This window comes from Rosa rugosa, chromosome 6 (assembly GCF_958449725.1).
Source record: "Rosa rugosa chromosome 6, drRosRugo1.1, whole genome shotgun sequence".
Lineage (NCBI taxonomy): Eukaryota > Viridiplantae > Streptophyta > Magnoliopsida > Rosales > Rosaceae > Rosa > Rosa rugosa.
This window is the reverse complement of record NC_084825.1, coordinates 30,308,790-30,363,171: the sequence shown is the minus strand read 5'-3', so window position 1 is coordinate 30,363,171 and position 54,382 is coordinate 30,308,790. Positions and strand designations below refer to the sequence as shown.

General features: G+C 39.2%; 3 protein-coding genes and 1 long non-coding RNA gene across 4 annotated transcripts; all 4 read right to left on the bottom strand.

Annotated features, from left to right (window-relative positions):
* Window positions 1-12,747: 12,747 nt before the first annotated feature.
* Window positions 12,748-25,302, bottom strand: LOC133716572 (uncharacterized). Its single transcript, XM_062143266.1, has 3 exons — window positions 25,219-25,302; window positions 13,104-13,300; window positions 12,748-12,870 (listed from the first exon to the last, which is right to left on the bottom strand). The coding sequence occupies exons 1-3, from the start codon at window positions 25,300-25,302 to the stop codon at window positions 12,774-12,776; spliced, it is 378 nt and encodes a 125-aa protein (XP_061999250.1). The 3' UTR covers window positions 12,748-12,773.
* Window positions 25,303-26,315: 1,013 nt separating this feature from the next.
* LOC133716571 (receptor-like protein EIX2) lies at window positions 26,316-28,094 on the bottom strand. Its single transcript, XM_062143265.1, has one exon. The coding sequence runs from the start codon at window positions 28,092-28,094 to the stop codon at window positions 26,316-26,318; it is 1,779 nt and encodes a 592-aa protein (XP_061999249.1).
* Window positions 28,095-28,451: 357 nt separating this feature from the next.
* On the bottom strand, window positions 28,452-32,150 carry LOC133713676 (uncharacterized). The gene is made up of 3 exons (XR_009848184.1): window positions 30,551-32,150; window positions 29,778-29,853; window positions 28,452-28,728 (listed from the first exon to the last, which is right to left on the bottom strand). It is a non-coding gene; the product is annotated as an uncharacterized LOC133713676 (long non-coding RNA).
* A 1,008-nt stretch (window positions 32,151-33,158) lies between these two features.
* LOC133715925 (carotenoid cleavage dioxygenase 7, chloroplastic-like) lies at window positions 33,159-37,424 on the bottom strand. The gene is made up of 7 exons (XM_062142626.1): window positions 36,592-37,424; window positions 35,919-36,047; window positions 35,538-35,669; window positions 34,880-35,152; window positions 34,681-34,766; window positions 33,802-34,116; window positions 33,159-33,680 (listed from the first exon to the last, which is right to left on the bottom strand). Exons 1-7 carry the CDS (start codon window positions 37,373-37,375, stop codon window positions 33,534-33,536), a joined length of 1,866 nt encoding a protein of 621 aa, XP_061998610.1. The 5' UTR covers window positions 37,376-37,424; the 3' UTR covers window positions 33,159-33,533.
* Window positions 37,425-54,382: the final 16,958 nt, after the last annotated feature.

The following is a 54,382-nucleotide window of genomic DNA, read 5'->3' as shown; positions in this document are numbered from 1 at the left end:
TAGAAAAGAATATGTGTGTACTATGTGAGTAATTTATTGAGAGAAGCTGAAGCACACTATCCAAAAATTGAAAGGATATGCCTCGCGCTCACCTACGCGGAACAAAGATTACATCACTACTTCCTAGCACACAAGCTCCAGCTCATGGTGAAAACTGATCCAGTAAGATACTTGCTCACAAAACCAATCTTATCTGGCCGATTGGTTAGGTGGTTGCTGAGTTTGATATTGAATGCGTAACACCCCTCGCTATTAAAGGGGAAGTAGTAGTTGATATGCTTGCTTTATTCCCTGGAAGTGAAGAGATTCCCCTCATGCAAGACATTCCTAGGGAATTGCCAGAAATGGTAGGAATGCTCATAGATGAAGAATCAGAGGATCAACAACCCTAAACTCTATTCTTTGATGGGTCGGCAACGAGTAATGGAGGTGGAGCTGGAGTTGTGTTGATAGATCATGCAGGCAACACCAAGGCTTTATCATTCAAGCTGAGTTTTCCTTACACCAAAAATATAGCTGAATATGAAGCTTTCATTACTGGCATGTCTACTGCCATGGAAATGGGTTCCAGAAATATCAATATTATTGGAGATTCAAACCTGATCATTAGCCAAATGAGAGGTGATTTCACAGTAAAGAAAGCAGCCCTAGCACCATACAGGATCGAGAAATTGATTAGAATGTTTGATCAAGCAACTCTAGAACACATACCTGGATCCACCAATAGGTATGCAGATGCCTTAGCTACTCTCAGGTTCAAGCTGTCGTTCACAAAGGAGTAGCCAAATGTCATGGTTATTCAAAAATCCAAACCGTCCACAGAAGCATTGGTTTTCTCAGAATTACCAGAAGAAAATGACTGGCGAAAACCCATCAAAGGCAACTTGATGTGTTGGAGCAAGAGAGACAATTTGAAAAGTGTGAAAGAGTATGTGATCCTTCATGAAGAGTTGTATAAACAACTCCCAGGCGGTGTTCTAGCTAGATGCACTTGTGAAAGAGAGGCCAAGAAAATATTAAGTGAAGTGCACGAAGCTACCTGTGGATTGGTGCAAGTGATCAGTCTATACAGGCGGCTACAACGGAAAGGATATTACTGGCCAAAGATGAAAGAACAAGCTTCTGAAGTACAGGCTGCATGCTCTAAATGTTTTATGTTACCCTCAAAAGGGGAGGTCCTTATGGTAACAACAACTGATGATTGGAGAACCCCATATTTAGAGTTCCTACTTGACAAAGTCCTCCCGATGGATGAAAACATTAGATACAAGCTGAAGAGGACATCGAAGAGGTACTTTATGGATGGGAGTGTGCTGTACAGAAGACGATTCAATGGGAAACCACTGCGGTGTCTAGGAGCTATAGAATCAAAGCAAGTGTTAGAAGAAGTGCATGCAGGAGAATGCGGTGAACATCAAGGCAGAAGAAAGCTTTACAGACAGTTGTTAAGTCTTGGCTATTATTGGCCAACAATGCAAAAATATGCTCACCTGAAAGTGAAGAAATGCTATACATGCCAAGCACATGTCAATCAAATTCACAAGCCATCAACCACTCTTCAAGACATGTGTACACCGTGGTCCTTCCACGCTTGGGGGCTCGACTTTGTAGGAAAAATTAGTCCATCTTTCAATTGATGTGTTTGGACCATCACAACAAAAAAATCATTTACAAAGTGGGTGGAAGACATTCCTCTTTGCAAAGCCACTGAAGCTACGGTGTGTAACTTCATAAGGGAATACATTGTTTGCAGGCATAAAATCCCCTACAAAATTATCACAAACAATGGAACCCCTTTTGTGAACTAGGAAGTTAGCAACATGTTCAAAGGATATGGGATCAAGCATCGCAAGTCTACTCCTTATTATCCTCAGGGAAACAGCCAAGCAGAAGCTACAAATAAGACATTGCTGAGAATTTTGAGTAAGATGGTGTTCGAGTAGGAGCAAGGATGGAGCACTCCTTTTCTAGATGCCTTATGAGCCTACTGCACCTCACCCAGAACTGCTACAGGTTTCTCCCCTTACTCACTGGTGTATGAATCGGAAGCAGTTTCTCTGGTAGAACTTGCAATCCCAATAGCTAGAGTGTTGACAGTAAATGATACAAAATGGGATGTGAAATCTTGCTCTGATTGGTGGCTCATAGACTTGGAAGCAGTAGATGAACAGAGGCAGTAAGCTGAAGGGTTACTCAAGTGTACAACAGGACAGTCAAAGAAAGAACTTTTAAGGAAGGTGACCTTGTGCTTAGAACAATCGACTGGGTGAGAAAACAAGTTTCAGGGTCCTCAAAATTTTCACCACAGTGGGAAGGGCCATTCATCATCAAAGAATCTCACAGCAGCGTCTATTATGTGCTTGCCTCCATCATCGACGGGACTCTCACAAGTCCCATTAATGGCAAATGGTTGAAACTCTACTATTGCAAATCCTACAATTTCACTTGTTTTATTTTCAGCAAGAATTGCTTCTTCAGTACTTCAATTCCAGAATTTTTGTGTGAACACACCACCATGGTGATGTTACAAGTTTGTAATCTTTCCAACAAAGAAATGAAGAAGTACTTATGAATAAGAACATCTATCTCATCCTGTACCTACATGATAGGAGAATAAAATGCGACAAATATAATGTGCAATCCTTTACACTTTTCTTAGCTATTTCCTTTAAAAAGTCTATTTTAACTAATTCTTTTTATGTACTTTGTGAAGCAATTCAAGAGAAATAGGAGCCTAAATGGAGCAAAGAAGCCATGGACCATGAAGTATTGATGCAAAGGACTCAAACTGATCATTCATATGGCCGGAAATAACAAAAGAAGTCAACAGAAAACGTTATGCAAAACAGTTGTTGCAAAGTAGAAAACTGCATGTTCAGAATCAGCTTTTCGGGAATTGTTTTGGAGAGCGTTTCTTGCATTCTTCCAAGCACACTTTTGAAGCAAAGGCCAGAATTCCTTCAATATATGATGTTGTACTACAACAAGAGTCAAAGAACTGGTCAGAATCATCAACGAGGAAGCAGGAGACGAGGTGCAAAGTAGGCTTCTCGATAAGACAGAAACTCTCAGCTTTTCACAAAGCATTTTGGAATATCTTTTCCGGTGACTTACTTGTAGTTTTTCTCAAAGGTTATTAATCATTCTAACATGATGTCATAAAGCATATAGAAGTCGAGAACCATCCAGAATTACGGCAATATCAAGTCAATACTTGTCCAAGAAAGAAGCTTCAGACAGAAAATGAATCCTAGTCAAAACATGGTAGATTGGCCGAGAATCTTCTTTGAACGGATTTCTTGTACGTTTTTGGAAGGTCTATGATGGTGCAATTATCAAGGAGAGTCCTAGAAGAATTCCACAAGACTATGGCAAGATTACAAGGGCTTGAAAGTAATTAAATTGTGCACCAATCAAAAGAAACCTCAAGCAACTAAGGAAGGTTTGCAAAGCAGAATTGGAGAAGGAAACTAGGGCTATGTATCTCCTATATAAAGAGCCTCTGCAACACATGAAGACGACCACACCCTTCACCTTCTCTTCTATCTCTTTTTCTTTTTCCTCCGCCACCATCTGTTTCTTTTTCTCTATTTTTATGTTTTATGCTTGTGATTTTTAAGACAATGTATAGCTAATTTACTTTTGTTAGGGGTGAGGTTTGAAGCCATAAGACATTTTTTTGATTCTTAGTTTTGAAACTACTTTGTTGTGAAATTGTTTATTTGGTTTTGGTTTATGGATATCTCTTACTTGTTTACGTTCATGAACGCGTGCATAGAACATTATGAGCTTGTAAGTGGGGCTAGAAATAGGTGTTTTAATCTCTTAAACAATTAATAATGCTTATTTCAATGGTAGTAGAACCTATAGGACAATAGGTGAAACCAAGTAAAAATGACTGCATTCTAGGTAGGCGTTCCACACTAGTTTTGCATACTTGTTTCGATCAAACTTCCACATGTGCTAAATGCTTAGGATAATTCATTGAAATGATAGCGTCTATACCTGGATTGTTTATTCTAAAGGCTAAGTAATGGTGCATCATCTTTCTCTAGTAATTAAGGGAAGAAATAAGAACTTATGCAGTGTGTTTCATGGTTTGTTCTTGATTGGAACTGTTTTCATGACTTGGTAATTGAAACTAAAATAATAAACTTGTCTTGAGCATGTTTTGGTGGTGGATTTCTGAGACTCTAACATCTTCATTCATATCATTGTAAATCCCGCATTGTTTATATGTTTTACTTTAATTTTTGCGTTACAAAACCTAAAACCCCTCATTTTTACGATTTCCTATTCATATATTCTTTCATTATTTTTGTGCATACTTATATTCATAATTTGATTCTTTATTTGTTACGTAATTACTTGTGCACCCTAAATTCCCAGCTTGAACGATCTATACTTATTCTATACTAACAACTACATTTTGCAGGATTAAGTTGAGCGCTTAATTTAGGAATATCACTACAGCAAAAAAAAAAAAAAGTACGGGGACTTGAAGAATTCACACGCAGCAAATGCAAGTTTATGAGAGAATCAATAAGACCAAAGTTGCATTGGCAATGATAAAATCTCTATTCCAAGTCTCACAAAAAAAAAAAAAGGTTTGACAAAGTCAAAAAGCAAAGCGAAACTAATACAGGCCATGAGCTGCGCGACTTTGAGGAACCCAAGAAGATTCTAATATACACACCATGCTATCTGAGCTGATGTCAGCACCAAGTTTAGTGCGTAAGTCTTCTTGCGCCTTTCCTAGTTGTTGTTCAAGATGCGAAAGCTCTTTTCTCAACTTGGATACAGCTTCCTCCAATTGGTGAATCTCCCTACAACTATTCTCTGATCCTTTAGGCCTGAGCATATAACCAAAGAAGTTCCTAGCGACTTGCTTCAAATGGTCAAACATAAAGTCGACATTGAGTCCCCAATCTATAATGTCACGGCATGCGTCCCTCCAGATAAAAAATATCTCCTCATTTTTCACTTCCTCAACCTCCATGCTATACAACACAGAACCAAACTCCTCAATCAATTTTTGTTTCTGACGAGCACTCTTTCCCTCTACAAACAAGCATGAGAAGCTACCTCTGCTGTACCTTTCAACAAACTTAATGAGTGAAACCACGAACTCTGAAGGAACTTTTCCACCCTCAAAAAAAGATTGACTACCACTCAATGGGCGTGTAATATCGTCAATAGTGATGTTTAAGCGAGCCTTAGTGTCAAAACAAGCAATAAAATTTCTGAACCGCATCTCCAAATCAGTTATTGACACCTTTTCTGCTTTATCTAAGTTAGGAGCAAGGGAACAAGTTGAGGTAGTGCAAAACGGAGTCTCTCTATTAACCAAGGTTGCAACAGCAACACTGTTGTCCCCCGGTGCTATCTCAGGGAAGTGCGACTCAAACGTTGTTCTTCCAATATCCAATAAGACTGATCCATCCTATATATATATATATAAATTTTCATCATGAGAAATGCGCAGCGTGACACGAAAACAACATGCAAGACTCGCCACACGAAAACTTGATTGTGTGGATTATGTTTATTTCTTCCCATACTCCACATAATCATGGGGGCTAAACACACCGCAGTCAACACCAAGTGATGCAATAACAATTCACAACACTACATACCTGCTCATTACGGTTATCCTTGCAAGGACTGTCATCTGTAGCAGATTCTTTCACCAAAACATCAACACCAATGTCCTAACGAGCCACATGCAAGCAGAATGTCAAACAATGTAATACCAAACACACTGTAGTCAACACCAAATAATGCAATATCGATTCACAACCTTGCATACCTGCTCGTTAATGTTATCCTCACAAAGACCAACATCCACAGCAGATTCCTTCACTAGAGCATCAGCACCAATGTCCTAACAAGTCACATGCAAGAGAAATGTCAAAAAAAAAAAATGCAATAAGCCTTAATCACATATTCCACCTATACTATGGTCATGATTCTCCATTGAGATAGCAGCATGATTAATTTGTGAGGTAACAAATCAATATATATATATATATATGTGATTTTTCTCAGGTAAGGATGTCCTTACCTAAGGTTTAGGTACGGATTTGGTGTTTTCACCCACTTTCCGATCACATTTTTACATCTTAACCGTTCAGTTTTTAGGTCCTAATGTATAGATCACCTCTGCAAACTTTCAGCCAAATTGGTGATCGTTAAGGCGTCCAAAACTGCAATTTACACAAATGGACCGAATCTGTCGAACCGGAACCGTTTGTATTTATAATGGTAAATTGCAGTTTTTGATGCCTTAACGATCACCAAATTGGCTGAAATTTTGCAAAAGTGATTTATACATTAGGACCTAAAAACTGAACGGTTAAGATGTGAAAATGTGATCGGAAAGTGGGTGAAAACCGGAAATCCGTACCTAAGGCTAGGTAAGGACGTCCTTAGTGTAGCCGGACTGTGTATATATATATATATATAACTTTGCTTAGGTCCGTTCCTAACCTTAGGAACGGATTTCCAGTTTTTTTTCTACTTTTCGATCACACATTCACATCTTAATCGTTCAGTTTTTAGGTCCTAATGTATATATTACTTCTGCAAATTTTCAGCCAAATTGATGATCATTAAGGCATCCAAAACTGTAATTTACACGAACGAACCGGAACCGTTAGTGAACATCGTTGTAAATTGCAGTTTTGAATGCCTTAACGATTATCAATTTGGCTGAAATTTTGCAGAGATGATCTATACATTAGGACCTCAAAACTGAATGGTTAAGATGTGAATGTGTGATCGGAAAGTGGGAAAAAAACTGGAAATCCGTACCTAAGAAAAGGTACGGACATCCGTAGCTGAGACAGACTATATATATATATATATATATATATCAGATCCTATCCAGAGCGGAGTTTCGCTTTGAAATTACGGAGTTAACTTCGAGTTTTAGGTCGCATATCCACATTTCAACCGTTCAGTTTTTAGGTACTAGTGTATAGATCATCTTTGTAAATTTTCAGCCAAATTGATGGTCGTTAAGGTATCTAACTCGCATAAACCAATCGACGAACTGAATCTGTCCAACCTGAACCGTACTAGCTTTAAGGTAGTTATCAATGCCTTAACGGTCATCAATTTGGCTGAAAATTTGCAGAGGCGATCTATACACTAGTACCTAAAAACTGAATGGTCGAGATATGGATATGCAACCTAAAAGTGATCAAAAACTCGAAGTTCACACAATAATTTCAAAGCGGAACTCCGCTCTGGATAAAATCTATATATATATATATATATATATAGACAGACACACACACACGGAGCCGTTCAGAAGCGGACGTCCATCCTCACAGCTGCATTAGGTTCTGACGAGCGGTGCTGCTCTTGCCGGACGGAATCAGGCCTCGATGTCGAGCCTCTTCTTGCTGCTGGACTCGTCCATGAAGAGTTCGAAGTCGATCTTGATGGTGCTTCCATGGTTTCAGGCGAGCTTGCAGCGCATGCCTTCGAATCCGATCACCTGAGCCTTCGCCTTGATAGCAACACCGTCCGGGATGTCCAGAGTATTCGTCCGGTAACAACAACGCCGCCATCGAGGCCTGAGGATGGACGCCACACTTTTGCATCTGTGCGGACGTCCGCTTCTAATCCGGCCTATGTATATATATATTCATGCAAGAGTACAAAAGCTGAAGTTTGGTTACATACTTGGATATCACCGCAGTTATCCTCCTCCATCGAAGCTGTAGTAGGATTGCCCCTGCAAAGCAACAAATCATTATGCAAACATGCACACCATACCAAAAGCACATGCCAAGATCATATAGCAACATGCAAAGAAACAAATATTCTTACACATAATTACACAAAATCCTCAAGCATATACAAAACTCACCTTATCGTCATTATGCATGTAACCCTCATCTTCAAGGGATTCCACCTATAAGGAAAAGATGACAACAAGAAAACCATACATCATGCAACCAAAAAAGAAGAAGAAGAAGAAGGATAGAAGAAGAAGAAAAGAAGGTTATGCTAAGGAAAGATACCTGGCTGCCATTAACATTTGAGGTTGTCCTAAACGATTAAAATGACAGAATAGCATAAGTGAGATAGACAGGAAATGTAGGTAAGTTCTTTATTTTTATCTGGTGCATCTGCCCCAAGTAATAGAGATTTGGGCATATGTACGTAATAAGCATCTTTTCCTACAAATTACAGAACATTCCGTTGCAATTTTCAAGTTTATTGTATTCATTCTTCTGTTAAAGATCAATGTTTATAACATGAAGAGCATGTGAAACACTAATGACGATTAATGTTAAGGCAAAAAAAAAAAAAGTGCAAAGCATAATAGGTTAAATAGTTGGGCAAAACACTATAGAAGAAACCTTAGATGCAAGGTACAACCATAAGAAAAAGTCAGAACCAACACAAAGTACACTGACCCACTAGTAGAAGCCACAACAAGTGCACTTGATGTCTGAGCTGCAGGGGTACTGGTACCAGTTGCCGTTGTAGTTGCAGTTGCTGAAGTAGTGAGACCTACACAGTACAGTTATATTCACACATTATCAGAGCCTTTATAATAATCAAAGACACTTGAGCTAGACACATAAACATTTATATAAAATGGACGTTAGTTATAAGATCGCTTTTCTATTTGCCTTGTGTAGGGATATACTAATTCAAGCATCAACATAAAGGAACTGAAATTGCTCTAAACAAGTGCACGATATAATCTAATAAAGAAATTCCACCTACCACTACCATAATGTTGAGTCTATAATTTTATTGAATTTTCAAACAGATAAACAGGTTGGGAAAACTAACCAAATGCGGGCAGAGTAGTGCTTGGTTGTGCTTGTGATAAGGAGGCGGGCACAGAGGCATTGGAAAACAATGAAAGGGCATAAGGAGGAGCAGTAGCCTCCGAAGTGGGAGTGGGAGTGGTTAAGGCTGCAGACGGAGAGTTCAAAAAGCTTGACAATGCAGAAGTGGTTGAGGCTGCAGAGGAAGAGCTCAGAAAGCTTGACAATGCGACAGTGGTTAAGGCTGCAGAAGAAAAGCTTGAGATTGAGGGAGTGGTTGGAGCCTCGGACGACGGAGCAGAGCCAAACAATGTCTGAATGGTGGAGGAGGGCGGCGCCGCCGATGAAGACGATGAGCCAAACAGAGCCGAGCATGTGCTGGGAGCGAAAGAAGAAGTAGTAGTAGTACCAAATAAAGGTAAAGCCGAAGCCGAGCCAAACAGAGGAGAGCTAGTAGTGCCAGAAGTGGAGGCAGATGCAGTTGACCCGAATAAGGATGGGGTAGAACCTGGAGCAAGCGTCGATGAGGATGAGCCAAACAGGGATTGGGGTGTGGTTGAGCCGAACATAGGCTGCGACGGAATGGAGCCTGAACCGGCGGTGGAGGGATTGAATCCGAATAAAGGGGTAGAAGCTGCGGTGGTGGTGGTTGTTGAGGCGGTGGAGGATCCGACTCCGAATGAGGGAAACGGGTTCGGGTTCGGGGTACCGAAAGCGGGGGAGGAGGAGGTGGAAAGGTTTGAGGGAACGGAGCCGAAAGGGGAGGATTCGAGTCCGAACCCGGTGGAGGTGGTGGTGGGCGCGGAGGATCCGAAGAGGGAAGGGGAAGAGGCGAATGAGAAAGCAGGGGTGGAGGATCCGAAAGGGGAAGTGGATTGTGAAGTGAAGGACCCGGTGGAGGTGGTGGCGGGCGCGGAGGATCCGAAGAGGGAAGGGGTGGAGGATCCGAAAAGGGAAGTGGATTGTGAAGCGGAGGATCCGAGTCCGAACCAGGTGGAGGTGGTGGAGGGGGCGGAGGATCCGGAGAGGGAAGGGGAGGAGGCGAATGAGAAAGCTGGGGTGGAGGATCCAAAAGGGGAAGTGGACTGTGAAGCGGAGGATCTGAGTCCGAGCCCGATGGAGGTGGTGGCGGGCACGGAGGATCCGAAGAGGGAAGGGGAGGAGGCGAATGAGAAAGCAGGGGTGGAGGATCCGAAAAGGGTAGTGGATTGTGAAGCGGAGGATCTGAGTCCGAACTCGGTGGTGGTGGTGGCGGGCGTGGAGGATCCGAAGAGGGAAGGGGAGGAGGCAAATGAGAAAGCAGGGGTGGAGGATCCGAAAGGGGAAGTGGATTGTGAAGCGGAGGATCCGAGTCCGAACCCGGTGGAGGTGGTGGCGGGCGCGGAGGATCCGAAGAGGGAAGGGGAGGAGGCGAATGAGAAAGCAGGGGTGGAGGATCCGAAAGGGGAAGTGGATTGTGAAGCGGAGGATCCGAGTCCGAACCCGGTGGAGGTGGTGGCCGGCGCGGAGGATCCGAAGAGGGAAGGGGAGGAGGCGAATGAGAAAGCAGGGGTGGAGGATCCGAAAGGGGAAGTGGATTGTGAAGCGGAGGATCCGAGTCCGAACCCGGTGGAGGTGGTGGCGGGCGCGGAGGATCCGAAGAGGGAAGGGGAGGAAGTGAATGAGAAAGCAGGGGTGGAGGATCCGAAAAGGGTAGTGGATTGTGAAGCGGAGGATCCGAGTCCGAACCCGGTGGAGGTGGTGGCGGGCGGGGAGGATCCGAAGAGGGAAGGGGAGGAGGCGAATGAGAAAGCAGGGGTGGAGGATCCAAAAGGGGAAGTGGATTGTGAAGCGGAGGATCCGAGTCCGAACCCGGTGGAGGTGGTGGCGGGGGCGAAGGATCCGAAAAGGGAAGGGGAGGAGGCGAATGAGAAAGCAGGGGTGGAGGATCCGAAAGGGGAAGTGGATTGTGAAGCGGAGGATCTGAGTCCGAACCCGGTGGAGGTGGTGGCGGGCGCGGAGGATCCGAAGAGGGAAGGGGAGGAGGCGAATGAGAAAGCAGGGGTGGAGGATTCGAAAGGGGAAGTGGATTGTGAAGAGGAGGATCCGAAATTGAAACCCGACATTGCTCCTTCTCTGCTCTCTCGCTCAGTCTCTGCAATTTCCCAAGGATGAAGGCAGTTCCCCTACAAATCTGTTGTTGTTTAGTTTCAATGTCTTCAAAGACAACAAAGAGCCTATTGTGGTAGGAATCTTTCCGGAAAAAGCATTGCTTCTTAAATCAAGAAAGAGTAGGTATTCGAAAGGTGTCCAGCAATCTGGAAGCTCTCCAACTAGATGGTTGCTTGAGAGATTAAGAAAGGTTAACTTACTGTAGTTACCTTTGCTTGCACACAAGAAAGAAATTGATACTGAAAGGTTATTATTGGAGAGATCCAAAGAAGATACTTTTGACAGAACCGAAGGGATTGGACCTTCAAATTGATTTGAACTCATTGATGAGAGGATTATATGTAAATCCTTCCAATACTGAATTCGGAAACAATGTTCCTCCAATTTGGTTGTAGAGAGATCCATATACCCTAAATCAAGAGGAAATTAATATTTGACCCCAAAACCAAAGCTAGTGGAAGAATACCAGAAATTCCAGAATTAGAGATGTCAAGTTTAATACAACTCTGTTGAGTTCAAAGCCATTCTGGAAAATGCCGTCCAATCTTGCAAGATGTTAAACTTATCGCACTCAATGGAAAAGGTGGAACCCATCCAGGATCAAGGTTGAATATAAATGAGTTGTTGGACAAATCCAACCATCTTAGTTCAGAGAGTTTTGGGAAATGGATGTCTGAAATCTCCCCGGTCAAAGAGTTGTTGCCAAGATAGTTAGCCTCCAGGTTGGACATTTGTCCAATACTTTTAGGTAGTCTTCCGGTTAAACGGTTCCCACAGAGGTACTATTCTTTCAATGATGAAAACTGTGAGATTAGGCACTGAGCCAAATATCCAACGGTATTTCTACTAAAATTCCACCATCCATTAACTGAAAGAAGAGATACCAGCAACAATCTGCAATTAGATCAGCAACATGAAATACAACATTTTAGTATCCGAATCCCGCTATAGAATTGGAATACAACCCCATTCCGCATTGTTCATCACAAAAGACACTTTCTATTCACTCTGTGTTTCGAAAAGTATAACTCTTCCTAACTGGCCACATACACAAAATTGGCGCTCTTTGCTTCTATTGGTACCATCCAAGGTTCACAGCTCATAACACTCCGCTCTGCATAACACTCTTACCAGGAGTAACAATGGTCTTCATGGTTCCATAAGACTAACAATTGATTTCATCATCTCTCCATCCAACCATTACCATTATAGCTTTCTGTACTCCCTAACAGTTGAGTGTAGAAAAATTGTCAGTTCCATTTACTAATGAAGTTTGCAATACTTGCATGGAAATGTAACCAGTACATGAGAAAATATTTTCCGAACCATACCAACTGAATATCTGATCAAAATTATAACATTGAACTCACCTAATTGTAATGCAAAAACATCAGGAGGCACCATATTTAGTTATTGTTTTCTTTTAGATCAAGTTCTTTGTAACATATTTGTTGCAATTTTTTGAAAGACGATAAAAGTACAATATGCAAGGCTCTTGCTGTAACAAATTTTAATATTTTGTTTAAACCTGCTTTTTCCAATGTGGATAAAAAACATTCATACATGGGCTATACCACATTACATTGACAAACCTAAACTGAAATTACCTTGTATTGGTACCAAGAATGTTTGCAACAAGACCACAGATCCTCAATTAAAAAGGAAATTAACTTTGCTCTAGTAATTGTTTTTCCCAAGCAGACTTATGGTTAATTAATGACACTTATACGCCCTGAGTTGTCACACAACAACCCCAGAAGCCAGCTGGGAGAATAATTACTGAACTATATACTTACCCAATATATCATATAAAAGCATGAGCTAAACTCAACTCCCTGTAGCAGGTCTCCGTTGGACCACCAAATCATCAGCAGAGTAATAATCTGCGAGGAGTCGGTACATGTATGATGGATTATGGCCTCCACTGGAAAGAAAGAGAGATTGTCAGTGATACATTTATCTAGGAAATCAGGATATATAAAACTGAAAAAGTCGAAAATACTGATATGAAATTGCTGGTTTTAGAGTTGAGGCTAGATATAAGCTAGATGTCTAATCATATTCTTTTATGTCCATTTTCATTTTTTTACTTTAATTGAATAGAAATGCAATAGGTGAAACCTATCTTGAATGAATCTAAACCCATACAGTACTTACGTATCAGTGATAAATAGACTAACAAGCTTTGGTGGCACAAAATCAAATGTAGGATTGACAACATGCAGAAGTGGGGAACCAGTGCCACTTCGAAAATCCATGCATGCATCTGAGAATTCTCCAAAATCCAGCAGCTCAGAAGGAGATCTTAACTCATTCAGCAAGACTTCAGGGTTGTGTGGATACAGAGGGCACAACTGTAAGGCAAACAGACAATTTGGATAGAGAAAGTGCCAGGAAAATAAGCTACAAACAGATAGTATTACTCTAGGTCTCTAGCTCAGTTCAATCTGGCTAAGACCAACTCTGTTTCAGAATCCCATGAGACCAGATCCCCATTCTAGCATTTGTAATTAGTCTAATCATGCAAAAAGAAAGCTAATACCAGACTAGCAGCCAGTATAAACTTGAATGATACCTGAGAGTAATGCTATCTATTTACCATCTAACTTAATTATCAAACAGCTAAACGAGACTCAATTCTTAGATGGGATGGATATTTCATCCCCAAATATTTGACTTAAATGATTCCTTCTACTCAACTCTTTCAAAGCTGCTCTTTACTTGCTACCCCATAGGTGGATTTATTAGACCAAGTTGTTTTTGTTAAAATAACTAATGCACATTGGAATTTTCTAGATCTATCTCTAGCTATCTAGATCATATGTCTAGAGCATGTCTTAGTCTAGAATAATCTTTTAGTTAATGATGTGTAGTGTGTTCTAGAATTGTCTATTAGTGAGTGGTTATTAATTAACCACATATGTCAAGTCGGTGCAACTAACCACATAGGGAAGGTCGGTTAATTATGCAAGTCGGTGGACTTGGTCTCTATATATATGTGTATCAATTAAGCCTTGTAATCTTGTATGATGTAATGAATTAACCAACGTCACCACAGCTCCTCTGTTTTATAACCATCTCCTCTGTTTCTAAACTTAAAACATCTCCTCTGTTTCAAACTTCCAAGTTCTTACTTTAACACTCTTGTCCTAACAAATCTTTCACACATTGTCCTAAGATCTAACCTTCTTTACCTTCTAAAAACTATCAGTGGTATCAGAGCAGTTCCGATCAATTCGGGGCGTAACACTTGAGTCCACCATGTCGGCCTCTACATCCAATCAAACATCCCTTCCTCTTCCCATCTTCTCAGGGGAGAATTACGACTTCTGGAGCATCAAAATGAGAACCTATTTTATGTCCCAAGATCTATGGGACATAGTTGACAAAGGGTTCTCAACGCCGGAAAATCCCACCGTGGAGCAATTACGGCAAGAAAAGAAGGAGAAACAAAGAGATGCGAATGCTCTCTAAGCTATTCAACAAGCCGTAGATGATGCAAACTTCTCAAGAATCATGGGAGCTTCTACGGCGAAGGAAGCTTGGGACATGTTGAAGGAGGAGTTTCAAGGGACGGCAAAGGTACGTGCTGTTAAACTACAAACAATGAGGAGAGATCTAGAAAACTTGAAAATGAAAGATTCTGAGATCGTTAAAGATTATTATTCCAGACTCAAGGAAATTGTGAATCAAATAAGAGCCTATGGTGAAAATATTAGTGAGACTAGAGTAGTCGAAAAAATACTTATTAGTCTCACTGAAAAATATGACCCAATAGTTACTGCCATCGAAAATTCTAAAGACATAACAACTCTTTCGGTGACAGAACTAATAGGCTCTTTAGAAGCTTATGAAAAAAGATTGAGTAGTCGAAATGAAACTCCTGTAGAGAGTGCATTCCAGTCTAAACTCAATCTACGATCGCAGAAATATAAAAAAGATGCAAAGTTGAATGAATCTTCTAGAGGAGGAGAAAGACCCAAAATTTGGGAAAATAAAAAAGATATAAGGGAGAAAAGAAATTATCCTCCTTGTGGAATTTGTAAAAAGATTAATCATAGAGAATTAGACTGTTGGTTCCGGGGCAAACCAAAATGCCGAAATTACAATAGATTCGGCCATATAGAGAAAAATTGTCAACTCAAGAAGAAACCCCGAGCCAATTTTTCAGAAGAGAATGTGGAGGACGAGCACCTGTTCTATTCTTGTCAAGCTGCATTTGAGGAGAAGAACAGGAAGTGGTTTGTCGACAGTGGCTGTAGCAATCACATGTGTGGCGATGAATCCATCTTCACCAACCTTGATACATCAAGGAAGTCAAAAGTGAAATTGGGGAATGGTGACTTGGTGACTTGGTGCACACAAAAGGAAAAGGTACGATCTCCATCCAGACTAATTTAGGAACTAAATATATATATATATATATATATATATATATATATATATATATATATATATATATATTTTATCAAATAAGAACTTCATTAATAATGAATTGCTTACAACGAGTTTTAGGCGACATCTCTAACCCAGAGATGGCCACTAGACTTCACACTGGAACTCTATAAAGATTGACTCTAAACTTGCACTACAACTGTATGACAAAGACAATAAGCGCAGGAGCAGTGAATCTTTGACATCGCACCGCTCGTCCAGCCAGTAAGAGCTCTAAAACTAGATAACTCACTTGTGTCGACACTAACTCACCAACCAGAGTCCTCCTGACCAGCTTTTGATCGACCAAGCCAACACTCGTTGTGACCAAAACTCAACCAAAAGGATTGCCGGACATTCAAACCTGGGACTAAAGAAAACCCAACATGTTGTCAACACCATCCATCCACAGCTGCTCCAAATCGTCATCGCCTCCGACCCGAACCCAGACAGGAAATACCCACTAGAAGGCCAAGGATGATTGTCTATGCCATTGCAAGACATTTTGCCACCGCTGCTGACCCAACTCCAGAACAGGAACTACCCTCTAGATGTCGAAAGAGAAGATTGTCTCTGCCACACCCTTAGTAGCGCCTTATTACCAACCAGACACCAACACCCAAATAAACAACAAAACTAAAAACTTTAAAACAAAAACAACACCTAATGGACCTAGAGAATACCCCAGGCCCAATTACCACCAGGCCCAGACCGGACCCACAGTCGGATTAAGACCTAGACCGCCACCGCCGTCAGACCCTGACTGCCGTCAAACAGCATCGCGCCAGCGCCAACGCCAGCACCACCAGAGATTGACCGCCACCTTCATCATACCATCCTCCCTTCAAGCCAGATCAGGTTCGAAACCAGCCATCACCCCTGAACTGGAGTTTCCCGTCCCTGCTACCACCGGACCAGACCGGATTGGAAGACAGATCCCATCCGATCGGAGCCCGCCCAGCATAACCACCAGAGATCAACACAACCTCACTCCGCCAACCACCCACAGACCCTCCAACCCCGAGCAAACCATCCACCCCCTCCACCACGTCCCCGTACGGCTCCGCCGTCCAACACTAACCAGTCGCTTCCAATCCGATCCTCCTACCAAGCCTCCGCCGGTCAAAACCCGCATTGTTTGAACCCCAAAGCCTATCAACCAAAGTCCCAGGGCCACTATTTGCCGAAAACCGGCGATATGAAACCTACCCGTCCGGCAACAACGTCCATAGGACGCGTCGCCGGACAAGTGAGAAGATTTTGAGAGGGACTCCTTTGCGGCTAGGGTTTTGCTGCTTCTTTTTGGAAGTTGTGAATATACCCTAAAGAAACCTAGGAACTAAATATATTGATGATGTTTTATTAGTTCCTACTTAATTTAGAGCATAATTTACTCAGTGTTGGCCAAATGATGGAAAATGGTTATGCTCTATTATTTTCTGGAGACTCCTGCAAAATATTTGATAAAAAAAGAAGATTGAATTTTAAAATAAGGATGGAAAATAGAAATTTTCCTATCCAGTGGCTACATATGGCCATGAAAGCAGAAGTAGAAGATTCATGGCTATGGCATAAACGATTCGGCCACTTTAATCTTCGTGCACTAAAAATTCTCTCTCAAAAAAAGATGATGAGAGACTTGCCAAGCATAAAGGAGATTGAAGGTGTCTGTAAAGGCTGTCAGCTTGGCAAGCAACATCGACAAGCATTTCCTTCAGGAAAAGCTTGGAGAGCAAAAGATTACTTGGAGCTAGTGCATACCGATGTCTGTGGACCCATGAGGACGCCGTCTCTTGATCAAAGTAGGTACTTCATTCTTTTCATAGATGATTGGGCTAAATACAAATTACTACCCTGTGGTTTAAGTCCAAAATCAATTCAGTCCCTGAACTTCTAATTTCATCAAAAACACCCCTGCACTTTCAATTTTGATCTAATATGTCCAATTTGTTAGTTTTCCGAGAATTGAGTTATTTAACTTGTTAATGTGGCTCATATATGGCCTATGTTTTATGATGTGGTGTCGAGGTGGTCTGCATAGTCAATTTAGGAGTGAGTCCTACTATTAAAAATAAATAGTTTTTCAACAAATAATCCAACTATAACTTGAACCCATAACAGAATATTAACGAATTGGATCTATTAGATTAAAATTGAAAGTGCAGGGGTGTTTTTGATGAAATTAGAAGTCCAGGGACTGAATTGATTTTGGACCTAAACCACAGGGTACTAACTAGTATTTAGCCCTAGATGATTATACAAGAATGACATGGGTCTACTTTCTACGTGAGAAGTCTGAAGTATTCAAGATTTTTCAAAAGTTCAAAAATCATGTTGAAAAACAAAGTGGCCGATATATCAAAGTTCTCAGAAGTGATAGAGGTAAAGAATATACCTCTAATCAATTTAAGAAATTCTGTGAAGATGAAGGAGTAGAGCACCAGTTGACAGTGGGCTATACTCCAGAACAAAATGGAGTCGCCGAAAGAAAAAATAGAACTGTGATGGAGATGGCAAGGTCAATGTTATATGAAAAAGGCCTGCCAAAGACTTTTTGGGCAGAGGCAGTATATACAGCAGTATACCTGCTAAATAGATGCCCAACGAAAGCTCTACAAGACAAGACCCCAATTGAAGCTTGGAACAATCGAAAGCCGTCGGCGAAGCATCTCAAAGTCTTTGGGTGCATATGTTATGTCCATATTCCAGCAGTTAAAAGACATAAGCTGGAAGAAAAATCAGAAGTTGGCATATTTGTCGGCTACAGCTCGCAGTCTAAAGGCTATCGAGTATATAATCCAAAAACCAAGAAGCTTATGATCAGCAGAGATGTCAAGTTTGATGAATCTGCTTCTTGGAATTGGGATAAAGAAGAAGTTGAGAAGAAAATTTTTGTCCCAACAAGAAAGAAGCAAATGACTCCTCCAAACCAGTTGAGAGAAGAAGCATATGAAGAAGCAACTTCAGAACCTCCAGGTACGCCCTCTAATACTCTTCCACCAAACCAAAATGATTCTGATCCAGAGTCACCACCTAGAAGAGTAAAGTCATTGAGGGATATATATGAAACATGCAATTTCATGTCTTTAGAACCTGAGAGTTTTGAAGTTGCAGTAAAAGAAGAAAATTGGAAAAAAGCTATGGCAGAAGAAATTAAAACAATTGAAAAAAATAAAACATGGGAGCTTGTAGAGCGCCCATCAAATAAAGAAATAATTGGTGTCAAATGGGTCTATAAGACCAAGTTCAATCCCGATGGCTCAATACAAAAGTATAAAGCAAGACTAGTAGCTAAGGGCTACTCACAACAGCCAGGGATAGATTACAATGAGACCTTTGCACCAGTTGCAAGGTTCGACACCATAAGGGCTCTTGTAGCTCTTGCAGCTCAAAAGAAATGGAAAATTTACCAACTTGATGTTAAGTCAGCATTTCTGAATGGAGAACTTGAAGAAGAAATCTATGTGGAGCAACCACAAGGTTTCATAAAGCAAGGAGGAGAAGATAAAGTGTTTAGATTGAAGAAAGCTCTATATGGGCTTAAGCAAGCACCACGAGCATGGAACAGTCGCATTGACAAATACTTTATCAATGCCGGATTCAGAAGGAGTCAGAGTGAGCCAACACTCTACACCAAAACTCAAGGTAACTCTATCCTCATCGTCTCTTTATATGTGGATGATCTAATTTATACTAGTGATAATGAAGAAATAATTCAAGAATTCAAACGAGACATGATGAGGACATTTGAGATGAGTGATCTTGGCCTAATGCACTATTTTCTTGGTATTGAGATAAACCAAGAAGAAAATGGGATTTTTATATGCCAAAAGAAGTATACACAAAATCTTTTGAAAAAGTTCAAGATGAATGGGTGCAAGGCCGTGGCTACTCCACTCATCACAAATGAGAAACTTCGAAAAGAGGATGGATCTCCGAAAGCAAATGCGTCATGCTATAGAAGTCTCATTGGGAGCTTACTTTATTTGACTACTACTCGACCCGATATTATGTACGCAACAAGCCTTCTATCAAGATTCATGCATAGTCCAAGTCAAATACATTATGGTGCAGCAAAAAGAATCTTAAGATATCTTCAAGGCACCATTAACTATGGTATCTGGTATCGGCCTACATCAAAAACAAGGCCAGTTGGCCATGATTCAGAACTGTTTGGCTACACAGACAGTGACTGGGCCGGATCAAAGGATGACATGAAAAGCACTTCTGGCTATGCATTCACAATCGGGTCTGGTATATTCTCATGGTCTTCAAGAAAACAAGATACAGTGGCTATGTCATCAGCTGAAGCAGAGTACGTAGCAGCGACAAGCTCAGCATGTCAAGCAATATGGTTGAGAAGAATTTTTGAAGACATGGGAGAGCATCAAGCAAATGCTACAAAGATTTTCAGCGACAACAAGTCAGCTATTGCAATGACAAAGAATCCGGTGTTTCACAACAGAACGAAGCACATTGATATCAAGCATCACTTCTTAAGAGAAGCATCAACCAACAAAGAAATTGAGCTGCAGTATTGCAAGACAGAGTTGCAACTAGCAGATATCTTCACAAAGGCGCTCACAAGATCAAGATTTGAAATGCTTCGAGGCATGCTTAGAGTAACACCAATGCGCATTAAGGAGGAGTGTTAAAATAACTAATGCACATTGGAATTTTCTAGATCTATCTCTAGCTATCTAGATCATACTAGAAAATGTGCCCGCGCTTTGCTGTGGAGCAATCGTTGTTTGCAATTTGTTTTAAAGTGACCTAATTTTGAATAATCATGTATATTACATTTGAATACTAATGGATACAAAATGTAGTCACTCAGTATTGACAATTATACAATTCCAGAGATGGCTTTTGGTACTTTTATTCTAAGATTTCAGAGCTAGAATTATGACAAAAAAAATTCAGTCCAAAGCAAGATAGATACCCACATCACAATGCAAGCAAAACAGATACCAAAATATCTATGTTTTCCTAGCCAAAATAAGTATAGAATAAAACGTGGAGCTGCATTGAACTCCACCAGTTGCTCTGCTTTGCTAATGTGCGCACAGCCTCTCTGCTATGACGAAAGAAAAAATACATTAGTAATTAAAGATTTCACATAATTTTATTGAAAATTATGTATAAAAATCATTTCATAATACATTAGTAATAAAACCATTTCATTGAAAATTGCTCATATCGACATATCTGCAATACCTGCTATCCAAGCTAAACTCAAATGTATAACAATCATTCATTCTTTGAATTAGTTTTACTCCAGATATACACTTTACATTGAGAACAGTGCTAAAATGTCTATATATATATATATATATATATATATATATATATTAGCCAATCCATCAGAACAAAAACAAAGGCAAGAAACCCAAAACCCAGAACATTAACAATTGAATCAGATAAGACAATGCATCCACCAAAGAAAGAAACACCCCTTGGAAAAATGTATTAGTACTTGTCATCGAAAAGCAGAAGAAACATACTGTTGCCAAGTCAAAGTATCTTTTTTGGACCTGTAATCTCTGACTGAATTGAATCATAGCTTGATCAAGCAGTTAAAGCAGGAAATTCAGTAAATTATAAAGGCATATGTTTTAATTACCCAAACAACAATAATCTTTACAAACATAGCGTCAAACCGTACATTAGTTCGATACACATAAACATCAGAAACATAACTTCAAACCTTTTCAATCAATTCCGAAATCCCAATCCGAAACACAATCACAACCCCTAAATCAAAAAACCCATATATGCATGAATTCTAAACAAACAACAACGCAAAAACCCGACTACTTCAAAAAAAAAAAAATTAATAATAATAATAAAAAAGGAATAAAGCTAAAAAAAAAAAACTTCCAAACCTGCAATCCTCACTCTGTCGAAATCTACCAAAACCACAGCCTTTGATCAAACCAATGGAGAACTCAGCAAACCAAGGAACTTTATTGTGGTCTGCACAATAAAGCAAATGGAAATATCAGAAAAAGCATTTAAGCTTCAGAAGAAAGTTGCATTCTACATACATAAAGAAGTATAACAGGACCCATCTCTATTGATTTGTGAACTTTGGTTTTAATAACTTTGTAGCTTAGATATCAAGAAATCATAAAACATAAATAAGACAACAACACTGAAGCACAACTTCTCATTATAGAAACCAAGTAAGAACAACTTCCTGCATTTTATATTTGAAACAACCATATGAATTAATTTCTTCAGATAATATGATAATTACTAATTACAATCAATGCTGCAGAAGAAAACAATGGATAAATAAGGAGTAATTTTATTTACACAACTCAGTTTGTTTAATACACATCCTGCTTTTTTGTAAAAATTTAAATTCCTTCTATACCCTTTCTCATCTAAAAAATAAAAAATCCCTGCAAATCGATGGAAGGATATGAATACTGTTCAAAAGAATTCTCCATGATCTTCTCTGCCACTTTACTAATTAACTTAACAAACACATCGACTGTTTTAATCTCTCTCTCTCTCTTCTAATTAATTGGAGTTACTTGTTCAGTATTTCTTCATGATCTTCAATTTAATAAGCTTGCTATCTAAGTTGTGTTATGGTATGTTACTAAAAAGAAAGAAAAAGAGGTTGGAGTGTTGGACATAGAGGTGAAGGGGTGTGGAGAGAGAGAACTCAAAGAAGAGAGAGAGGTTGAGACCTGAGAGATAGAGCTGGGCTCCGCACAGAGAGGGCAGGGTGCATGTGAGAGAGAGGAGAGGAAGAGAGAAGGGTAGAAGTGGAAAAATCGAGGGAAAAAATGGCAAAAAAAAGTTTGAGGATGTGTATTTAGAAATTAGGGATGTGTGAATAAAATTACTCATAAATAAGTACTAAGAAAACAATGGAAAAATAAGTACTAATCTAATATGTTCTTCGGCCATATTCATACATCAGTTGGTAACTTTAAACTGTAAAGTATATAGAACTTGTAATAAACCTCTCACATCATCACAAACTCACAATCTTATCACTTATCAGCAGAAAAAAAATCTTTTACTAATGGAAAAGAATGACAATTTACTAAATCATATCAAAGATGAAAGATAGAAAACAAAAAATTTGGATCTTGGAACTGTTGAAAAGTTAAAACCCAGGCTGCAGAAGGAAACCAAATCGCATACATTAAGAATTGAATCAGATAAGCTTCAGTTAACAGTAGAAAGATCAATAGGAATCAATGGCAACCAAATAGCTTCACCCACGAAAAATGCATTTAAGTAGAAGGTTAAACATTATGTCTGTTCATAATAAAAAGAAAAATAAAAACAGGCATCATGTAATTGAAGCCATCAAATCAATTGAACCCCAATTCTTATTTTGCTTTTGCTGAAAATGAAACCGCTTCTTCTTTCGCTGATTACTCTGATCATGAAAAGAAGAAACAATAAGAAGAGGGTTCTTATCATCAGATTTCTACATAGCCTACAATCAATTCCAAGGTTGGAAACTCAGAACAAAAACAAAGGCAAGAAACCCAAAACCCAGACTCCTATTTAGAATAAACAAACAAACACTATTATCACAGAAACCAGGAACAATGGAGCAAAAAAACCAAATCAAACAAACAAACCAAAAACCCAATTTCACCAAAAAACAAAGCAATGAAAAATTCACAAATCGGAGGCCCCAAGTTTCCATCAAAGACCACAACTTTAAACAAAACCCACAATATTCACATCCAAGTGCAACCAGCCCTGAGAATTAGGCTATAGCGTTTGTGAGGTAGAGCAACTTTAAGTAAAACCCACAATATTCTCTCTCTCTCTCTCTCTCTCTCTCTCTCTCTCAACAATTGATAAAGATGGTCAGAAGATTGTAGAAGAAAGAGCAAAACAATGCGAAGATATCCAGATCCGAGGTAGAGCCCGAAAAAAAAAAAATTGAAGCGAGGGCAAAATGGTCCAACCACTTGAAGCCAAATCACTGTTAAATGAACAGTGTAGGAGCTTTAGTATATAGTAAATGTCTAGAGCATGTCTTAGTCTAGAATAATCTTTTAGTTAATGATGTGTAGTGTGTTCTAGAATTGTCTATTAGTGAGTGATTATTAATTAAGGGGGGTGAAATTTGCACCCCCAAATTTACAAACTGCACCCCCTTCTTATTATTTTAATAATATATCATCTCCCACATTTTTAGACTTCCTCAGATACCCTCAAAAAGTCAAGACTCTTCTTTTTTCTGTTTGGGTCCTCTCTCTCTCTCACATGCCATACATCGAGATTGCAAGAATGAATGTGGAATCAAAAACCCAGAAAGAAAGCATGAGAGCTTCTTCTTCAGGCTCTACCCCTTACCTCTACCCCTACCCTTTAAATCTCATTATGTGCTCTGAGTTATGAAAGAAAGAACAAAGATTGGAGAGAGAAGGACCCAAATCTTGGATTTTGAAGAACCATGATTTGAAAACAAACTGATCTCTGTGTGGGAGGAATTTAAGATTACCCAAAATCTCGCAGAGAGAGGGGAACAAACCCAAGAGCCTAGGCACCGCGGCCGAGTGGGTTTTAATGTCATCCCTATTCGTCTTCATCTTCTTCAAGCTTGTCACCGCGGCCGATGGAGGGGTTACACGAGTTTGGTCTGCAAAAGAGCAATGGAGGATCGGTTGCAGACGACTGAGAAGAAACAGCAACAGATTATGAATTTCCTTGCAAAAGCACTCCAGAACCCATCTTTTATCCAAAACTTTGCTCAGAAGAGAGTTGGTGTTGGTGTTGAAATAGGTCGAAGACGGAGAACTGCTATCCGAGTGGTGGAGAATTTGCAAGAACTTGAACGAACCAGAACCAGAGCAAAACCAAGTGAATGATCTCCAATCTCATCACCCTAATCAAACACTGCAAAACCCCCAAACAACTCCTCCAATTCCATGCTCATACCATCACCAATAGCACTCTCACTATACCCCATCACAAAATCCTACCCAACCTCCTCCACAGCTTTGTCTCCCTAATCAAACCCTCTTCCTCTGCACATTCTACCACCACCTCACTCAGCTATGCCGTCTCTCTCTTCAACCTCATCCCAAACCCATCTACTTTCTGCTTCAACAACATTGAGTCGAAAATTTGAGCTGTTTGGTGAGATGATTGAGTCGAAAATTAGGCCTGAAGATATCTGCTTGGTCTCTGCTCTCTCTGCTTGTGCTCAGCTGGGTGGGAGATATGCAATTCTTCAAATCCCGGCGGAATGCTCCGGCCGACGAAGATTGAGGTGGACTCGATCTATGGGGTGTGTGCGTGTGTGTGTGTGTGTGAGAGAGAGAGAGAGAGTGGACCGAAACAGAAAAAAGAGAAGTCTGACTTTTTGAGGGTATCTTAGGAAGTCTAAAAATGTGGGAGAAGATATATTATTAAAATAATAAGAAGGGGTGCAGTTTGTAAATTTGGGGGTGCAAATTTCACCCCCCATTAATTAACCACATATGTCAAGTCGGTGCAACTAACCACATAGGGAAGGTCGGTTAATTATGCAAGTCGGTGGACTTGGTCTCTATATATATGTGTATCAATTAAGCCTTGTAATCTTGTATGATGTAATGAATTAACCAACGTCACCACAGCTCCTCTGTTTTATAACCATCTCCTCTGTTTCTAAACTTAAAACATCTCCTCTGTTTCAAACTTCCAAGTTCTTACTTTAACACTCTTGTCCTAACAAATCTTTCACACATTGTCCTAAGATCTAACCTTCTTTACCTTCTAAAAACTATCAGTTTTTAACCCCAAAAATGAAAACAAAACGAAGAATTTTTCAAATGATGAAAATACAACAAGTTTTGTGTTATGTAACCTTGTGACTGCCAGCAAGTACAACAAAAGGAACAGCATGCCTTTGGGCTGTTGGTAGTCTGCTATTTCCATATCTTAAGCACATCTTTTTGGGTTTACGGTTTAGGGTTTAAGATATGGAAACAAGTAAAGATGTGGTAGAATCCGAAGTCTGCGCCGATGAGGATGAGCCAAACAGGGATTGGTGTGCAGTTGAGCTGAACATAGGCTGCAATAGAGTGGAGCCTAAACCGGCGGTGGAGGGATTGAATCAGAATGAAGGTGTAGAAACTGCGGAGGTGGTGGTTGTTGAGGCGGTGGAGGATCCGACTCCGAATGAGGGAAACGGGTTCGGGTTAGGGGCGGGGCTAGGGTTTGGGGTACCAATATGAAATGAGGCCTAAGGCGAATTTCAAAGAGACTTTCTTAATATAATTTGAGAGTATGAAGTATGAACAGATCTCATAGAATGATTTTATTAACATTTGTTTAATTAAATAGAATAAAGATTAAATATCACCCATTTGAGAGACTGAGAATAGAGAGAGGCAAAAAGTAAAGTGGCATGGATGAAAAATTTGTTGCATAGGTTTGCAAAACTTCGGAAGATGAGAAGACTATCCATATTGTCAAGTTCCTTTTCTTCAGTTTTCTTCTCTAGTCTTTATTTTTATTGGGTTTAATTATATAATATTTACATGCTAAACTAGAAAAATACAAGGCCTCCGGGAGCCCGAGGCCTAAGGCGACCAACTTGACTGCACTGGCCAAGGGACGGCCTTGGTGTCTTGCATAGTTCTGTTGCTTTTCCTGTGCTTATGAAAACATATCATCTTAATCAAATTTTTATTTTTCATGACATTCTTCGATGTAAGAATACATTAACACACAAACATACACTAATACATGCATAACCGACAGTGATCTACACAATTGATCGAAGAGAAAAACCAATACTACAAATGAAAAACACATACAAACCCACACAAGAAAAAAGGAGCTCCCATGCTCCCTGAAATTTAGCACCAGGTATCTGTTGATGCAGCATTCTTAATTTGCTTGATGATTGCCATGATCACGTAACCACCATCTTTCGAGACAATTCAAGAGCAAGTAGGTTTATTTGAAGAGAAGAGGGCAAATAACTCCATAAAACCCAACGACAAACCCAAGTGCCATACTGATATAAAATCCTTGCGTTATGAGCTCATCCTTCCCTTCTTCTTCTTCTTCTTCTCGGTCGCCTGTTTTCTCTGCATGATCAGAACACAACCTTGGAAGAGGAGGTCCACAAAGAAGACGATTTCCAGCAAAAGCATTTGGCTCAAAGCTTTGGATCTGAGTACCTATTGGAATCATTCCAGACAGGTTGTTGTCTGACAAGTCGAACACACTGAGACGAGATATCCGAGAAAGGCTTGAAGGAATTCTACCATACAAGTGGTTTCTTGACAAATCAAGGGAGTCTAATGACTGCAAGCTTCCAATCTCCCGTGGTATTGTACCTATTAATTGGTTTCTCGACAGATTTAAAGAAACCAACCCAACAAGAAACCTGATTTCACTAGGAATCTCCCCAGTTAATCTATTGCATGAGAGGTCAATACTCTTCACTAGCCCTAGAATAGATTTGTATTTCGACATTGTTCCTTTCCATATCAGGGATGCTTCATCGGCGTACTCGCCAAAATAAATCCCCTTCTCTTGGATAGGAATTGAGTATTCTTGACTGATCCTGGGTGCAATAGTAGCTGAAAATTCATTTTGAGCCAAACTTGTAAAGTTGTGGAGGCATTTGGGTATAAATCCTGAGATGTTGTTGATCGAGAAATCCAAAATTTGAATTTTCTTCAGATGACATAATTGTGAGGGCATGCTTCCATTGAATTGATTGGACCGCAGGATAAGGATAGTCAAATTTGTAAGTCCAACCCCTAACCATTCAGGCACCAAACCTGATAAATTATTTTCACCAATATCAAAGACTCTTAAGTTTCTGCAATTTCCCAAGGATGAAGGCAGTTCCCCTACAATTCCATTGATGTTTAGTTTCAATGTCATCACAGAAAACAAAGACCCTATTGTGGTGGGAATTTTTCCGGAAAAAGCATTGCTACTTAAATCAAGAAAGATTAGATTTTTGAAAGGTGTCCAGCAATCTGGAAGGTCTCCAACTAGATGGTTGCTTGAGAGATCAAGAATGGTTAAATTACTGTCATTACCTTTGCTTGCACACAAGAAAGAAATTGATCCTGAAAGTTTATTATTGGAGAGATCCAAAGAAGATACTTTTGATAGAACCGAAGGGATTGGACCTTCAAATTGATTTGAACTCATATTGATCAGAGGATTATGTGTAAATCCTTCTAATACCGAATTCGGAAACAATGTTCCTCCAATTTGGTTGTGAGAGAGATCCATATACCCTAAATCAAGTGGAATTTGACCCCAAAACCAACTTGGAAGAATACCAGAAATTCCAGCATTAGAGATGTCAAGATCAAAATAACTCTTTTGAGTTCGAAGCCATTCTGGAAAACGCGGTCCAATCTTGCAAGATGCTAAACTTATCACACTCAATTGAAAAGGTGGAACCCATCCAGTATCAAGGTTGAATACAAATGAGTTGTAGGACAAATTCAACCATCTTAATTCGGAGAGTTTTGAGAAATGGATTTCTGAAATCTCTCCGGTGAAAGAGTTCTCGCCTAAAAGGATATCCTCTAGGTTGGACATTTGTCCAATACTTTCAGGTAGTCTTCCGGTTAAACGGTTCCCCTGGAGGTATAATTTTTTCAATGATGAAAACTTTGAGAGATTAGGAACTGAGCCCTCAAGGTGATTGCCTGAGAGATCCAAACTCTCTAATGAGTTTTCAGGACACGATGCAAAAAACATGTGAAGCAAGTCCGAAAGTTGTCCGCTCAAATTGTTTGTCGAAATATTCAACTCGTGCAAACTACACAGGGTCACATTCACAGAGAAACCAGCTGGATATGCATTTTTAATTCTGAAAACATCAGTAACTGAACCACTCAAAAGGTTGTTAGAGAGAGAAAGACTAACAAGGCTGTTGTTGTGGTTGAATAGCCATTGGAGTACTGCTGAATTGAGTTGGTTGGAAGAGAGACGAACACTCTCAATATATCGAGAAGAATTTGTGCGAGTAAGAGTAGTACTAGAAACAACTGGAGGAGGAAGAGAACAGTCGGCTAATTCTAAGACTGTTAGTTCAGGGAGCCTATTTGTCACGCCCCGAATTTTGAATAACAAATTCAAATCCGAAACATGAATTAATACAACTCACATAAATACAACCTGAATTTTTTTCTCAAAACAACCACACCTCACATCGCTCGATATTACATAAACCAAATCTCAAATTTGTTTATTACAGCACACTCTCACCAAATTATAAATGTAGCTCAATGAGCATAACACACCTCACAAAAGAAAGTCAGATTCACACAAATGCAGCTACTCTACGCAGCTCGATCACCTTTCTGATTTTCCTGACCTGTAGGATTACCCGCTACACCGTTTGAATAGTGTACCGGGATTGCAACAATACAAACCCGGTAAGCTTTTTGCAAAGCTCGTATGAGTAAATGAAAGGATTGCACGATTTAAAGTAACCAAATCAACTCAAGCATAAATTCAACTCAAGTATTTTCTTTGCATAATAATTGAAGTGTACAACGTCACTTCAAGCATCAATCAACTCACATCTCACAATGACTACTCAAAAACAAACAACTTCTTACTCAATATATACTCACAGGCTTATGATTTATTTATATAAATCATCCCATGCAGTATATTATACTTACAGGCTTATGATTAATTATATTAATCACCCCATTCAGTATATCATACTTACAGGCTTATGATTAATTATATTAATCACCCCATTCAGTATGTCATACCCAAGGGCATATGATAACTCGTTTATCCCCCAAGCAGTATGATGTACTCAAGGGCATACGATAACTCAAGGTTATCCCCCTAGCAGTATAGTGTACTCAAGGGCATACGATAACTCAAGGTTATCCCCCAAGCAGTACAAAGGCAGACAGACTAAAGCTCTAACTGAATCGTAGAGTGTCACCTTGGCCAAGGTTCACCCTTACAAAAATATCTGCCTCAAATCACTCGACTCCTCATTTAACTCATCTCAACGACTCAACTATAGCACTTTACTCAATTACTCTTTATCACACTCAACTCAACCTATAAGATAAATTATATCTTCTAGAGAGTAATGCTCGAATTGTAAATCAATCGCATCAATTCCACACTTCACCAAATACCACACATCCAATATATATTCCACGTAAATATATATATACGTAGTCACCCACACAAGAATGACCACTAATACCAACTATAGTTCACATGCATTAAAATCAGGAAATTCATTTTTATAGTTTAAATACATTTTACTTACCTATGGACCGTAGTTGAGCAAGTCCATATAATTTAAAACAAATATTTATTTTTATAAAACAATTTCCACAATTTCCCAATTAAATAAAATCACCGAATTTCGGTTCGTGAATGAACCATGTGCGATTTACTCACCTCGATATTCCCGCTGCGTTTTCAATTCAACACAATACACACCGAAACCGCTCACCCAAGGAAGACCGTCAATCACCTAATCAAACATGACCTTAACTTAGCCAACAACTCAAAAACATACTCAAACGACAATCCAACGGTCGGATCGAAATTAAATGATGATCCAACGGTCGGATCCTCACAGATCGCCTTAGGATCATCCTCCAAAAATCATCACGAAGATCCAACGGTCGGATCTTCCTGAATCGTCCTTACTAACATCTTCACAAATTTATACGAAAATCCGACGGACGGATTCTCACGAATCGCCTCCCTAATCACTATTTAGCAATTATACGAAGATCCAACGGTCGGATCTTCGCCCATGACCACACAAAGCCACTGGGACAGTCATAAGATCAACATATTATAATTTGAAGTAAAACCGATGGTCAGATCTTCGCAGATCGTAAAACGAAGATAAAACGTAAAAACGTTAAATAGTAACGTCAAAACGTAAATCCATTATTTATCCACATTTTCTAAAATAACCTTGTAATATATCAAAACGCTCGTATGGATGCGTAGATCATCGTCCAGATAATATAAACTCAAAATAAGGTCCGACCCGCCGCCACAAGCGGAGGTCAGACGGTGGTCAACGCGGCGGTCAACGAAGGTCAACCACCTCTGATGCAAAAGTTGTCAACTACAAACTTCTTCATTTTAACATGCTGATCATTTTTCATAACTATCTCAAGATCAGAAAATAACAGGAAGGGGTCGAAAAGTACCAAAATAGTCACGGTGGCCGGAAAATTTCCAGAATCCGGCGATAATTTGCAGAATCCGGCGAAGCTCCGATCATCGTAAAAATGTCCTCCTTTGGCTTCGATTCCTTCAGGAGACTTGTTCATAACTTAAAGAAGAACTCACTGGTTCAAGAATTACTCAAAAAAAAGCTCTATAGCTCGAGATAACTCGATCAAAAGTCTCGGTGGCCGGAAAATTTCCAGAATCCGGCGAGCTTGAATTTCGACGTAAAAACTTCAACTTCAGGCCTCGATCCCTTCTAGAGAGTTGTTAACAATCTCAAGGCGAACTCACCAGGCCAAGAGTCACAGGAAAAGGTGGTCTGTAACTCGAGATATCCGGGTTGATAGCTCGGTTTCGATTTTTTTTGATCGGGTTTGGCTTCCAACCGCCACCACACGTAGTGCCGCCGTGAAAGGACACTTCTGGGCGCTTCTGGAGATTGAGGTGAGCTCGTGGATGAAGTTTGACGATGAGTGGTGACCGGTAGCCTGAGATATCAAGCTTGGAACAAAAGGAAGTTAAACTGGCCTCGTGCTCCACCGCCGTGTACGGCTCACGAGACGACGAAAAGTTACCACTGACGGCTGCGCAAGGAAGAGGCGAAGGTAATGGAGGTGGTCTGACGTCTTGAGGTGGCCTGAGGTGGGAGAGAGAGATCGAAGAATTTGTGCTCTGTTTTTTGGTGGGTTCGGCAGTGAGAGAGAGAGTGAGATTTTCTTCTGCTTCCTTTGTTGAATGATTCTCAATTATGCCTAAACACAAAAGCGATTAAAGCACTGGTCTGAATTGATCCACTAATGCTTAATCACGGAACACCCTACCTTTGATTAAAGGTGTTTGCCACCAAATTGATTTGAATAAAAAAAACAGGTTATTACACTATTAACTGCTTCCAGCCAATCGAAAGCAGTACTGAGATTGCTGCCGGACAGCTTCAAGTCTCTTAAAGAAGTAAGATGAGAGAGCCAGTTGAAGTTTTCTATTCTAGTTAAGTAAGTGTAGCCAAGATCGAGATATTCCAAGTTTGTAAGATTTCCAATTTGATACGGAAATGAACCACTAACAAAATTAGAAGAGAGATCGAGGTACCTTAATTTCCTCAACGAACCAATGAAATCTCGAATGCTGTCAAGATTCAACTTATTGTAGCTGAGGTCCAAGTATTCCAAAAACTCTAACTCGATCAGTTTAGACTTTAGAACTAATGGTACCTTTCAAGGGTCGCATCAGAGGCTCAGGTTGAAGATGAAGTTCATTGACATTGCCAGTCTGGTTGCTGCACCGGACTCCTGCCCATTTACAACAATCTTCACTCGATCCCCATGAAGAGAGTCGATTGTAGTTGTCCACAGTGTCTTTTTTGAATGCAAGAAGTGCTTGCCTTTCCCTCTCAATGCATCCATATCCAATAGAAGGATTCAAGTGTAGTATTAAAAGCAGTACTACGATGCATAGAAGAGTGCTTGATCTGAAGCAACTGCTTCTGTTAACCATGTTAAACTAAAATCAAGATTGATAAAGATTCATGCAAGACCAAGAAGCACGTACAATTTAGTACAAGCTAATTAGCCAACAGAACTATTTATATGCATATATGTAGCACTAGCTACTATATGAAAACTATATATATAGGCTTTCATACAAAATAGAGTAATTGACTGAGGACTTAATTTGGGGGTGGTTTTCAACGGGTGTTTGACATTTGCTTTATGGAACGTAACAAAATAGACGCACCCAGGTTTGACTGACCTCACATTTGTTCCCATTTTCTTTTTCGATCTTGGGAAGAATACTATCCACTATTTAGTTGAACATGCCAGTCTAAAATCGACAAAATATCATATATATGATGTTGAATTCTACCCACGCTGCACTATATAACAAAATGGTAGAAACCTGCACGAAATTGCACAGCAGCAGACAACTAATGAAATTCTAGGGAGAAGACTGTCGACAAAATATCATATATAAGAAATGGAATTTTCACATGCAGTGGTCTTGAAATAAACGTGCATGTTGACATGAAAAGACTTTAGTCTAATTTTCACATTCTATTTCGTCCAAAGAAAAAAAAATTCGCATTCTATAGTCTTGAAATAAATGTGCATGCTGACCTGAGAAGGCTTTAGTTGGAAAGTTATTATTTTTGAATGTGTACGTTTTGTTATCGAAATCAATGACATGCTTTAAAAGTCAGAAAGTGATAAACTTTTTTTATTTTTGTTACCATTTTGTCAATATGTGTTTTTATTCATGCGTCTAAGATTATCATTTGGATCTTCAATTTTTCTTTTAATTGTCAGTTCATATGAAATGATCAAAAATGTTTTAGTCCATTTTACAAATCCATGACTGAAAGTTTTTTGGATATCTGTGGCCCAAAATATTGTTTAGCCCTTTCTAATTCTTTATTCCTTATTTGCTAAGGAATCTGAGGCTGACTAAGAATGCCTGATGATAAAGAGTCAATATGTGTGGCGCAAAATATTGTTTCGCCCAAAGCAACATGCTTTGCTGGAAGATTTCCTCGTTGATCACATTAAGACCATCTTCCCTCTGAAAAAATTCAAACTCGATATATTAATATGTTTTGAGAACGATTAATAGCCTATAAATTAACTCAATCATCAGCTATAGGTACATTATCGACCTAAAGAATTGAGTACAAGGTGATATTAATTAGTTCGAGTAATCTATCTCTTCAGTACTTGCTTGGCAGTTCGGTGATCGAATTCATTTTTGGTCGTTTCTCATTTCACTGACCACTGTAGATTGAAGTTGTTTCTCTATTTGCAAGAATCTAACCACGCAGCCACAGCCCACATAGTACCAAAAGAAATTTGGGTGAATATACACTGGATTTAGACCAAGTCCTTTGCACTAGTCCAACGATGTCATGTCATCATTGGGGTGAGACTATGTGCGTCCAGTCTTCCAAAATTGCCAAAAGGCAAAAGAAAACTACTCGTCACTAGCCCAAAAACCATGAAAACCAAGAGGAAAATTTAGTTGCTTGGGGACTTCAAGTCTTGCCAGAAGTGCATCAGCTGCTCCAATCTTCTTCGAATCCAAGATAACCAGATAGCACCTTTGAACTGTAACTGCATACTGCAATTAATGCAAGCATATCATATCTATGTAAGTCGACCTTATTATTAAAGTTGAAGTAGGTGCTACAGAATATGAAAAAATTGAGAGATTTTGATAATTTGCCACTTGAATCAATTACCTCGACTACAAGAATGTAACCTTCATCTTCTTCAGAACCTTTGGCGATGAAAGTGGGTTCGCCGATAAATCTTCTACTACCAACAGACCATTTGTGCACAGATTTAGTTGAAGCATTGAGCTTCACCACCATGTCAAATGGAAAGCTTGGCAATGCACTGCGAGAACCCGAAGAAGCTGCTGCATATATGTATTTGTTTTTGCTGCCTGAAAATGCTGGATTGATCACTGGAAAATCTGATGAATTATTCCACTCGTTCAAAGGCTCCGCATCACATCTTTGACAGTTCCCATTGGCATCCAAGTTGATGGAAACCTGGATTTTTTGAATGAAAAATGACATAAACCTGTAATTAGTACTCAACCTAAATGTGCAGTTCTTTTAAATCGCGTTATATATAAGAATTACTCCTAAATATGAACAACATAAAATAAATAATAAAATAAATAAAATGCATAGATCAAGTTCATATCCGAGCTTGTAGCCAAACAAGTAATCAAACAGAGCGGGTTATCCCACGTGTAATCAAACAGGCCAATTAAGTGATCATTTTTATTTTGAAAGCTAAACCATGTAGCAAGATAATCGTGATAAGCACATCCAAACCCCTAAAGGTTGTCTGTCATGTTGAGAGTATGAATCTCACATGGGAAAATGGGGACTTAGCATATAAGTTTATAAGGTTATGGGTCACTTCATCAATTGTCAATTGGTTTTAGATGTGAAACTCAGATTACTTCATTAACAGAGCGGGTTATCCCACGTGTAAATCATTGCAGCCACACGGATTTCAAGTCACCCAATACAAGTTATCCACGTGATACACTTGAAAATTTGCCACATATGCGGGGGTGTGATCTCAACAAATCAGAAAAAAACCTGAACAAGGTGAGGCAATGTCTTGCTTTGGCTTCCATTTATGTTCATAACCGAAGGGTCTAGTTTACTACTTTGCCAATCATATCCTGTCCACGCAGAAGCAAAACATTAGATTAGCATCTTAATTTGGAATTCCAGAAAGCAATATAACTAGTGTGATTAAATTTGATTGCATATATGAGATCAAGTTAATAATTACCAAATAACTTTTGGAAATTGAACCACTCGTAAGAGCAAGCAGAACCGTGTATTTGGATCTCCGAATTCCCATTCTCATCCAAATTCTCATAGGCATTGCATACATGTAGCAGCCAAAATTGTGAAGGAGCTTCAATAGGCACTCTCCAATCTCGATTATAATTCACTTCATTGGGAAAGCGAGGAAGCAAGTATATGGGAGAAGTGTCCTTGCTAGGGTTTACTGATAATGCTGTTATCATCGGAGTAGTTCCACAGACTGCAGTCATTGCACCTATATTTGAACATACATAAAATTAGTGTTAAAAAATTAACCTGATCAATTCTTAGAGCATTATGATTAAGCTTTCATAAATATCTATTTCAAAGAGAGTTTATGTAACAAAGAAAACTCTAATTGATCGACAATTTAATAATATAGTATATCAAACTTATCACATTTTTTTTTGACAACATCATAATTCCATAAGCTTCAAAAATAGTCATACCGTATCTAGATGCCTTGATTAGTTCATTATTAAATTACAGATCACGTTAATTTTTCTTAATCCAAATAGGACGAATCCACGTTTAACTTATGTGATTAATGAATATCATAGTAATGAGTCTGAGTACTACTAAAATAAAAGGATCAGTGTCTGTATTCTGAAGTAAATTACCGACAACATCAAGCTTGATGCGATTAGCAAATAAGATATAATGAGTGTCAGTGAAAGCCCAGTCATGGATCATCAAGTGATCTGGGATGGTAAACTCTTGCTTTGCCACCTCCTTAAAAGTTGAGTCAAATTCTGCAACCAAAAGAAAAAAGAATGTTATCACTCCTTTTCTTTTTCAAAATCAGCAAGTTTAATTAAACAGACTCATTCTTATGAAAATGCAGAATTTATCCCTTTTTTTTTAGAATGATGCAGAATTTATCCTATTATGTTCAAATTCCGGAACTATGTGTTGAACCAAAAACTTAACTATAAAATTTAGTTCAAAAGTAGATTGGAAAATTGAAAATCATATAGAGTAAAAGTTCTCTCAAGTGTTACCATAAAATGTAAAATGACTGCGTGGCAGAAGCATATCTTCTGCATTGCACGACATCATAAGAAGTCTATTTCTGCAAGTGTCCAGCTTGTAATGAGACAATAGTCGCTTAGGTGGCATTTTAAACACTCCTGCATAGAACAATTGAATTAAAGTAAATTCAAATTGTACACCTACATGTAATGTGTGCCCAAATATATTAAGCTAGGTATTATACAACAATCATACAACACACCATTTATGACTTTAGTGCTGTTGGTGGTGTGGTGGTCCGACTATGGGCCGTTCTTTGTTCTTGTTTCTTTTATGTTGGGCTTTTGGGCCTGTGTATCCATGCTGGGAGGCCTGTTGGCCTCCTATGTACTCGTACTGTATACTAAATGAAAGTTCTGTTGACGAAAAAAAAAAAAAATTCCTAACACTACATTTTTCAGTATATAGCAACAATTTTAGCTAAAACGAGGGTTTATCAATTTATAAAATGTTTTCTAATAAGGGTACATAATTACATAACTTGTACAGCAACCAATATTCTGCAACAGATTACATGTCCCTTTCTATTAAATAAGAATCATATGAAGTTTTTATTTTCTTTATATTCTTTTTACAAGGCAATTCACTTTGTTTTCTCCACCATTTGTCTTGACGTTTATAACATTATGCAAAATTACGTACCGTACAAAATCGGCTTCAGCAACCTCGCAGCAACATCCCATACACCACTGCCACCACCACCACCACTCTCCACCACCGGATCACAACCCTCCATCAGCTTGACCTTCCCGACAGTAGCCAACGTCTCCGGTTCAATCTCATACGGGTCCCCACCTTCCCACAAGCACAACAGCCTCCCGCCCCAGCTCAACACACTAGTATTCGCCACATTCTTCATCACCTTAGTGTTCCCAACTTTCTGTCCTCCCTTCAACACCGAAAACGGCCCCCTGTGCGTGAACCGCCACGCGCCGGTCACCGGATCGTGCTCTTCCACCTGCGCCTCAGTCTTCACGTACTTGGCCATGAACTTGACCTTCACCTCGTCCCCATTAATCTTATCGAAGCTAAAAGCCCTGAGGTAGCCGTGACCATCCAAGGGGTGCACAGTGGAGCCATGGTCGTCGCTGAAGAGCCCCGGTCCCGTCAAGTAGTACGTTCCGGAAGGAAACTCCGGCGGGACCGCGCCTTCAACCACTCGGAGTGTCACCGGTTCGGTTGTTTCGGAGCGTTGCGAGACGAAGAGGAACTGGTAGTCCCAGAATGCGGCAACGGAGTCATCGACCACGTCTATGGTTGAAACGGTGGTGGTCGGAGTAGTACTTCCGTTGGGTGTGGAAATGGAGATGGCACGTGGCGGTTTAAGCAGCGGCGTCGACTGAGGAGGGCGGTGCACCGCCGGTAGATTTATCAGTGAGGGGAATATTGGTTTTGGAACTACGATTTGGAAGGGGTTGGTTTGCATTTTGGGGGTTTTGTAGTTTTAGGAGGTGGCAATGGTGATAGACTGATGGCATCATGCTTCGGAATTATATAGAGGCTTGTTGCCTTGTTGGTAGGCGTGGCATTTGCCATTAGACGTTTGATCTAATTACAGATTTGCCATTGGTTCTGTAGCATTGCTGGTAATTTTGTGCCGTATGAATGTGCATGGTGGGTCATATTTTCGTGTAATGGAGGACATGGAGATGGGAATTTGGAGATCAAATGGCAGACATAATGCCTTGGTTTACTCTTCTTTTTCCTATTTTACTCTGTTATGGGGCTTATGGCAAGAGTTGCATTTAAATAGAGAACAAATCATCCTTCAGTCCAGAGATATTTACATTTCATTATTATTGTCTCTTGATCTTTTTGCTTTTAATTGGCGAACTTAAAATTTTTTAACTATGAAATGAGATAGATGATAGTTTACTTTATTTAGTCAAATTTTTTATGCGTTAATTCATCTCTTTAGCAAACGTCATAGACTCATAGCTAACAAATCAATGGAGCTGTTAATCACTTTCCTAACTAGAATTAAATGAAATAGATTAACCGATGTTCGATAGTTCAATGAAAGAAGGTCTGATAATTGGAATAGAAAAATATTCTTCATCTTTAATAGAGTGACCAATTTGTAGCCACTATTAATATGCTCCCGTGTATAATTTTTTTTTGGATATAAAAATGGTGATTGAGTGAGCTGTCGCTTCGAGGCTAGGAGCAACTTGGGTATGGTCTCTCCCTAGTCAAGAGATTTTTTCACAAGTTGGGGTTCGAACCAGGGACCTCCTATTACCAGGAGAAGCCCAGCAACATCCGCCCCACTTGCAGCCTAGCATGCTTCCACTAGATCAACCTCATTGGGTAGTGTATAATTATTTTACGCGCGGCAACAAATTTTAAAAACGGTACGTTATATATACTAAATTATTGTTTTTCCAATCAAAGTCCAAAAACAAGTGTGTATAAAACGTGGGCTTACAAGGCTTTCACTTAAAAGATTGCCACTCTGTTGGGGATATACACTCCCAAGATTAATTCACATGACCAGACATCTAGTACAACTCTCTGCATCCAAGCTGCTCGTGATTTAGAAACCTATAATTTAAGCCCCAATAATTGTTTCCGGTAAGCCTTCGAGGACCAAAGAGCACTATTGCTCAGTTCATGCATGGCCGACACAGCCGTGCAGCCCGTGCTTCAATTGGACATGGTTGGACTGGCACAGTTAACCGAGTAGAAGAGAGGTGGTACTTTTGTGAATTGAAGAGGAACCTGGGGGAGTTTTGAGAGGGTTAGTAAAATTATTGTTTAATTAGGGCACTAATACGTAAGCAGACAATGATTAGTGTTTGATACCGAAATCGAGTGTTGGTCTGATACTGCCGGAATAATGACAAGAATGGGAGGCACAGATTCCATCAATCCATCTAGCTACTTGGGCCGTCTATAGAGGACTGATCTCATCCTCCCACTCATCCGAGGGGGGAAACGGATTCTATGCACCGACAGTGCACTTGCACTGACAATTATTTTAATAGTAAGAAACAATCTCAGCCATTCATTTGTAGGGCCAGCCATCTATGTAATCTAAGCCGTCTATGTGCAAACTTTCTTTAACGTTAACGTTAACTTTCCAAAGATTGAATCAAAAAAAAAATAAACAACTCAAGAGCGTAAAATTCATTGATGAGGTAAATCAGGGTAAGTTCTGAAATTAAACCAAAATGAGGGAGGGAGTAGAACAGTCGCGAATCGGGTCGACGGACGGCGAATCTGATCGAGGGAGGGAGGGAGGTAGCATTGACTCGGCGTGAGCCTCCGCGTGGGGGAGTACAGAAAGCGGCGCATCGAAGGAAATCGAAGAAGAACGGTTTGCGGTGGCCAGTACCACGAAGTATATCGAAGGCAGTCTTGTATGCCTATAGTTGGTGAGCGTTTTTCATAATATGAACGGTTTTGCGATGACCAGTACCACGAAGGAAATCGAAGAAGAACGGAAGTACCAAGCAAATCTGGGATTCTGGATTTCTGGGTATGGGGGGTTCTGATTCAAACAATAGTTATATCAAAAGGAAGGGGCAAATTCCCACCGACAGTAGCTGGTACGGTGGTATAGGCGCATGTATCATATGGTGAATCTTGGTTCGAAGTTCGAACCTCGAGACCCTTCTATTTTTTTTCTTTTTTTCTTTTTTTTGGGTTTACGGTTTTTAACTTCTTTTTTTTCTTTCTTTCTTTAATAAACTACTAGCAGTCTAGCAGTGGCCTAGGAAGAATTTTTTTATTTTTTTATTTAAATTTTTTTAAGAGTGTGTGCCTGTGTGGTGTAGGTTAAAAATGGTGGAAACGAGACATACAATTGAATTTCTGTTTTTATTTTTGATTTTCTTAATTGATTTTATTATCTCGATTGTTTATTTCTAATTCAAAATATTTTAATATATAAGGGGTAAATTGATAAAAAAAAAATCAGTTATGGAGAACAAGTTCTTTTCTATTAATAATAACTACATTTTCTCTACACATGCTCTGTATGTGCAAGTATTTTTTTTTTTTTTAAATAAAAAAAAACGGTTATTGTAGAAAAGAGATAATAGGAGAGAAAAATGGGTTGTGGGTTATATTTTTCTTTATTTATTTAATAAAAATATATTTTATAAATGTCATAACTGTCCTTATGATTTAATTAATTCTCAAAATTTATTAATTTTTTAGGGTCATTTCTGTTAAAATTTTAGATTTTAGCTAACAAACCTTCTTCTCTTAATAATAGTATAGATATAGATAATACTTAAATAAGACTTCAAAGTACATAAATAAACAAACTATATTAATTAGTTTTTTAGTTTTTTTATTGTGAATTTTTTTATCTTTTTGTTTTTTAATAAACTACGATATTTCAAATAGACTCAAACTACATTAGTTACAGAAAGATGAAATGCCTTGAATAATTTTAGTTTATGAAAATATATCATGGACATTTTATTTAACTTTAAATATTATTTTTCGTCTCTAGGTTCTGTTTCGACCTCAACTCTATAGTTTGTTGTTTTTTCTTTAATAAAGTACATACTTAAATAAATTGTTGTATTAATTATTAGAAAAATATAACTGCATTATTTGCTCGGCCTCTTTAAAAAAAAAATTAAATAAATTCAAAAAAAAAAAAAAAAAAACTCTACATTACTTAAATAAAATTTTGGTTACAGGCACGGCCATTTTAGTTTGATAGAATATATTGACCATGTGAATCGAAACATAAACGAATACTAAAGATGGTAATTTTTTGAGCGTAGCCATTTTATACCATAATGATCACATCAATGATTAAATTAGCAGATTTCTTCTTTATCCACGTTTGTTTGTCCTGGAAGATATACATTTGTATATAATCAATGAAAAAGTTTGACCACACTAGTAGGCATGTAGAGAATTCATGCGATTTGAAACATCGATAATGAGATACAAAATATTTGACATTGTTTATATATTTACCACATAGTAATATAAAGCCTGTGAAAAAATTAGCCTGTCTGTCATCGTTTAAGCCTAGCTAGTACTTAATTATTGAGTCCATAAATTAAAGATTCACTTCAAGAAAAATTTAGGAGATTATTCTCAAGCATACTTACTAATAACCGAGACCAAAAAGTTAATCTCGAATGATTTTACTTTGCATCTATAGATATTTCAGGAGCAAAAAATGTCAAATTTATCGATTTTCATTTTTTTTTTAATCCCGCAAAAACCTTATATGCCTACTAATGTGATTTAACTTATTTATTGGTTATATGGAAAATTTACCCTCTAAAAAAACAACATGGAGGAAATTTAGTTTCACATGGAGGAAATTTAATTTCACAAATTATATACATGTGTGTGTGTTTATATATATATATATATGTGTGTGTGTGTGTGTGTGTGTGTGTGTGTTCTATATAGAATATGTGCATATGTATTCTACATATCATGTCTACGGTTGACCAATTCGATCGGATTCGAAAATATGGTGAAATTGGCTAAATTTTTTATCACACTCATAATTTATTGTAATAATCTCATCCAACGGTCAGTTTTTCCATTTTCTTTGAATTGATAGAGGTTGCCCTTTGGAGTGTATGATATATAAATATAGATTTATAAGAGTAACTAAGTTTGACCTAGTTGATCGAATTCGAAACACGAACCAAATTGGTTGGATTTTTTACCACCACCATAAAACATTACAATATCTCCATCGAGCGGTTGGTTTCTCCAAATTCATTTTCCACTTCATGGTTGCTTTGGAATGAACCTCAACAATTTAAATGCAATATATAAGTCATACAACTTTAGGAGACAAATTGGTATAGGCCAACGTCTTTGTAATTAAAATTGAAATTTTTATCTTATGTCTACGCACATCCATCGATGGAATATTTACAGACGTGATGTGAAAAAATAAGCACGTTTCGCGGTCATCATGCCATCAGTCAACCAAGAAGACATACAAGTGACAACGGTTGACCATTCAATCGGATTCGAAAATATTGTGAAATTGGCTAATTTTTTTACCACACTCATAATTTATTGTAATAATCACATCCAACGGTCGGTTTTTCCATTTTCTTTGAATTTATAGATGTTGCTCTTTGGAGTGTATGATATATAAATATAGGTTTATAAGAGTAACTAAGTTTGACCTAGTTAATCGAATTCGAAACGAGAACCAAATTGGCTGGATTTTTTACAACCACCATAAAACATTACAATATCTCCATCGAGCGGTTGGTTTCTCCAAATTCATTTTCCACTTCATGGTTGCTTTAGAATGGACCTCAACAATTTAAATGCTATGTATAAGTCATACAACTTTAGGAGGCAAATTGGTATAGGCCAACGTATTTATAATTAAAATTGAAATTTTTATCTTATATCCACGCACATCCATCGATGAAATATTTACAAACGTGATGTAAAAAAATAAGCATGTTTCGCAGTCGTCACGCCATCGGTCAATTAAGAAAACATACAAGTGACTACGGTTGACCAATTCGATCGGGTTTGAAACTATTGTGAAATTGACGAAATTTTTAACCACACGCATAATTTATTGTAATAATCACATCCGACGGTCGGTTTTCCCAGTTTCTTTGAATTGATAGAGGTTGCTCTTTGGAGTATATGATTTTTAAATATAGATTTATAAAAAATTAGTGTCTTTAAAGATTTATTTATAAATAAAGCTTGGAAGCCCGCAAGGCCCGGCCCAAAAAAGCCCGCAATGCCTGCTTTATATGGATGGGCTTGGATCATTCGATTTACAATAAAACCCGGCTCGTTATTATTTAAAATGTAGCAAGACCCGGCCCGGCCCGTTAACGAGGCCTCATTCGTAACTTCTTTTCTTGATCCGTCAAACATTCACATGTATTCATGACATAATTATATACGTCTTGTGAAAAAATTGGCACGATTCGTAGTCGTTGTGTCATCGGTCAACTAAGAAGTTATATAGATTACTTCGGTTGACTAAGTGGATTGAAATCGAAACTACAACGAAATTGGCTAAATTTTTTACAACACGCATAAAATATTTCAATCATCTCATCCAACGGTCGTTTTCTCGGTTGACCAAATGGATCGAAGTCGAAAGAAGAACGAAATTAGCTGAATTTTTTACAACATGCATAAAAATATTTCAATCCTCTCATCCAACGATCGATTTTTCCAATTTTGTATGTCTCGATGGGGTTGCCCTTTGAGGAATTTGATATATACATATGAGGTTATAAAGGTAAATATAATTGACCTAGTGGATCAAAGTCGAAATGAAAACAAAATTGATTTAGTTTTTTTACAACAATCATGAAACATTTGAATCTTCCCTATCAACGGTCGGTTTTCTCCAAATTCATTTTCCACCTTGTTGTCGCTTTTGAAAGGACCACATAGCTTCATATGCAATGTATAAGTCAAACAACATTAGTAAGCATATGGGTATTACTTATGGTCCGCAAAATCGAATTTGAAATTTTTTATTCAACCATTCACACGTATCCACAACATAGTTATATACGTCGTGTGAAAAAATTGGCACTATTTGTGACCCTTATGCCATCGGTCAACCAAGAAGTTATATATGTTACTTCCAGTAGACTAAGTGAATCAAAGTCGAAACTATGAGAAAAAAAAAATTTAATTTTTTTACAAAATACATATAATAAATAGATCCTCTCATCCAACGGTCGGTTTCCCTAGTTTCTCATGTCTTCATAGGGTTGCTATTTGAAAAATCTAATTGATAAATATATGGTTATAACTTATAAAAGTTAGCTGACCAAATAGAGCAAAGTCTAAACGATAAACCGAACGAAAATTTTATTATTACTCAAATTTCTTTTGGAAATTAAAGTGGAATACATGGATAATGTCAAATATTACTACTAAGATAATGTCAAATACACGGGCATTTATTACTACTAGGAAAAATTTAAGAAATTGAGTTTATAATTATTAGAAATTGAGTTTATTGTCTCGATGATTATTTTGGGACCTCGGGAATATTTCCTGAATTTTTGTTGATGCGAAATCTCAAATTTATGGGCTCCATAATAAAGAGATGAGTCTGTGAGAATTTTCGGCAATGACTCCATTAATCAGCACCATGAGATTACTCAGAAGCAAAAGCCATACTGAAGGAAACACCTGAAAGTTGGGAATGAGGCATAGCCTCTTAACCATATCAACAACAGCAAGGCTAATCCTAAGCAGGAAGTCAACTCAAAAGGTCAGTAGTTGAGCACCCACCTAAGATGAAGGCATAACTTAGAATTTCCCTAGAGAGAGAGCATAAACCTATCATACTAAACAAACAAATCCCATAAAAGAGAAATCTAACAACCTTGACAACGAAAATTCAGAGCATGTAATCCCAATGTAGATGAATTTAGTGCCACAAAAGATAAAGATAAAGGGAATCAACCCAACACATTGACAAAATTGAGACTGTAATCCAGATTCAAAATAAACACGGATCAAGTAAAGAACTTATCCGGGAGTCACCAATAACAAGATGGGATCAAAACCACCTAATTCTATAGTCGAATAACCGCATATGTCTGTAAAAGGGAAAATTTGTTTGCCAAACAATAGCGCATCATCAGAAAATCAAAACCCCCTTGCCAAAACCCATATGTATCCCACAATGCGCAGGACAGAAAACCTATACTAAATACCAAGGATTTAACAAACTTGTTTGCCTTAAAATTGGTTCTCATAAAAATAAAAACCGGATACAACAACCTACCTAAGCAAATTCAAAGTGAGAGTAAGTTAATCAAAATCCACAACCAACCAATATGGATATATATCATGATGCACTGATTCAATTAACTTGATAGGATATACATCATCAACTGTTGGAGAAGTAAGGTAATAAAATCTAAGATGGGAGATGAACATCAGACCTCAGAAGTATTGAAATAGATAGAAATGGAGAGTGAAAATACTAGGATGAAACAAATATGCCTAGAGGGGGGGTGAATAGGCTATTCTCGCAGAAAACACACTTCCTTTCAATTCAAAAACGTAACAGACAATACTCAGGATTGAAACACAGGTATGGATCCCAAAATAGCAGTAAGATAACTAGGCAATCAAGATAATCACAAACACACAGCAACCAAGAGAGCAGAATTGTTTGCGCAGTAAAAACCTCAAAAATGAGGAAAACAACTGCGGGGCCTTTAAGGTTAAAGACCCTAATGAAAACAAATCACTAGATGAAAGAATACAAGTTCTTTACAAACAATCCAAAGCTCTGACCTCGGCTTACTTACTAGACACACTAGTAGATTGTCTGATCATGTACTTGTAGATCTTTACCACCTTTGAACTGTCTTCACTTGTTGATAGGTGCTGACCTCAACCTTCAACCTTGTACGCACATCAACGACTCCAACTGACCTCGAGAGCACTTGATGTGAAGAATGTAATGAATGATGGATGTGTTTGACTCAATGATCTACTTAAGCATGGAACAAGTAGTTCATAGACTCGAATTTGAAGCACACGGTTTGTCACAAAAACAAATGAAAAATCTTGACTCAATAGATGCACAAATTCTTATTCGGCTCAAGGTCACAGATGAATGGTTGAACACGTTGTATATGTATATCAGACTCCCCCTAAAACCTTGGACAATAAAGACTCCAAAACCTAATTAACTCCTAATATGGAAGGAACAAATCATAAAAAGATATTCAACAAGTAAACCCGATTCTATCCTTAATGAAGACGATACGTCTTAACAGCACAAATTATGTAGTGAAATATCCTTTTAAGACGCAACTAATGAATGTTTACAAAACGTGAAAAAGAAGACATAACATCCAACGACCTGACCTGACAGGGATTGCAGAACAGATTGCAATCCCAGTATGCATATAGATTGACCTTAATGAAATGCAAATGCATATGCCCATACCTGGAGTGCATCGAAGAGTCAGCTGGAGCATTGTATGATCATATATCACTTCCAGTTTACACTTGATAACTCTAGTAGACCTATGATTCTAGCTTTTGTATTAGGAATGCCAACATACATCAAACCTATACTAACAGAGAGACTCCGAGAAAATACGAGTAAATAAAATCACAACAAAAAATTCAGAAAATTGAGGCGTCCTCCTACAATATCTCCGCCTGTGAATACAAACACAAACCCATAACTGTTTTTGGTTAAGTAATTCGTTACCTACAAACTGCTGCAATGAATTGGGTTTCGATGATTTTCAACTTCCAAGTGTTACTCAGATTGGGATCCCATATCAGAACGAACTTGGGCCGCCCGACTATGAACGATCGATTAACGGTGCCGACAATTCAAATACATGTTGCAATTCAAAATCTTCTTCTCTCGTCTCAGATTTGAGAAAGCCGCAGTCGGCGGCAACCTTGGAGGATTAGAAGTTACTCCCACAACCACCACGTGTGGGGATGGTAAAATTTTCATCTTACTGCCTTTTACCTTGGTTTTTTTATACTTGACTAACCAAATCTAAACTAACAGAGGCTTTTAAAACGTTAGGCACGTGACCACGTGCTGTCAGTGCCCAAACACTGTAGGTGCACTGAATACACTCCGCTCATCCGAGTCCAATTCCAAATTCGATGCCTTACCAATTAAAGTATTCACTAGCTAATATTCTTCTCAAAAAAAAAAAAGTATTCACTAGCTAATATGGCATGCATCTAACTTCTATGAGTTCCATCTAACTATTAATTTTTTTAATGGGGGCTTACGCTGAACCAAAGGGAACTTAATTGGGAGTCCCATCATGTGATCATGTTGTAATTTTGTCATATGGACACTTCCAAGGAAAAACTTTTTTTTTTTGACGGAGTAAGAGAGATTTCATTTAATCCCAAAGCCAGAACAACACATACAAATAAGCCCTATATGCTTGTACCCTAAATCAGTGGTCAAGCAGTTAAGGGAATACGAGTACCATCCATTAGTACAATGAAACTCACTTATTTAGAAGCCTACAAACTATAAAAATTCCATCAACACAGAGAAAACTACTGTGAATCTCTCTTCGTCAATGCACTCAATTGTGGTACTCCAGGAGATTCATTAACTAGGTGTAAAAAGAACCCATAGTTTGTAAGCTAGAACAGAAATGAAACTGAAAACTAAACTTTCCCCTTACCCTTAGAAACAGGGCAAGGAGAGCAATTAGGATAGGTCAACCTTAATGGTTCCATAGCAGCAGCAGGCGTCTTATTTTTTGGTGGATTCTTGTTCTTGGCTCCAAGAGGTCGGCCCCGTTTCTTTTTAGTCTCCACATGTTCCTTATCTGCCCCAGTTTGGGAGACCATCAAACCCTCCGGAGTTTCCATGAGACCAAAAGACTTAGCATAAATACGGGTGGGGAATTCCGGTAATTTCACTTTCTTAGGAGGCAAAAAGCAAGCTTGCCTACCTTCCAGTACTGCCTCCAGACCATGCTTCATCTTCTTTGGGGACACATTCGGAGATACTGGTCTGTCCCTCTTCTTTTGCATGGAAGCAGTCACTGGTACCACTGCCAAAGTATCATCTGTACTCACGGAAGCCCTAGAACCGGCATCCCTGATGACCACAGACCTCTTTTCCTTCCTAGGCCTGACAAACTGCACGCCGTAAACAGCGTCCGTGCCACAGGAGATGGAATAGAGGACTGAAACTGAAAAGTTGTCCCGCCCAATTGGAACCTACCTTCAGCGAACTGGAGCATAGGACCAGCCCTACTTCCCGGAGTTGGCAACTGTGCAGTAGCAGTACACCTGCCAATCAAATTCTCAAAGAAAAAATGGATCTCCTCCTCGATGCCTGGACCCAACCTCATTGTTTTTGTCAGAAAAAAAGGCTTAGAGATATCATGCGAAACCCTAACCCTAATCTCCCTTTCATACTTAAAAAGCTTCTCATCCATATCAAGATATTGCCCAGCCATAGATGCTATTTTCATAATATTCTCCTTAGTCTCAAACAAAGGTGGAATATTGGTAATACGTACCCAATATATGATCGACGACAGATCCACTTTGTTGATTGAGGTGACGCCATCATAATCCTGCAGGATCAAAGTAGCCCGGTTAAGATTCCAGGCTCCTCCCTTCAAGACCTTTCTGCAGTCCCCACGATCGTCAAAACAGAAAAGGAAACGGTCCTGTGGTTTTTCCTGAATCTGGAATCCCTTCTCCAGCATCCACACACGCCGAAAGTGGCGGCGCACGTCCTTGAGAGCCACCGTCTTTGTGGTCAGAAAGCGTCCCAGAAGAAACGCTTGAGAAGTACACTGTACCGGTCCTGCGACCAATTTGGCCATGTCCACCACATCATCCCCTGCCAGCGCAAGAGAGGAAGCGAAGCTCGCCGTCATGTCCTCAATGGTGGCCATGAAGGAAAGCTAAGAGCAGAAGACGTCGAAGAGGACGTCGAGTAGAGGCGCGCGGCTAAAAGGAAGCAGCGCTAGGTTTAGGGTTTCTCACGGAGAGAAAAGTACTTAAAGTTAAATTATTCCAAGGAAAAACTTTATGTCAACATTAACGAAAGAAAAGAAAAGTATTTTTTCAAGACAAGAATGAAGGTATTAGTTAAATGAGTTACAGCAGAAAAACAATAACTTTGCTAGGATTTACGAGCTATGAGCATGGTAGCGGCTGCCGGCCTACTTTTAGAGTTTTAGGAGGCCTAAGGCAAACAAGTGAAATAAGATCTCCACAACAAGCTTGAAATATAATTTTAGAGAAAATTTTACAAACGGTACCCCAAATACAAGTCATTCATCACTTTCGTACATCAATTTCAAAAACTACCATATTAGACTATTAGTACCCCAACATCAAAACTCGAACCACTTTTGGTACCTGCCGTCTATGACGGCGTCAAATCTCTATTTCTCCAAGGATATTTTCGTCTCTCCATATATTTACTCTTTTTTTTTTTCCTTCAACTCAACAACTAACATTATTAAAAAAAAAAAATCAAACCCCTCAATTCTCCACCCCAGTCCCAAAAGTCCTCTTCTCAATCTTCAACCACACCTGTGCCAAGGTGCTCCGCGGCAGCGCCATCGTCGAAGTCACCAACACCGAGGACGCCGACGCCTGCTCCGTCATTAATTGTCTCCGACCCACCCCATGCCCGCGGCATTCTTTTGTGACGCACCACCACCACCTAGTACCCAATTCTCTTCTATATAATTCCATCAACTTAAACCCCAAAAAATCTAAATTCTCTGTGTTCATCAATTCAATTCAATCCAAATTTGTTTATTTGGTTTGAAATTGCTGTTCTGCTTTCTGGGTTTTTGGTGGCATGGATGGGGCGGGGGGGGGGGGGGGGGGGAAGAGAGAGAGAGAGTTTGCTGTTAGTATAATTAACTGGAGAACATTCCTTAAACGTACTTATCACATGCATTAGTCTCAATATAAGATAATTAACTAGAGTATATAGAAATCTGGAAAAGAGTCAACTTAAAAAGCTGTTTACAATTGTTCCTGTGGTTGCACCCTTATTATATATTTGCATTTAGGTTTCAGAGTTCAGAGAGGCTTTGAGTTATTTCCAGAAAAACGACCTGAGAGAGAGAGAGAGAGAGAGATAGTTAATTTTGCGATCAGGAGGGGAAGAAGAGGAAAAAGAAAAAAGTTACTGCCAAAGAAAAATTGAGAAAATGAAAATACGAAATTACCCATGAAATAGCTTACGTGGCAATAGAGTTGACGCCGTTATAGACGGTAGGTACTAAAAGTGGTTCGAGTTTTAATGTTGGGGTACCAATATGATAGTTTTTGAAATTAATGTACCAAAGTGATGAATGAGTTGTATTTGGGGTACCGTTTGTAAAATTTTTTCATAATTTTATTTTCTTCTTCAAATATAACTACTTAAAAGTAAAAATACAACTTAGAATAATAATAAAAGGAGAATTTTTTGAACAGTACATGAACTAAAGGTCACTGTGAATTAAGGTTCTTCACTTTACACTAATTACACTTTGGTACCTGGACTATAAAACCCGACCCACTTTTGGTACACGCCGTCAATAACTCCGTTAACCTTATATCATTTTTCATTTTTCAAAGGGTATTTTGGTATTTTCACTCACTCTCTCCAAAAAAAGAAGAAGCAATTTGGGAGAGAGATTAATGAATTTATGGAGGATGCTCTTTCCGCGTTCCCAATTCCAAGATGATTGTGTCTGCAATGGCGACTGAACCAGAAACCTCCTTACTAGAAAAGCCAATCTTCTCGCCGACTGACTCAATTAGCCACAGTACCAAAGCCTTAGAGCAATATGCGACGTTGTGGATCGACTACGAGATTGAGCAGGCTTGAGATTACCAGAAAAACATCGAAGAACGGAGGTGGTTGGAGTCAAAGACTGGTCTGGAGGAGAAGATCGATCGCCGGTGCAACGCCCCAAACTGCACCTCACCAGCTGGAGCGTGTCACAGTGCCACGAGACCCTAAAACATAAACCAAAAGTTTCGATTTACATTTTAGAAAAAACATAAGGCAATTTATTGAGTTATTTTTCGTAAATGCACAGCGGAAACATAAAAATAATTTTGAGGTGAAATTCTTTAAATTACTGAACCCAAATTATTCGTCGAGAATTCAATATGAAGGATTTCTCGAGAAATAACAAACTTCGATAAATAAGAGTTTAGCAGTGTACCAACACCATTCTAACCTCCCACAAGTTCTGGAAAATGAATTAGAAATCAATATTAGATCTGGAACATGGTTTCCATTACAAAGATTGATTGAACTCGTTTCTGGACACCGAGCTCCATCCACTACTATCCCTTCACCAGTGCACTATACCTGCATCCACACTGTTATAGGGGGTGAGATTTCGTCCTCGCTACTCAATAGGGATTGTACCCCGACTAGATTTGAAAACTGAAAAAATAAAATAATCTTTTGGGCTACCCAATATAAAACGTACTGAACCAATTGTTTTAAAGAACGTCACTTTCTGAATCGAAAATCGATGCATGAAACTTAAATAAACAGGACACCACATCTTACCTGATGGCTGGTCCCATAAACCCACTACACGAACTAACTGTTTGGACCAAAAATGAGCATTTTTGCCTGACAAGGCACGTCTTGGAGAAATTGAGCCAAAGTCAGTGGCTCAAGCTATATATTGTCGACAAGTTCGAAATATATATTTAGAGGCTAAATAAAGCCTACTATGGAAGCATGAAAAGTCAACTTTAGCACATTTTCCTACTTCGGCTAGGAGAAACCGAGATAAACAAGGAAGGAGCGGTGGCAGACTGATCAAATGAACTCGAAATGAGCTGAAACTCTTCAGATCCATTATAGACAGCTCAAGGATCATTTCTTATGAAGAGTTCTAGAGCTAGTTTTGAGTGGAAGGCCTTCAAACATTCAGTTCAATTTTCTGCAGAAGCAAAACTGGAAAACTGGACCTGTAAGAGGTCCAGCAGCGTTTCCGGCCCAACCACATGGAAGAAAGCTCTAAACATTTGCCACAATGATCTACACTCATTGTGGATCATTTGATGTGCAGAGGTTGAAGGCCCATTTTGAGTTCTTGGTGGAGATATAGCTGCAGCAAAATTGGAGCAGTAAGTGCTTAAACCTAACATTCCATTAGTGTTTTAGTGCTTAAACCTAACATTCCATTAGTGTTTTAAGTGCTTAAACCTAACATTCCATTAATGTTTAAGTGCTAAAACCTAACCCATTATGAGTTGTTTAAGGCCAAATAGTGTTGCTTGGTAGCCTATATATAAAGGCTACAACAAGTATCAAAAAACAACAAGACAATTCAACAACATCTCTAAGATGATCTAAGTTCTCTCTAGAGCAACCTCTCTAAGAGCAACTCCTCTCCTTCTCTTTCTCTTATCGGTGATCACACTCCTAGTCCTAGTCTTCTCAGAAGCCGACTTTCAGTGCCACCAAACCCTCTGTCAACGTACTTCGGTCCTAGTCTCCTCGGGAGCCGACGGTAGTGTCGCGACCAAAAAACAACAACACAATTCAAAACATCTCTAAGATGATCTAAGTTCTCTCTAGAGCAACCTCTCTAAGAGCAACTCCTCTCCTTCTCTTTCTCTTATCGGTGATCACACTCCTAGTCCTAGTCTTCTCAGAAGCCGACTTTCAGTGCCACCAAACCCTCTGTCAACGTACTTCGGTCCTAGTCTCCTCGGGAGCCGACGGTAGTGCCGCGACCAAGGAAGAAGAACACAATTCAACAACATCTCTAAGATGATCTAAGTTCTCTCTAGAGCAACCTCTCTAAGAGCAACTCCTCTCCTTCTCTTTCTCTTATCGGTGATCACACTCCTAGTCCTAGTCTTCTCAGAAGCCGACTTTCAGTGCCACCAAAACCCTCTGTCAACGTGCTTCGGTCCTAGTCTCCTCGGGAGCCGACGGTAGTGCCGCGACCACAACGGTTACAGAACCAGCCAAGCTAAAGTCACGCTTTAGCAAGATCTCAATACTTCCCGGTGATTTCGCTCTGCTCAATCTGCAATATTGAGTATCGACTTGTGAACAAGAAGAAACTTCAGCAAAGTCCTCACCACGAGGCACAAAGAATCCCACGACGAGGTTGGTGCTCTCCTCGTCTACAATTGCTTGAAAGAGGTCAGGTCAAGGGACACCCCCGACGACCGCACCCGAACGGTGCTGGCACGCCCGCGCAGAAAAGAGACTGTTGACCAGCTGCAACAAAATTGGAGCCAAACATTTTGGCACACCCGGTGGGAGAACATCAGAAGAGTCTTTTCTCTTGAAGCACATTCAACCACCGGGCTTCAAAACAAACATTTTGGCACGCCCAGTGGGACTACATCAGAAGTTTTTCTCTTGAAGCACATTCAACCACCGGGCTTCAAAACAAATATTTTGGCACACCCGGTGGGACAACACTAGAGTCTTTTTGTGTTCGCCATCATTGGGATGCCAGGGGAAAATCTTTACCAAAAGAAATTCCTAAAGTGACAAGATGGCCAATGTTGCCACCATTGGCAATATTGACATTGATGACGAGTTCGAACCACTCATCATTCCACCAGATGCTAGCCTGGATGAGAGGCTTCGCATCCTTACAGTGCATAGTGAAAATTATGGGAAGCATCTGGCAGCTTCGATCGTGAAAAGGGAATAACAAATTCGCGAGTTGGAGCAGCGAATGAATCAGAATGCTCAGAAAGCTAAAGAGCAGTCACAAAAGCTTTTCTCGAGCAGAGACAAACAGACTGCCCAACCTGCCGCAAACATAACATCTGAGTTCACAACCTTGCGCAAGGAGGGTTCCATCTTGGCTACCCAAGTCGGTTCACAGCAAGGAGAATTGAAAAGTCAAGAATCTGCTCGCGAAAAGGTGGTTTCTGAGGTTGAATTGCCTACAGATGGCAATAAACCTAAACGCCTCACTGGAGAATCACAGCCTTACACAGAGGCTGTTTTTGGAGAAGATGATCCACAAGATTGTTCTTCTGACAATAAAGTTGTCTCTGAACAAATATCTGAATTCTCCACTGACCCAGCCATATATGTGGCTACTGATCAGATTCTTGGGGGGCAAGATGGAGCTCATGTTCATTCTGTTGATCACCAAAATGAATTTCTTAAAAATTCTAATAGCCAAGCGGTGATGAAATATGATCTAGGCGACCAAATTGTCGTTTTTGAGGCTCTTGATCATGAGAATTCAAACCAACAAGTGGTCGTCTATAATGGCCAATCTGTGGCTAATTCTATGCCAACAAAGATACTTGGGGGGCAAGATTACTCATCCTACGAGCTAAATTTCTTCCAATTTTGGCACGCGAAGTATCTTTGTTGCTTTCCTTCAAGCTCTCACAATGGGGGTTTTCGTGCTATAAATTTTTACGCATCTGAGCTTGGAGTGAAGCATAGATGGCCTCCCCCGTGGCCTTCTGGAGGTTAGCTAAACATAGTGCTGCTAACTTCTTTCTTTGTTTTTAATTTCCTGTCAATTTTCAGTTTTCACTTTTATTTTCGTCATTTATATAAAAAAAAAAAGAAGTTGAATTTGGTAAGGGCCGGGGTTGTGAATCATAACGGAATAGGTGAAGTCTCTTTTGTTAATATTGGCCTAAACTCCTTATTGATGCCTAGTTCAGGTCTCTTAAGGTTACGGGCGGCTTTTATTAACACTTGTTGAACTGTCTTCACACTTATGACATTTCTCATCTTAGTAAGTATAGCCTATGTGAAATGGTGTCTAGAAAGGGGAAAACGTTCATGACAGGTTCTTGAATCCAGAAGTGCGTGCAAATGGGCCTAAACCACTATGTGGGAGTAGCTCATGCCAAAATGGATTCTGCCTCTCTTGTTCGCCCTCCCCCACCTGGCCATTTCAGTAAGGTTGCCCAAAGGATTTGAAAGAAAATTTGTGTCTAGGCAACTATACTTGGGCCGCATGTCTAAACA

Coding starts and splice junctions, on each gene's coding strand:
- LOC133716571 (XM_062143265.1), bottom strand. CDS start 28,094: ATGTTTTTTGCATCGTGTCCTGAAAACTCATTAGAGAGTTTGGATCTC.
- LOC133715925 (XM_062142626.1), bottom strand. CDS start 37,375: ATGCAAACCAACCCCTTCCAAATCGTAGTTCCAAAACCAATATTCCCC. Junction 35,153..35,537: donor CATCAAGCTTGATGTTGTCG/GTAATTTACTTC, acceptor GTTCAAATATAG/GTGCAATGACTGCAGTCTGT. Junction 34,767..34,879: donor CAATTTCCAAAAGTTATTTG/GTAATTATTAAC, acceptor CTGCGTGGACAG/GATATGATTGGCAAAGTAGT.
- LOC133716572 (XM_062143266.1), bottom strand. CDS start 25,302: ATGTGCTTAAGATATGGAAATAGCAGACTACCAACAGCCCAAAGGCAT. Junction 13,301..25,218: donor TACTTGCTGGCAGTCACAAG/GTTACATAACAC, acceptor TTTGCCTTACAG/TTGTGCCCTCTGTATCCACA. Junction 12,871..13,103: donor AGTCTATTTATCACTGATAC/GTAAGTACTGTA, acceptor CTTTCTTTCCAG/TGGAGGCCATAATCCATCAT.